Here is a 72,089-nt window from a genome sequence, read left to right as displayed (position 1 = left end):
CCTCACCATCATAAAGACCATATATGAAAGGCTCACAGCTAATATTATCATCAATGGGGAAAAACAGAGAGCCTTTACCTTATGGTCAGGAACAAAACAAGGATGCCCACTCTCACCATTACTATTTAACATAGTACTGGAAGTCTTAGCCTCAGCAATTAGACAACAAACAGAAAAGAAATCCAAGTTGGCAAGGAAGAAGTCAAACTTTCACTCTTCACAGACAACATGATATTTTATGTACAAAATCTGAAAGACTCCACAAAAAAACCTGCTAGAACTAACACATGAATTCAGCAAAGTCACATGATACAAAATCAATGTGTGCAAATCTGTTGCATTTCTATCCAATAATGAAGCTGCAGAAAGATAAATCAAGGAATTGATCCCATTTGCAGTTGCACCCAAAATCATAAGACAACTAGGAACAAATGTAAATAAAGAGGGAAAAGAACCAAACTCTGAAAACTATAAAAACACTTATGAAAGAAATTGAAGAGGACACAAAGAAATGGAAAAGCATTCCATGCTCACGGATTGGAACAATAAACATTGTTAAAATATCTATACAACCCAAAGCAATCTAGACATTTAATTCAATCCCTATCAAAACACCACCAGGTTTTTCAGAGCTAGAATGAACAATCCTAAAATTTGTATGGAACCACAAAGGACTCCAAATAGCCAAAGCCATTCTGAAAAAGAAAAACAAAACTGGAGGAATCACAATTCTAGATTTCAAAACTGTAGTCATCAAGACAGTATGATACTGGCACAAAAACAGACACATACATCAGTGGAATAGAAGAGAGAACCCAGAAATGGACCCACAACTATATGGTCAACTCATCTTTGATAAAGCAGCAAAGAATATCCAGTGGAAAAAGATAGTTTCTTCAACAAATGGTGTTGGGAAAACTGGACAGCAACATACAAAAGAAGAAATGAGCTTTCTTACACCACACACAAAAATACATTCAAAATGGAAGAAAGATCTAAATATGAGACAGAAAACCATCAAAATCCTAGAGGAGAACACAGGCAGCAACCTCTTTGACCTTGGCTGCAACAACATCTTATTATATATGTTGCTAAAGGCAAGGGAAAGAAAAGCAAACATGAACTATTGGGATTTCATCAACATAAAAACTACTGTACAACAAAGGAAATAATCAACAAAACTAAAGGCAGCCTATGGAAAAGAGAAGATATTTGTAAATGACATATCAGATAAAGGGTTAGTATCCATAATCTATAAAAAAACCTATCAAACTCAACACCCAGAAAACAAACAACCCAGTTAAAAATGGGCAGAAGACATGAATAGACACTTTTCCAAAGAATACATCTAGATGGCTAAGAGACACATGAAAGGATGTTCCACATCACTCATAATCAGGGAAATACAAATCAAAACCATTAAGAGATACCACCTCACACTCGTCAGAACAGTTACAATTAACAACACAAAAAGCAACAGGTGTTGGCGAGGATGTGGAGAAAGGGGGACCCTCTTGCACTTTTGGTGGGAATGCAAACTGGTGCAGCCACTCTGGAGAACAATATGGAGGTTCCCCAAAAACACTAAAAATAGAACTGCTCTAAGACCCAGAAATTGAACTATTAAGGATTTACCCAAAGGATAGAAAAATGCAGAATTGAAGGGTTTTATCCACCTCTATGTTTATAGCAGCATTATCAACAATAGTCAAACTATGGAGAGAGCCCAAATACCCATCGACTGATGAATGGATAAAGAAGAAGTGGTATAGATATAGATAGATAGATAGATAGATAGAGATGATAGGTAGATAGATAGAGGAATATTACTCAGTCATCAAAAAGAATGTTATCTTGCCACTTGCCATGACATGGATGGAGCTAGAATGTATTATGCTAAGCAAAATAAGTCAATCAAACAAAGACAAATGTCATATGATTTCACCCATGTGTGGAATTCAAGAAACAAAATAGATTACCATATGGGTGGGGAGAGAAGACAGGGAAACAAACCACAAGAGACTCTTAATGATAAAGAATAAACTATTGGTTGCTGGAGGAAGGTGGATAGCAGATGGGCTAGATGGGTGATGGGTAGTAAGAAGGGAACTTGCGATGAGCACTCAGTGTTTTTATAAATGAGGAATCACTGAATTCTACTCCTGAAACAAATAATTCACTGTATGTTAACTAAAATTAAGAAAAAAAGAAAACCTGAGGCCCATAGAAGTGAAAAGATTGCCCAAGGTCACACAATCATGAACAAACCAAAACCAGAAAGGCAGGTCTCATATATAACTACCAGGAGAGCAGGCAGACACTCCTCCTACTGCTGGGCTCTACTCACTGAAACTCAGGTCCACTTTGACCTATAGAGATGATACTCAGTGACTCTTGAGCCAGGGGATGGGAGACTACAGAGCATTTCTATCAACTTCCCATAATCACTCTGAGTAGTGGCTGCCATGAGAATAACTAGATAAGGAGGAAGCCACTTGAAGCCATCTGTATTTTGTATGGTCCTCTGCCAAAGCCAAGAACATGCTCAGCCTTGGTATTAAGAAAGAGACAGAGAGACAGAGATAGGGAGAGACAGAGAGAGAGAAAGAGAGAAAAAGGCCATTAGACAGAGAGAGTTCAAGAGATTGAGAGACTCAGGCAGAGAAACAGACTGAGGAGTTGAGAAGATCAAGAGAGCGAATTCCTTTAAGCATGGCAATTTTTAAAAATTTGCAAGCACATACACACATCAAAAATAAAACTCTAAAGTCACTGTGTCTAATGACTGTGTTGTCACAATGTAGGGTCTTTCTGCTGGCAAGTACAAATGGCTTTTCACAGGTTCCTCACAGACAATCAGTGCCAAAGTATTTGAATAATGTTACCACCTTGCATTTCTATAGCCTTTTACAATTTCTAAAAAGTTCTCTCACATCTGGCATCTACTGCATTCTCTAGTAGGAAAAAATGAAGATTGTCCCCACTGTAGCACAGGACTGGTGGGAAAGAGGCTGCAGGCATTACTGGTCCCAACTAGGTGAGAAAACATGCTCAAGGCTGGGGAGAGACCTATCAAAGTTCTCAAGACTTGCATGTTACACACTGGCTGTTCCCAGCACAGGACTGCCCCAAGCCATTTTTTCAACTTCCAGGTGAGCAGAGTCCCTCTTCAGCTTAGCCCACCTAAGCCTAGCTCCAGAAGTGACAATTAGAAATACCCTCTAAATGCTTGACTTTAAGGCTGGGCTACCCTGAAAGCAGCCCTCAAGGTAGGGACCCTGAGGAAAGAATTTGGTGAATCCTCTGCACCTTGTATGCAGATACAGCTCAATTGCCAGCACAAAAAGCTGATGGAAACTCATAAAACCCCAGCCAGGCACCAAGAACCAGCCATGATTATCTCCTTCCCACTCATCTATTTGATCCCACTGTTCCTCACTTTCCTCTTCATTTTGCACCTGGGCTTCTCATGACACTTTAGGCTCCTTACTTGGATGATGGTTTTACTCCCGATTATGCATCTTAGACCTGAACCTGCTTGTTCAGGTACAGCCTCATGCAGGTATTCTGGCTCCAGGTGTTTACAATTTCTGGTAAAAGAAACACTTGCCACCCCTTATCTTTGAAGTCTTCATTCCCACCTCTTCTTGGGGTGAGACATTGGACCATGAGCCTGGATATTGACAGCCTTGGCTCTTCTGGGGCTCTTGTGTACAGCCACTAACAGACACTCACAGAACTTAACAAGAAAAGCATGATGGGACCCATACTCTTACTTTCCAAGTTGCTGAGGTCTCCACATATGGTGACCAGGTTAACTGGATTCCCTCCTACTACAAGGCCCACACCTACTAAAAATCTAAAGTGAGGCTGCCTATGTGCCAGGGATACAACGCACAATGACAGCTAAGATTGTCCATCATATGGGCAGGGCCTGCATGGGCCAGACACTGGACAGAGGCTTTATACATATCATTGCTAATTCCCACAAGTATAGATTATTTCTTCCATTTACAGATAAAGATGCTGAGGCTTAGAGAAGGTCTCACTTATTGATGGTCACATAGCTGTTAGTTCTAGAGTCAAGAATAGGACCAAGGTCTGTTTGACTTCAAATATTTTTTAAAAATTAGTTTATTTATTTTTGAGACAAAGAGAAAGCAGGGGGAGGGTCAGAGAGAGAGAGAGAGAGAGAGGTAGAGAGAGAATCCCAAGAAGGCTCCATGCTGTCAGTGCAGAGCCCGAAGCAGGGCTCAAACCCATAAACCATGAGATCAAGACTGGAGCCGAAATCAAGTGTCAGATGCTTAATCGACTGAACCACTCAGGTGTTCCATTGACTTCAAAATTCTTAATACCACTCAGACTGTAACAGAATTCCAGGAGTAATGACAAAAGGCCTGTGAATTTGTTCAAAGTGTTCACACTTAGCACACTAAAATGAATGGAAATACCTTCTCTGTGGTGATAACTTTGTAATGTTTGTGAACAAAGATTTTTTTCAAAAATATTTTCAGTGTTAAAAGGATATTAGAAGACATCAAGGAAAGCAATCTCTCCACACCCCTCTGCATAGGTGAGGCCACCCTTGAGAAATTGTGTCTTGCTCTGAGACCCACACTTGAAGAGGGCCACAAACACTGGAGTGTGTTCAGGAGGGAGTAGAGAAGGCTGGGGAGGGGGCTGAGATCCAGGACACATGAGGAAAGTTGGAATGGCCTAGAACTGTTTGTCCTGGAATGAGATGACTTCGGTGACATAAGACGGGGGTCACATCATTCTCTGCTCCCATCTAATTCAGGACAAGAGCCAAAGTCTTTACAGTGGTCTAGAAGGCCCTTTTCCAACTCCCTAATCCCAATATTACCTCTGTGACCTTATCTCCCATGACGTTCTCCTCACTAATTCCACTTTATCTACACTGTACTCCTGGTTGCTCCTGGTATACATTATCTGCTCTTGTCTCAGGGCTTTATTTAGCCCCTCTCCCAAATATGACCTGCTCACTGAGTCTCTCTTGACCATTCTATTTAAATTGCAACCTCAACCTCCTGTCTCTCCTCCTATACTTTATTTGTCTCCATTGTACATATCACCATCTGACATACTATGCGTTGTTTATTTATTTGGTTTATTGTATGCCCACCCTCCCACAAAAACAAGTAAGCCCCATGAAACTAGGGGTGTTTATCACTCTTGTTCATTGGTGCACACTCAGCACCTAGAATAGAACCAGGAATATAATAGATACTCCATATTTGTTGAACCAAATAGCACAATCTCTGCCTTCAGATCTGGAAGTGTTGTTATAGGACAGACAGTAGATAGAAGACAGGATCCATGTGGTTCCAAGGAACTAACCTATGCCAATAGCAGCATATAAGAAAGAACATCTTAGTGGATGGCTACATACAAAAGAATGGCACTGGACCACTTTCTAACACCATACACAAAAATAAACTAAAAATGGATTAAAGACCTAAACGTAAGACCTGAAACCATAAAAATCCTAGAAGAGAACATAGCCAGTAATTTCTCTGACATTGGGCATAGCAACCTTTCCCTAGATATGTCTCTTAAGACAAGGGAAACAATTGAGACTATTGAGACTATGTCAAAATAAAATATTTTGCACAGTGAAGGAAACCATCTACAGAAAAAAGTCAATCTGCTAAATGGGAGAGGATATTTGCAAATGATATATCAAATAAGGGGTTAGTACCCAAAAAATATAAAGAACTTGTACAACTCAACACCAAAAAACAAACAATCCAACTGAAAGATGGGCAGAGGACATGAATAGACTTTTTTTTTCAAAGGAGACATACAGAACAACAATAGACACATGAAAAGATGCTCAACATCACTCATCATCAGGGAAATGCAAATCAAAACCACAATGAGATATCACCTCACACCTGTGAGAATGGCTTAAGTCAACAACACAAGAAATAACAAATGTTGGCAAGAATATGGAGAAACAGGAACTCTTGTGCACTGTTGGTGGGAATATAAATTGATATAGCCACTGTGGAAATAGTATGGAGGTTCCTTAAAAAATTAAAAATAGAAATACATATGATCCAGTAATTGCACTACTAGATATTTATCCAAAGAAAACAAAAACACTAATTTGAAAAGTTATATGCACCTCCCTGTTTATTGCAGTATTATTTACAATAGCCAAGATATGGAAGCAACTTATGTGTTCACTATAGATAAATGGATAAAGATATAGTGTATATGTATAATGGAATATTATGAACCCATAAAAAGGGTGAGTTCTTGCCATTTGTGACAACATGGATGGACCTTCTAGGTATTATACTACGTGAAATATGTTAGACTAAGACAAATACCATATGATTTTACTTATATATGGAATCTAAAAACAAATGAATAAAAATATAAAACCAGAATCAGACCTATAACTATAGACAACAAACTGATGGTTGCAAGAGGGAAAGGGGGTGGGAGAATGGGTAAAATGGGTAAGGGGAGTGTGAGATACGCTTCTAGTTATGGAATAAATAAGGCATGGGAATAAAAGTTACAGCATAGGGAATATAGTCAATGATATTGTAATAGTGTTGTATGATAACAGATGGTAGTTATACTGGTGGGAAGCATAGCATCGCATATAAAGATGTTGAATTACTATGTTGTATACCTGAAACTAATGTAACATTGTGTGATAACTTGGGAAAATGAATAAAGTTTTACACCATAAGATGGCCGATGGGACTAAAACAGGCTCTGGTCTCTGGTTTGGAGGCCCCACTTCCGGGTTCTTCTTGACCTGTTTGCTGCACGCACGAAAACCCGCCACAGATATGGAAGCTGACAAATATTAATTACCCTTCCTCCCTTCATTCGGAGCTCAGATATTTGGAGAAACGGGTCACCTCTGAGCCCACCAGTGTTAAATAAATCTCTGATCCACCAAGATCTCCAAGTGCCGCTTGGTTTTTCCACCAGCGTTCCAGCCTGATTCCATAATATATTTGGTTCCCTGACCAGGAAAACCAATTGCGCTGACCCATTGTTGCCACCGGTTTGGGAGAATGGTGAGGAGGTGACAGAAGGAGGAATCGCAAGGGAGAAGGCACGCCCAGCCTGAATTTTGGCAGTCTCCCACTGAGTTGCTTCGGGCGGGCCCCACTCCTCTGTTCCTGCTGGACTCGAGGAGACTTGGCAGGTGAGGACCTGGACCTGACATCAGAACTGGTAAGACTGGGGCCCAATCTAGTCAGGCCCACTCGCAAGAGTGGAAGGGGGACCTGATCACTCCCTGGAGACCTCAGTGGTCTCACAGGTAGGAATTCTGTGGGAGGGAATGTAATAACCTCTGGTGTGTATGTGAGAGTGAATGTGCGACTCAGTCTAGCTTGCCTGCTGAGTTAGATTCTGTGGCTCCATGGGCGGGCACCCTCAAGGTCCCCAAAAGCCAACGGAGTCTGAGTGGGCCAATCTGTGATTCCAAGGTGAATGGCACACATTCTCTGGTGGCATCAGAATAGTTTCCAATCATAAGTCACAAAGCTGAGATTGCTATGGCTAAGTTCAGCTAAGTTCCTTCAGGACACAGCCAGATGGGCATCTGACTGGTCTCCTCATTAGAGGGGCACCCCTATCCCACTGTCTGTCTTTGTTACTACACCTCACGGGAACATTATGGGGTCGGGACAGAGCAAAGAAGGGGTTCTGGGAGACTATGGAATTAAGATACCCCCCAGCATGTTAAGGACCCTATGTGAGTTAGAATGGCCCACTTTTGGTGTAAGAGGGCCCTCTGAGGGAACCTTGGATGTCCCAGTGGTTCGCTGCATCTGGCATGTTGTCTCCAGAGACCCAGGTCACCCTGGTCAATTCCCTTACATCAACTCCTGGCTTGAAATTGCCCCAAATCCTCCGCCTTGGGTGCAATTCATCCATAGCAAGCAGAGCCAGGCAAAGGTTTTAGCCGCTTTATCTGGAGACTCACCCAGGGAGCCAAAGAAGCAACCCACCAATCCCCTAGTGTTTGGAGGAGACCTGGAAGAAGATCCCGTCATTCTGCCACCTTATGACTCACCAGGCTCCCTTCCCCCTGCCCCTGAGCTTGAAACTCCTCCCCCATCTGTCTTTCCTCTGCCACTACCGCCGCCCATCTCTCCTCCCCTCCCAGACTCAGAGAACCCTCCCCCACAAGGACCAGTGGCCAGATTGCACCCTTGGCCAGGCACAGGCACTCTCCAGATGCTGGTCTACATCCGCCAGTACCAAGAGGCTCTACTCCAGGGTATCAGAGCAGGGGCTGAGAAGCCCATGAATATGCCCAGCAACCAGGGGATTCCCCCAGGGATTATTATGAGAGTCTATGCGATGCTTACACCCCATTTGCTCCAGAGGCACAAGAAAGCCATGACAAAAGGACAGGAAAGGTCTAGCCTCCCAAAGGGGGTAGGCCCAGAACCTCCTTAGCAAGGGGTCAATGAGCCTACTGCAAGGAAAAAGGACATTAAAAGAATAAATGTCCCAACCAGGGAAAGTCCCAGAAACCCAGCCAATATCAGGAGGAACCTTGAGAAGGGGACCTTATTGGTCTTGCCGAGATAGAATCAGACCGAAGGGGACACTGCCTCTCTCTCCCTGTTCCTCTGCCTAATAGATGTGAGGGATTCTCCCTCATGTCCCAGGTTAACAACTTAATTGGAGCCAACTTTGGTTAGTCTACCTCGGGATAGGGACTTTAAGGAATGTTCCGAAGCAGTTGCTGAAACTCTATTTATTTCTGGGAAATTCCCTGTCTTCTCTGGCCTGATGTGGACTCCATATTTCCACTTTGGTGGAAAAACCATGGCGTCTGCTCCTCTGAGTTAAGGTTTTGAATTAGGTTTTCCTTCTCTGCCTTCTACTGGCACCTTGCCTCATCTGCCTGCCCCTCCCCCTGCTGTTTCTGCACCAACTTGGGTGTGGTATACATAACTGGTTCCTATACCCACCTCAGTGCCTCAGGCACCATTCGTTCCTCCTGCCATCCTCAAGGTCAAAGAGTAAAGTGTACCCCCTTGGACATCTAGGTCTTTTCCAAATAGGAGTGCTAAAGCTTTGATTACTGAACATAGGTTTGTGATTTTAACTTCTTATTGCAGAGAAATTAAGGCTATTTGGACCTATTGGAAAACATGCTTTGTATTTAATTGGTTCATGAATTTACCATCTAAAAAAATTCTGGTGTAAACACCTCTCAGTTGGTTACTAAGTCCTCAATTGGAGACTAAGGTTTCCTAAGAGTTAAAATTCTGCTACGTGTACTTAAGACTGATGGAAATAAGCAAACCATATGTAGGAAAGTAGGAGGTACGTAAGAAAGATATAAGGAATGGAAATACATTTTTGTTGAGGGTAGAAGAAAGTAATTTTGTCCTAAATGAGACTGGTTATTTGGGGAGAAATGGCTTTGGGACAAAGTTTGAAGGCAAAGGAAAGTTGTAGAAGGTTCATGGAGATCTTTGTTTTTTGTTTTGTTTTCAATATATGAAATATATTGTCATATTGGTTTCCATAAACACCCAGTGCTCATCCCAAAAGGTGCCCTCCTCAATACCCATCACCCACCCTCCCCTCCCTCCCACCCCCCATCAACCCTCAGTTTGTTCTCAGTTTTTAACAGTCTCTTATGCTTTGGCTCTCTCCCACTCTGACCTCTTTTTTTTTTTTCCTTCCCTTCCTCCATGGGTTTCGGTTAACTTTCTCAGGATCCACATAAGAGTGAAACCATATGGTATCTGTCTTTCTCTGTATGGCTTATTTCACTTAGCATCACACTCTCCAGTTCCATCCACGTTGTTACAAAGGGCCATATTTCGTTCTTTCTCATTGCCATGTAGTACTCCATTGTGTACATAAACCACAATTTCTTTATCCATTCATCCGTTGATGGACATTTAGGCTCTTTCCATAATTTGGCTATTGTTGAGAGTGCTGCTATAAACATTGGGGTACAAGTGCCCCTATGCATCAGGACTCCTGTATCCCTTGGATAAATTCCTAGCAGTGCTATTGCTGGGTCATAGGGTAGGTCTATTTTTAATTTTCTGAGGAACCTCCACACTGCTTTCCAGAGCGGCTGCACCAATTTGCATTCCCACCAACAGTGCAAGAGGGTTCCCATTTCTCCACATCCTCTCCAGCATCTATAGTCTCCTGATTTGTTCATTTTGGCCACTCTGACTGGCGTGAGGTGATATCTGAGTGTGGTTTTGATTTGTATTTCCCAGATGAGGAGCGACGTTGAGCATCTTTTCATGTGCGTGTGGGCCATCTGGATGTCTTCTTTAGAGAAGTGTCTATTCATGTTTTCTGCCCATTTCTTCACTGGGTTATTGTTTTTCAGGTGTGGAGTTTGGTGAAATCTTTATAGATTTTAGATACTAGCCCTTTGTCCGATATGTCATTTGCAAAGATCTTTTCCCATTCCATTGGTTGCCTTTTAGTTTTGTTGGTTGTTTCCTTTGCTGTGCAGAAGCTTTTTATCTTCATAAGGTCCCAGTAGTTCATTTTTGCTTTTAATTCCCTTGCCTTTGGGGATGTGTCGAGTAAGAGATTGCTACGGCTGAGGTCAGAGAGGTCTTTTCCTGCTTTCTCCTCTAGGGTTTTGATGGTTTCCTGTCTCACATTCAGGTCCTTTATCCATTTTGAGTTTATTTTTGTGAATGGTGTGAGAAAGTGGTCTAGTTTCAACCTTCTGCATGTTGCTGTCCAGTTCTCCCAGCACCATTTGTTAAAGAGGCTGTCTTTTTTCCATTGGATGTTCTTTCCTGCTTTGTCAAAGATTAGTTGGCCATACTATTGTGGGTCTGGGGTTTCTATTCTATTCCATTGATCTATGTGTATCTTTTTGTGACAATACCATGCTGTCTTGATGATGACAGCTTTGTAGTAGAGGCTAAAGTCTGGGATTGTGATGCCTCCTGCTTTGGTCTTCTTCTTCAAAATTCCTTTGGCTATTCGGGGCCTTTTGCGGTTCCATATGAATTTTAGGATTGCTTGCTCTAGTTTCGAGAAGAATGCTGGTGCAATTTTGATTGGGATTGCATTGAATGTGTAGATAGCTTTGGGTAGTATGGACATTTTGACAATATTTATTCTTCCAATCCATGAGCAGGGAATGTCTTTCCATTTCCTTATATCTTCTTCAATTACCTTCATAAGCTTTCTATAGTTTTCAGCATACAGATCTTTTACATCTTTGGTTAGATTGATTCCTAGGTATTTTATGCTTCTTGGTGCAATTGTGAATGGGATCAGTTTCTTTATTTGTCTTTCTGTTGCTTCATTATTAGTGTATACGAATGCAACTGATTTCTGTACATTGATTTTGTATCCTGCAACTTTGCTGAATTCATGTATCAGTTCTAGCAGACTTTTGGTGGAGTCTATCGGATTTTCCATGTATAATATCATGTCATCTGCAAAAAGTGAAAGCTTGACTTCATCTTTGCCAATTTTGATGCCTTTGATTTCCTTTTGTTGTCTGCTGATGCTAGCACTTCCAACACTAGGTTAAACAACAGCGGTGAGAGTGGGCATCCCTGTCGTGTTCCTTATCTCAGGGAAAAACCTCTCAGTTTTTCCCCATTGAGGATGATGTTAGCTGTGGGCTTTTCATAAATGGCTTTTATGATGTTTAAGTATGTTCCTTCTATCCCCACTTTCTCAAGGGTTTTTATTAAGAAAGGTTGCTGGATTTTGCAAAGGCCTTTTCTGCATCGATTGAAAGGATCGTATGGTTCTTCTCTTTTCTTTTATTGATGTGATGTATCACGTTGATTGATTTGCGAATGTTGAACCAGCCCTGCATCCCAGGAATGAATCCCACTTGATCATGGTGAATAATTATTTTTATATGCTGTTGAATTCGATTTGCTAGTATCTTATTGAGAATTTTTGCATCCATATTCATCAGGGATATTGGCCTGTAGCTCTCTTTTTTTACTGGGTCTCTGTCTGGTTTAGGAATCAAAGTAATACTGGCTTCATAGAATGAGTCTGGAAGTTTTCCTTCCCTTTCTATTTCTTGGAATAGCTTGAGAAGGATAGGTATTATCTCTGCTTTAAATATCTGGTAGAACTCCCCTGGGAAGCCATCTGGTCCTGGACTCTTATTTGTTGGAAGATTTTTGATAACCGATTCAATTTATTCACTGGTTATGGGTCTGTTCAAGCTTTCTCTTTCCTCCTGATTGAGTTTTGGAAGAGTGTGGGTGTTTAGGAATGTGTCCATTTCTTCCAGGTTGTCCAATTTGTTGGCATATAATTTTTCATAGTATTCCCTGATAATTGCTTGTATCTCTGAGGGATTGGTTGTAATAATTCCATTTTCATTCATGATTTTATCTATTTGGGTCATCTCCCTTTTCTTTTTGAGAAGCCTGGCTAGAGGTTTGTCAATTTTGTTTATTTTTTCAAAAAACCAACTCTTGGTTTCGTTGATCTGCTCTACAGTTTTTTTAGATTCTATATTGTTTATTTCTGCTCTGATCTTTATTATTTCTCTTCTTCTGCTAGGTTTAGGCTGCCTTTGCTGTTCTGCTTCTATTTCCTTTAGGTGTGCTGTTAGATTTTGTATTTGGGATTTTTCTTGTTTCTTGAGATAGGCCTGGATTGCGATGTATTTTCCTCTCAGGACTGCCTTTGCTGCATCCCAAAGCGTTTGGATTGTTGTATTTTCATTTTCATTTGTTTCCATATATTTTTTAATTTCTTCTCTAATTGCCTGGTTGACCCACTCATTCTTTAGTAGGGCGTTCTTTAGCCTCCATGCTTTTGGAGGTTTTCCAGACTTTTTCCTGTGGTTGATTTCAAGCTTCATAGCATTGTGGTCTGAAAGTATGCATGGTATGATTTCAATTCTTGTATACTTATGAAGGGCTGTTTTGTGACCCAGTATATGATCTATCTTGGAGAATGTTCCATGTGCACTCGAGAAGAAAGTATATTCTCTTGCTTTGGGATGCAGAGTTCTAAATAGATCTGTCAAGTCCATCTGATCCAATGTGTCATTCAGGGCTCTTGTTTCTTTATTGACCGTGTGTCTAGATGATCTATCCATTTCTGTAAGTGGAGTGTTAAAGTTCCCTGCAATCACCACATTCTTATCAATAAGGTTGCTTATGTTTATGAGTAATTGTTTTATATATTTGGGGGCTCTGGTATTCGGTGCATAGACATTTATAATTGTTAGCACTTCCTGGTGGATAGACCCTGTAATGATTATATAATGCCCTTCTTCATCTCTTGTTACAGCCTTTAATTTAAAGTCTAGTTTGTCTGATATAAGTATGGCTACTCCAGCTTTCTTCTGGCTTCCAGTAGCATGATAAATAGTTCTCCATCCCCTCACTCTCAATCTAAAGGTGTCCTCAGATCTAAAATGAGTCTCTTGTAGACAGCAAATAGATGGGTCTTGTTTTTTTATCCATTCTGATACCCTATGTCTTTTGGTTGGTGCATTTAATCCATTTACACTCAGTGTTACTATAGAAAGATATGGGTTTAGAGTCATTGTGATGTCTGTATGATTTATGCTTGTAGTGATGTCTCTGGTACTTTGTCTCACAGGATCCCCTTTAGGATATGTTGCAGGGCTGGTTTAGTGGTGACAAATTCCTTCAGTTTGTGTTTTTTTGGGAAGACCTTTATCTCTCCTTCTATTCTAAATGACAGAGTTGGTCGATAAAGGATTCTCGGCTGCATATTTTTCCTGTTCAGCACATTAAAGATCTCGTGCCAATCCTTTCTGGCCTGCCAAGTTTCAAAAGAGAGATCAGTCACCACTCTTATAGGTCTCCCTTCATATGTTCGGGCACGTTTACCCCTTGATGCATTCAGAATTTTCTCTTTATCCTTGTATTTTGCCAGTTTCACTATGCTATGTCGTGCAGAAGATCGATTCAAGTCACGTCTGAGGGGCGTTCTCTGTGCCACTTTGATTTCAATGCCTTTTTCCTTCCTCAGATCCGGGAAGTTCTCAGCTATTATTTCTTCAAGTACCCCTTCAGCACCTTTCCCTCTCTCTTCCTCCTCTGGGATACCAATTATGTGTATATTATTTCTTTTTAGTGTATCACTTAGTTCTCTAATTTTCCCCTCATACTCCTGGATTTTTTTATCTCTCTTTTTCTCAGCTTCCTCTTTTTCCATAACTTTATCTTCTAGTTCACCTATTCTCTCCTCTGCCTCTTCATTCCGAACCCTCGTCGTTTCCATTTTGTTTTGCATTCCGTTTAAAGCGTTTTTCAGCTCCTCCTGACTGCTCCTTATTCCCTTGATCTCTGTAGCAAGAGATTCTCTGCTGTCCTCTATACTGTTTTCAAGCCCAGCGATTAATTTTATGACTATTATTCTAAATTCACTTTCTTTTTTTTCTTTTATTTATTTATTTTTTAATGTATGAAATTTATTGTCAAATTGGTTTCCATACAACACCCAGTGCTCATCCCAAAAGCTGCCCTCCTCAATACCCATCACCCACCCTCCCCTCCCTCCCACCCCCATCAACCCTCAGTTTGTTCTCAGTTTTTAACAGTCTCTTAGGCGTTGGCTCTATCCCACTCTAACCTCTTTTTTTTTCCTTCTCCTCCCCCATGGGTTTCTGTTAAGTTTCTCAGGATCCATATAAGAAGAAACCATATCGTATCTGTCTTTCTCTGTATGGCTTATTTCACTTAGCATCACACTCTCCAGTTCCATCCACGTTGCTACAAAAGGCCATATTTCATTTTTTCTCATTGCCACGTAGTATTCCATTGTGAATATAAACCACAATTTCTTTATCCATTCATCAGTTGATGGACATTTCGGCTCTTTCCATAATTTGGCTATTGTTGAGAGTGCTGCTATGAACATTGGGGTACAAGTGCCCCTATGCATCAGTACTCCTGTATCCCTTGGATAAATTCCTAGCAGTGCTATTGCTGGGTCATAGGGTAGGTCTATTTTTAATTTTCTGAGGAACCTCCACACTGCTTTCCAGAGCAGCTGCACCAATTTGCATTCCCACCAACAGTGCAAGATATCACCTCACGCCAGTCAGAATGGCCAAAATGAACAAATCAGGAGACTATAGATGCTAAATCCACTTTCTGTTATATTATTTAAATCCTTTTTGATCAGTTCATTAGCTGTTGTTATTTCCTGGAGATTCTTCTGAGGGGAATTCTTCCGTTTGGTCATTTTGGATAGTCAATGGAGTGGTGAGGACCTGCAGGGCACTTCCCCTGTGCTGTGGTGTATAACTGGAGTTGGTGGGCGGAGCCTCAGTCAGCCCTGACGTCTGCCCCCAGCCCACAGCTGGGGCCACAGTCCGACTGGTGTGTGCCTTCTCTTCCCCTCTCCTAGGGGCGGGATTCATTGTGGGGTGGCGTGGCCCGTCTGGGCTACTTGCACACTGCCAGGCTTGTGGTGCTGGGGATCTGGCGTATTAGCTGGTGTGGGTAGGCAAGGTGCATGGGGGCAGGATGGGCAGGCTTAGCTCGCTTCTCCTTAGGTGATCCACTTCAGGAGGGGCACAGTGCAGCCGGAGGGAGTCAGACCCGCTGCCAGAGGGGTGGATCCGCAGAAGCACAGCGGTGGGTATTTGCGTGGAGCAAGCAAGTTCCCTGGCCGGAACTGGTTCCCTTTGGGTTTTTGGCTGGGGGATGGGCGAGGGAGATGGAGCTGCTGAGTGCCTTTGTTCCCCGCCAAACTGAGCTCTGTCATCCCAGGGCTCAGCAACTCTCCCTCCCTTTGTCCTCCAGCCTTCCTGCTTTCCGAGCAGAGCTTTAACTTATGACCTACCAGATGCTAAGTCACGCTTGCTGTTAGAACACAGTCCGTCCGGCCCCTCCACTTTTGCAAGCCAGACTGGGGGGCTCTGCTTGGCCGGGGGGCTGCCCCTCCACCCCTGCTCCCTCCTGCCAGTCCGTGCAGCATGCACCGCCTCTCCGCCCTTCCTACCCTCTTCCGTGGGCCTCTCGTCTGTGCTTGGTTCCAGATACTCCGTTCTGGTAGTCTTCTGGTGGTTTTCTCGGTTAGTTAGGCAGGTGTAGGTGGAATCTAAGTGATCAGCAGGATGCGCGGTGAGCCCAGCATCCTCCTGCGCCACCATCTTCCCCCTAAATCTCTCATGGAGATCTTTGGAAAGGATTTTTATGTGTGCTCACGATCGACTAAGATTTAGATAAATGGAATTTTAAAAGTTAACTGGTATAAGGTTGAAATTCTGCTTTTCTCTCTGCTCAAATGAAAACGTTTTCTTGGACTGTTGATCTGCTCTTGATGAGACAATGCAAACAAAGGTTTGTCTTCTGGGAAAACCAAAGTTTTAGGTCTCATCTTTATCAGGTCTTTGATTCTTTAGTTAAAACTTTTCAATGTTAAAGGAGCTAGATTTTGGTAACAACTATATAATGCTACACATTCACCTTTAGGATCTTTTATTGCCACCTTGGTTGAATAAAGTTTTAACATTTGTAATAATCTGTAATCCTATTTAGGATGTACTTATAACTTCCTAAGGTTTTAACAAACTTACCAGGATTTGAATGGTAAGTGAAGTCTTTTTGACCAGTTAGGCCCTTTTATTTGGGATGCTAAGTTACTTGGAAGAGCACAGTCGTACCATGGTAAAGCTTAGGTTGCATTGCACAGGTAAATGTTGTAACTGCCAAAATAGATATGCAATTCCTAAAGTTTTAGTGTTTTGGTATAAGGTCATCACTTAATATTCTGATTACTTGAAGTGCTATGTGTCACAGAAATAACCAAATTTCTTTGTCAATTGCATCATAATGAACTCTCATCAGATCTTTAACAATGTCTATTTCTTAGATTTTGTCATTTATAATTGCTCTTATTCTCTCACAAAACGTGTTTCTTATTCAAGGAGATTTACAAAAATGACTTTGGGGACAAATAGAGGTATTCAACATCTTTAAGATTAATACTAAAATGGGTGAGAATTTCCAGAACTAAAAAGCTATATTCAAATTGAACAAGAATTAGGAACGTGGGATTAAGTGAACTGAGGAAGATTATAGTTTTGTGATTCTTGTTGTAAATATTGCTGGTTCTCTAATGTTTCCTCTTCCAGGCTAAGGAAACTTTCTCTTAAGATATCTATGATATACAGAAATGCCATAAAGTATTCATTTGTAAACTGCAGAATTTATCTTTTCTCTCTACATAACTCCCCTGAAATTCAAAAACTCTCAGTGAGTATTCTTTCTTTCATGGCAATTACAATTGTTTGCATAAGTTCAATAAGCATCTATTCATCTTGTAACAGGTCACCATTGGAAATACTGGTTATTTTACCAAGGCTTTGACTGGAATGTCATATTTGAGAGTAACATTCATAGACTCCAATATGGCCAGGCAGCTTTAAGGAACTAAGGTTGGCTTTAAGAAACATGGAGCCATAAAGCCCCTTGGAAATGTTGGCCTGATACCTTGCTTACAGAGTTCCCAGCAGCCTCACAAGGTGAGTAAAGAAGGTCACTTCCTGGCAGGTGCCAGAACCTCAGGATATCTTGGGGACCTCATGAAGAGGAATTTGCCCAATTCCACAGGTATTGCAGGCCTGTCTGATGGCAAGTATTTGGCTTGGCTTCTGGCCTGGAGAGGCTACTAAAAGTTCAACCCAGAGATTCCTTATAAAAGGTTCCAGCAAAGCAAACTTTAAAAGATCCTCATGATCAATCGCTATTCTTGCTGAGCTTATGTAAATAATTAGGCTAGGTTTGTTAAGCCTGGACTTGTTCTACAAATGCATTGGTCTCAATTTGGCTGTCTCTGGAAAGGGGGATTTTTAGAGAGAAAAACTATGTTTCCAAAATGCACCGTTAGGGATGTTAAATTCTAGTTCTGATTGTCTGTAAATGTTTGTTGTTTGCCTAAACTAGACAACTGGAGGTAAACTTCAGAAAATTTGTCACAGTACTTCATGTGTAGACAATCTTCTGTGCTTGTTATTCTGTGGGGAAAAATAAGACCCCATGGGCATGTGATTAAACAACTGGAAAACAGGGTGGATCTCTAAATATGCAAACCATATCTTCCCTAAACCTGATCTGACAGTTACCAGAAACCCGCCCCTTTCGAAGACTTGGAGGTGGACTTTACAGACATACAACCAAATAGAGGATTCAGTTTCAGGTATCATCCCATGGGTCCACCACTCCAGAGCTAAGAAGGCCAACTCAGAGGAACCCTCAACCTGGCAAATTGATCCAGATCCAGTCAACCTGCTTAAATTGACCCTCAAAAAGACACTGATCCCTGAAATCTCCAGCCCTGCTCCAGCCACACCCTGGAAGTTGGCTGGCCTGCGCACAGCAGAAACTTGAGGAATCAACATATGGACTGAGCCCAGGGGTTTGGATGCAACTCTGCCAGCCCTTGCCCCTTACTGGTGTCATAGCCCTGATCTTGCTTCTTGCTGTTGGGCTAATAGAGACTGCACCAACAAGCTGGATATGGAATGGATGGCAGACTCCCTGGTAACCTTACAAAGCCAAATAAACTCCCTGGCAGTAGTGTCCCTCCAAAATAGGTGAGCCCTCAACCTCCTCATTTCAGAAAAAGGAGGGACTTGTATATTTCTGGGGGAAGAATGTTGCTATTTTGTAAACCAATCAGGGATAGTCAGGACTAAGTTTAAGGAACTCAAGGAAAGAATTCAACTTAGACAACAGGAAAATATCAGTCAATGGAGAGGATGGGATCTCACACACTGGGCATCCTGGCCTCCCTGCCCTGGCAGGGCCCCTCCTTTCCAGAATTTTACTTGTGACCATCGGCCCCCATATACTAAATACCTTGGTACGTTTTATTGAAAACACTGTTGCTTACCAAACTGTAGCACATATCTTAGCCCTGCGAGGGTACCCACTCCTAGAGCTAAAAAGTGATGCCTAATAAAAGATTTTTAAAAAGGCATCAAAGGGGGGAATGTTGGGTAAATTAATAAAGTTTTACACCATAAGATGGCTGACGGGACTAAAACAGGCTCTGGTCTCTGGCTTGGAGGCCCCTCTTCCGGGTTCTTCTTGCCCTGTTTGCTGCGTGCGCAAAGACCTGCCACAGATATGGAAGCTGACAACTATAAATTACCCTTCCCCCCTTCATTCGGAGCTCAGATCTTTGGAGAAATGGTATCCTCTGAGCCCTCCAGTGTTAAATAAATCTCTGATCCACCAAGATCTCTGAGTGCCGCTTGGTTTTTCCACTGGCGTTCCAGCCTGGTTCCATAACAAACTATACTTCAATAAAGAAAAAAATAATTTAAAAAAGAAGGCACATCCTAGGCATTAAAACTTCCCCAGGAATCTATGCCAGTGGAGGTGAGAGGAAAAAGGACAGCTGGTGTAGGAAGAATTTAAGCATCAAAAAGTTAAGGGTAAGGAAAGGACTGCAATTTGAGATTCTGTGTTCTCCAAGACCCTCATTTACAGATGAGTAATCTGAAGCTCTGAGAAACCACCCAATTTTCCATCAGTTGCAGACAGAGCAGAGACTAATGTCTTGGTGTCCTGAATTCTAGGATAGTGATTTTTTTTTCAATAAGGCAGCATTTTTGTGGCAGAGTAATTTCTGGAAATACTCACATTTGTTTGTGTCTGTTGTTCCTCTACGTCCTCACTCCCCATTCTCCTGCACCTTGGTGGTAACCAGGCTCTTGACAGACCTCTTGCAAGAGGGATTTCAGTGTAGAAAGCAGAAGCAGGCTGAAGTGACCAAATCTCTCATTCTTTTATAAAAGCCTAAAACCCCCATTGAGAACATACTGTCATAAAGGAGAAGGAAGAGGCACTGAAAAGCCCAAAGAGAAAAAAAAGAGAGACAGAGATCCCTACCTCTCCCAGCCCCACCTAGAAAGGAAGAGTCTGGGAGCACTATGAACTCAAGTACTACATAGTGCAGTTCCTCAAGGATGGAGGGAGATGCCTCTAATGTACCCAGGGGGAGGTAGAATTTAAGTCCCTAGGGCTCTCAGCTTCCCCTCTCCCACTGCTGGTATAGAAGATGAGGGTGTCAGTGGGATTGGAATAGGTTAGAGATTAGTTGCCCTTGCCCTAATTTCTTGGTAACACAAGTGCCCCCTAAATTCTAGTGCCACCCTTGAATAGGCCTCCAGTCACAACTGACATGGAATTTTCTGCTTCTCTGTTAGGATGGGATGGGGAGTTTGAAGTCCTAATTTAGTTACACAACAAAATGAAACAAAGCAAAATAAAAGGAGTATTTATTGCCTACATACATCTGAGTTTATAGACAGAGATAGATGCACATTCCATTTTTGTTTTCTTGAATAACATTACTTTTAATCATGGCATTTGTGGCCAGGCAGAGCACCCATTTCCTGTTAGCAATGGGTACTGCACAGGAACCCTTGGGAAATCTCATCAGATGTTCCATGTATTAGGAGGACAATATAGGAAATGTGCTCAGGTATCCTGAGAGAGAAGGTGGAAAAGCAAGAAAGAAACTGAAGATCAGAGGAGAACAGCCTTCAAGAGTCCATCAGATGGCAGTTATTCTCCCATAGAATGAGACTATTTCCTACTGTGGCCATTAAGTGATTTATAATTAAGTAGCTCTTCATGAGGCAGTGATCCAATTGATGGTGGAGGTCTGAGAAGTGGGAGACCCATTCTCCAGGCATCTAAGTGCTCATATTTATTGACTCACTCTGCTATTCATCATATTCATCTTGTTCAGCCTTTCCCAGGCTGCTTATTAGCAGGTTTAAGCGGGCCTACCTGGCTGGGAACAATTCTCAGAGATCCAAGTCTGGGGGTGGGAGTGGGGGAAGGGAGTCCCTCCCTGGACTGACAAAGGCCTCTGATCTTGGCTTAGAGCTGGGAGATCTGCCTGGACACAGTGGAATAAGGAGGTATCCAAAGGTCTCTTTTAGCTTTAGGATGCTCTCACTTTGGGCCTGCTGCTGGGGGCATTTCTGGGATCCACCATGGCCATCCCTGATGTGAAGCTAACTAGAAGCTTCACTACAAGTGTGATAGAAAATGCAGGAGATTTAGAGTCCTGTTAGCTGGCTGTGTGAAATTTGCCAAGGGTCTTAACCTTTCTGAGGCTCAGTTTTCTCATCTTAAAATGTGCATAACAATAATGTTAACCTCATAGAATTAAGGCATGGATTACACAAGATAGTGTGGCACGTATCAATGATATTATTAATTCGGTGCTTGAGGAATTATTAATAGTAATCTTTCTCTTCCACCACATCTTCTATCCCTACCTTCTCTCTTTCTCACTTTGACTCACAGTCAATGTTCTGTATTACCAAGTCATTTCACTTGTCTATGGCTCCATTCCTACCTTGGTAAAGTGGGGATGAGATCATCTGCTCTGCCAACCTGTTTCAGGGGCCTTTTAAAAAGATAATGGAGATGGAAGGAGGTTGCAGATTAGAAAGTGCTACCCTCAGGTCACTTGCTTTTATTAGCTAGGTCTGAATCCCAGAAGCCATGCAGCTCAGCCGAAGTGTAGGAATTATACAGAGAAAGAACGTGGTCAGTAAGGCCCAAGCCTGATGTGGGTGGGGACAGTGGGGAGCTAGCAGCTTGTCTGCAGCATCCCCCAAAAGGCTTGTACAAAGGTATCTAATCTGTTGGGTCTACATATGCTCTAAACAGAAGCTAAGAACAAAGGCAGTCTGTTCACTAGGTACAACCCCAGCCCTTAAGCAGACCAAAGAACAGCACTGGAGCTGATCAAGGTGGTTTCCTTAGTTATCTAAGGAAGGTATTAGGAGGTTACCTCCACCAACATCCCCTTCCAGTATTGCAAAGGACTCCCCAGAGGATCACAGTGAAGGCAGCCATCAGTTACAGCAGAACGGGAGGAGCTCTTACCAAATCATCTTGTTCAGCAGGTGCAATGCATCAGAATCATGTGGGGGCACCGCACCACAGAAAAGAACTCCACTCCAGGCCAACTGAGCTAGAAGGGGGTGGGGAGTGCTGAACTTTGGCAGTTGAAAAGGTTCCATGGGTTACTCTATGGTAGCCCAATCTTCTGACCTGCATATGGAAACTAGTCAAATCTATGCCCATGCCACCCATATATTGTTGATGGGGAAACTGAGACTCAGAAGAAGGGTTTTGCCCAAGCCCAGCTGATGATGAGGGATGAAAATTAGGGCAGAAATCTAGGCCTCCCATACTACATAACCCCTTGAATTTCCATTGGATGTAATAAGATCTTCCTAGATCTTGCTCCAAAATTTCTCTGAGCAACCATGGCCCTCTTCCTTCCATGAGCAGTCCATGACAGAGAATTCAACTTCTACGAATTATTAACTCCCATTCCAGGAGGTTCTCTTATTTCTCTCTTGTTAAACTGCTTTTATTTTGGCTTTTCTTGATTCATGAGGTACTGGGGGCCACCAAACTTCTCTGCTAGTCTGGGGAAGGATCCCAAGGGGCTTTCTTATGTGTCTTTGGCAGCACTGTCTACAGTCTATAGCAGTTTCAAGCAGCTACTATTTCAGGCCTTCTGGCTTGGACATGGCAATTGGGAAGAACTCAAGGGAGCCCACTAGCAGGTGTCAGAAGCCCTTTCTTATCAGGAGCAAAGGGCGAGACACATGCTTCCCACTCAGCCCCACACCTGAATAGGTGGAGCAGGCAGCTGCCCAGCCAGTATCTCTGTCCACAAACTTGGGTAAAGAATGCCATTCCTGCAGCTTGGCTGGAGAATCCCACTATTTAGACGAATTCTTTTCATGAAGCCATCAGTAGTAGGTCCACACCTCTACCTCCTGGCTGATGGGGATGCCAGCACACTTGCATGAACTGAGGCCGGTTTTAGAAGTGCTAGTAAACCCCTGGAAGTTCTCAAAATGTGCAAAGTGTGATGGAGAGTTTACCAACACAGCATCAGAGAGATGCAGAGCATGACTTGGATAAAGAACTGAAGTTTCCTCTACTTTCAGTTTCAGCTCTGGCTTCTATTTCCCCTGCTGGGTGATTCCCACCCCCCATCAACCTCCTTGTTTTCTCCATTTCCCTTCAAGGCTAAACCCAACAACCATGGGTCACGGCATGCTGCTGTGGAACAAACCAGAAGAATTCACTTTTTTTTTGACTGGGGGAGGGTTCTTCTTGAACCCAGTTTATTAGCATTCAGCAAAAGAAATATATATTATTACAAATAGGCAGTGTATCAAGATATCCAGGTGTCAAGGAGAGCTAGGATTGGAGAGGTCACAATCCAGACAATCCTGTGATGTCTCAAGGAATAGGGAAGGGGAAGCTAGGGTATTCACAGGGGCCATGCTCCCCATTTTACACTGGGAGAGAAAAAACTCTTATACATGGGGTGGGGATATACTGCAGTTACCAATTTCTTCCCTCTGTCCTCTAGCCATTTTATTTAATGTGACCTAAATATACATTCCTGGTTTCTTCTCCACCCCGCCCCTATATACAGCAGGGGAAATAAGCACCAATAGTAACAAGAATAATAATTAAATAAAGTCCTGCCTCTCAGTAGGCCCAACCATCACACATATACATACCACGTGGATTTTCTTCTTTGGAGTGACTGTAGGATAGGAAAGTGGGAATCAGGCCAGCAAGCCATCACCCTGATGGTCACTGTTCCCTGAAATACCATTTGTATGTGAACTGGAGCAGGACAGGACAGGAGGGGATGGTGGTAGGGGGATAAATACCCCCAAAGCAGCAAGAGGGGTCAAGGAGTTTCCCAACATCTCTTCTGGAAAATGTCACAATCAACTGAGTTCTTGGGAAGTCCCATGCAAGGATTTCCTCAATGAGATGGCTAATTCCTAGTGGTTAAAGCACCATTGCCCTCTGTCTCCCCAGCTTCTTAGGGAGAAAGGACATGATAGAAACTCCATGTCCTTCCCACTGGGTGGAAAATGCCCCCAAAATGCTTCCTTTGGAGAAACTCAACATGGTAAATAGTACAACATGGACACTCTGATTTCAAAATGAAAGCACAAAATATAAAAAAGGAGGAAGAGAAAAAGAGGGAGAGTGAGAGATGGGTACTTTCAGAAGGTCTACACATGGGGAAGGGGCAGGGCCCAAAAGAAAAAATAAAGCCATAAAACAATATGCTATTTACCAGGTTCCTCATGCCTGAAACATCTGGCATTTGTCATCGTACCTGGGCATATTTGCCATTCCTATGAAGGAGGGAGGGGGTGGACAGTAAGATACATTGGGGTGAAGGGAGAGGAAAGAGGGAGGGCCCTAGGCAGTTGAGATGCCAGCCCTCTGCACAAGCAGCAACAATTTTTGTGTCATCTTTGTTTTGTTTAAAACTATAAACAGCACCACTTAAAAATAAATCAGAAAAGAACAATTGATAAACATTGTTTTCCATGAATATAAAATGCAAACAATACAAAAATAGATAATTGACTTTTGAGATATATATATATATATATATATATATATATATATATATACGTGTGTATATATATATATATATACACACATATATATACATATGTGTGTGTGTGTGTGTGTGTGTGTGTATATATATATATATATATATATATATATATATATATAAAACTTGGATGCAACATACACATGGGTACACTTGAAGTCTCCCTGCTAAATCCCCCATGCCTCCCTCTAGCTATTGGGCCCAGGGGCCAAGGGCAGGTGGCATGGTGGCACTGGGAAGGGTGGGAGAGTTGCTGGCAGCAGGATGAGAGGAACACACCTTGGGTGTAGGAAGCTACTTCCCTGCTTGGTACAGCACTGAGGAGGGAGAGAGACTAGTGTTGACCAAAGCCTTTGGCCCAGAAGGCTCATGGACAGGTGCCCAAGCTGAGTGCCCCAAATCAGGGCTTCCTTGAAGGCACTAAATCACCGAGAGACTGGCGGCCCTTAAAGAAGCCTGATAGGTGACCTTCTCTATCCACAATCATTGTTTCTCCAAGGACTGGTCTCATCTGACAATTCTCAGGATCAGAGCTGTCTGGTACTAGAAAAGCCTTCTGGGTAGCAAGATGATGGCAGACACCTCCTCTCAAGTCATATCTTCCCAAGAAATCACATCCACAAGCATTATCCCAGGACCTTGCAATGCAGATATGGTATTCATCTGGTCACAGCCTAAGAGATGTGGACTTGACATCAACACCTTTAATAGTCTGGGGCATATTTGCTGTCAGCCAAGCAAGCACTAGCTATCTTTGGGAAGAGGCCTGGAGTTTGATTGGTTCTCCCAGTATCACCCTGTGCTGTCATTCCATGTCCCCAGCCATTTCTTCCTTCCTTTTCTAGGCTGTAGCTGGTATTTGGCCATGAACTGCTTGGATCCAGAGTGAGAGTCAAAGGGGCATGCTTCTGCAGCCATGCACCTTGACTATCCCACTTCTGGTGGTGAGGATTGTGTCCTTGGGCTGGCTAGGACACTGAAAGGACTTGAAGGCAGTAATGTTGTCCAAACCATGAGGTGTTGCTCAGTTCTAGGCCCTACTCTGTGCTATGTGACCTTCCAAAGCCAAGCAATGTGTTTCAGGACTATGACTTCTCCCCTCAGGGGCAGCATGTCTTGTTGCCCTCTTTTCACTGAGGGCAGCCCTCTGCCCTTGGCCAAAGGCTGACCACCTACTTTTTCTTTTCACGGGCTGGTGGCCCAGTATACTCTGAAGGCTGGTGATGGCTCTACTACCTGCTATGGCTAGCACAGTCCACATACAGATAGGAGCTTGAACTGCCCTGAAGGACAAGCAGAGAGAGAGGAGGCAAGTAGCAGGGCTTCCCTTGTTGTAAAGGCATTTGGTGTATTTTCTGCCAAACAGCCAGGCCTACTTCAGCCCTACCCTCCCAGGGAAACTTTGGTAAAAGGCCAAATGGTTGGAATTTGGGCATTTCTCTTCTGGAATGCTGTGCTTGGGGTGAGGAGGGCCTTCCTCATGCTCTTTCTTTCTCTAACTCCATGAGGGATGTATTTCTTCACAATACAGACAGAGTTAGCCTGAAGAGCTGGTCTGGGTCTCTTGAGCAGTGCTGTTGGTTTCATGCCAACTTTTGTGGTGCTTCCAGGTGTGTAGCTTCTATCAGATAGATTTACTCTTTGTGGGAAGGAGGACTACCAACCCCAATCTGAGAAATGGTGACAAAGACCAGCACAAACACATTCCCTGGCCAAGGGGAAGTTGCCCATAAAGTCACCTTGACTCAGGGGGCCAACAGCCTCTGTTCCCAAGAGCCCTGTTGACCTTTTAACAGGCATGGAGATAAGCAGAACCAGGGTTGGGGGGCAAGGATTATAATTTGGGTCAACACAACCAGGCAAAACATGTTCTATATTCTATTTCCAATAAAGAAATTAAAAGGAACCCTCTCTTACTGGTGATTAATGAGAGGTTGAGCCAGGTTAGATTAGCCTTTTGCAATGCCTTCCTGACAGCAACTCTTCCACACCAGCATTTCCAAGCTAGTTAAACATGAAAACTGTGGATACAGAAGGGAGTGTACCATTCACTCCATATAGGGCTGCAATTCTCATGCAAATCAGAAACCTGCAGCTTGGCAGAGTGAGGACAGATCACAGTCTTTCCTCTCATGAAGGTCAGCCCTCTGAGGATGCTAATTGGAAAATGAAAGTTCTTTATAGAGACCAGAACAGCAGCCTAGATGCCTTTGGTATCCTGTCTCTTGGGAGTGCTAGCCTGGTGCCTCTGAGCCTCTTTATAGCAACCAAATGAAGGGGTGGGCAAGGCTTAAGGAAATTTTGCTTTTTGGGGAGAAGGAATTTTCTCTTCTAAGAAGCTAGGCTTCCTTGAGCTTTGCAATGTCTAAAATTCTCTCCTGACAACTGGGACAAATGGAACTCCTTTTCCTATTCTTCCCCTGAAACCCACAAAAAAACCCAACCCCCTATAGCCAAGCTTAGTTTAGGTTACTTCTCTCCCTGTGTCTCAATTAAAAGACTATGTCCCTTGTGATGAGATTATGAAAATTTCCTTTGGATACAAAAAAAAAATTGAAAGTGTCTGCAACTCAGGCAGTCACAAGCTTAAGAAAGGAAGAAGGAAAAAAAATCCTATCATTCCACAACTCAAGACTTATGGCAGTATCTACGACAGAACCCTATTTTGCCTTCTGTTTCCAAATGGATGAATTTGATCACTCCATTAAGGGGATTAGAATTTTTTCCTTCAACCCAAGTTATCATAGGCCACGTTAAAAGGCCCCCATCTGGTCACGATGCCAAAGTCCACAGCAATAGGCAGTAAGACATATGCTACTTGATCCTCTCTAAGGGCAGCTAGCTGGGGTGAACAGATTATATAATCATCTGATGTATGGGTGGCAGCTATGCCAAGACTGAAGGGAGTGGGGGTGGAGAGGATCTGTACCATTATTTCACATTGTTAATAGCAAACAAGCCCTCTGTCCTTAAGTGGGAAGCAGTGCAGACCTGGCTGCTCATCAGTGGTGCATCATTCACTGTGTGTAGGGGGGGTGCCAGGGATATTAACGGGTCAGCCTGTGTCAAGGATGCATGCTATATATATATAATCACTAACTGGGCAACTGGAATAGTCACAAAAGTACAGCATCTCAAATCCTGCATGGGCAACAAGAAACCCCAAAAGGGAAAACTGGAGCACAGAGCAGCAGTAGCCTTCCAGGGCAGATGTACTCAAGCTGAATGTGACCACAGATTGGCAGAAGAGGGAAGTGGGAAAACAAAGGCAAAAACTCATAGGAGCTTTCCTTGGCCAAAAGGATTTTCAAGTTAAATAGCAACCCCCACCCCCCACCCCTCTGCTCAACCCCTGATCCCCAATCACATGCTTAGGTCCCATGCCCCCACTCCAGAACAGATGATGACTACTCAGCTAGGTTTCCATTCACAGCAGTGGAGGAGTAGCTGGTGGGGAGATAGGCACCTTGCTCAGCCCTCTCCTTTGACAGGTCAAGGCTGGAAGCCCTGTAGTGAATGGGTTGAGGCTGTTGGGGCTCAGGCTGGACCCTGGACAGCTGAGGGATGCCATGAGTGATGCCCACAGGCTTGGCCTGGGACAGAGGGCTGGGGTTGAAGCCTCCAGAACTGGAGGAGCAACTGGGCTCATCAATAGGCAACAACATATCTTGAGGCCTGGCTCTCATATTCTGAGAGGCCTGTGGCTGCAGGTTATAACAAGGGACCATGGGAAGGGGTAGGTGTGAGGGCCGAACTAGCTGAGGCCTGGATATCCCAGGTACCCTTAGCTCTGGCCCTGATACTGAGAGCAACATTGACATGGCCACAGGAGGTATACAACAGGTTGTCTGCCCATATGGAGAAGGGCCAGAAGACTCATCCAATTGGCTGGGACTTATCCAGGCAGGGCCTGGCCCCATTGGGAGAGGACAGGGAGCCCAGGCAAGCCAGTCGTAGGCCGCTGGTGGTTCAGTATAAAGGGACAAAGGACTGTCTCGTCCCCATTCTCCTCCTCCTCCTCCTCCTCCTTCTTCTTCTTCTTCATTTGAATCTTCCTGCTGAAACTGAAGCTCATCAGACACCGTGTATCCCTGGGCCAGGTGGGAATTTGAGAGCTCCAGCTCCAGGGTCTCCGCAGTGTCCAGAGAGCGGCTTCTCCTGTTGAGGGCCATGGCAGCAGGTGGAGGTCGAGGGTGCATGCCAGGCAGTCCCAAGTACCGAGGGAGACTGCTCACACCCCAGGGCAGACCTTGGTAGAATCGGCTGTGGTAGTTGGTGAATGTGTGTTTCTGGTAGTAGCCCAGCTCAAAAGCTTCCAAGGAGGCTGCAAGGTCTTCATCATTCTGGAACTCAGGATTCTCTTCACACTTGCCTTCCCCATCCCGTTCCACATCAGCAATGTCAAAGGTCACCATAGGGGGTAGCTCAGGGAGGTTTTGAGTGAAGGATGAGTCAGAGTCAGAGCTGCAGGACATGCTGGAGAAGAGGTTTCCACTGCTGGTGAACTCCACAAGGGCCTGTGAGAAACTCACAGTGGCATTCCCTTCCTTCTCAACCTCTTCTTCCTCTGGCTCCTCAGGGGGTGAATAAGTAGGGTAAGCCTTCCTGGGAGATCCCCCAAAATTTGCTTCTTGCATGTCTGGCTCAAACATAGCATCACTTTGGAAGAGCTGCATTAGACAGGTACTTTGATCTTTCTTGGAGCATATTCCCTCAAAACGTTTCTCTAGAGGACGGAAGTCCCTCCAGTCTGGCTCACTGCCTGCAGTGGTAGGGAAAGCTGAGGTGGTTCCCCGGTGGGAAGTCTGAGAGGCCCCTGATGTCCCTGCCACTAGGCCCATCACTGATGGGCCTAAGGGCCTCATCTGATATTCCATGATGGGCTTCTCTTGCCAGGCCTGAACCTCCCGGACTTGAGCCTCTCGAGCATGGGCCTCTCGGGCATGTGCTTCCCTAGCACAGGTCTCCCTGGCATAGGCCTCTCGGGCTTGGGCCTCTTTGACATGAGCTTCTCGGGCATGGGTCTCCCTGGCATGAGTTTCTTGGGTATAAAACTCCCTGGTGTGAGCCTCTCGGGCACGTGCCTCCTGAGCCTCTTGGACCTCAAGCTGCTCTCGCCGAAGCTCCCAATATAACAACTGTTTCTGGATGGTCACTAGCCGTTCTTCCTCTGTCTCCATTGCCCCAGGTGGCCGAGAGGAAGAAAAGGGCTCAAAGTTCAAGAAGGGGTCAAATTTTTCAGAGCTGCGACCATGGAGGTCATAAAGACAGTCATCCAGAGGTGGGGAGGCCTCAAGACTATCATCTGGCTCATAGAACTCATACAGGGCATCTCCACTGTAGCTATCTCGGGGCAGGCAATCCCTGCGGACAAGCCCTAAGGTCTCACCTGAATCACCCTCAAATCCAGGTGTTGTGGAGTCATAATAACCCTCATCACTATTGGGGGCAGACTCTTGCTGGTCACTCTGAGGAGTCAAAAGGTCCCCAGGGGCTAAGCCAGGATAAGGTCGAACTGAGTCAAGGAGCATGTAGCCATGCTCTCCTGGAGATGTGATGGGATGGTAGCCTAAATGCAGATTAGGTCTTGGGTACATCTGGGCACTTGCCCACAGATACTCTAAGTCATAATCTTCTTCTTCCTTGACATCCTCTTCTTCTTCCTCTAATTCTACCTCCTCATCCTCCTCTTCTTCCTCATCATCATCATCTGGCAAGGCCATCTCCTCCCCACCTCCTTGGTAGGTCACCAGGCAGGAACTTCTCTTGGTCCCATCTCGATTTGCCCTCTGGCCTCCAGAGGCCATGCTGTCTGTCATACTGTCCATGTCCTGCTCTGCTATGATGTCACCACAACCTGTCAGTGAGTCAAAACTTTTCAGGGATGTGACATCCCCAAACAGGAGGCTCAGCTGGTCCCCAACAGGGCCATTTGGTGGATTTACCTCTTCTGCTACCAATTTCTCTCCTGTTTTTGGACTGTGGGGCTCCTCTGGGCCACTGGCTTCAGAGGCAGACTTGGACTGCAGAAGTGCTGAGGCACAGCCCTCCATGGGTTTTTCTGTATCTTTACAGGCTGTCTTCTCACTGACTGCTGGAGAAGACTCTGGTACTAAAGAAACTTTTGACCCAGGGGTATCTTGGGTTTTGGCATTTTCCTTTCTGTGGGCTTGGAGGATATCCTCAGCACAGGGCAGAAGGGCTGAGCTTACACGTTCATGAGGCCTGGCTCTGGCCCCTTCAGACCCCTTGGCCCCTAGCTTATTTTGTTCAGCCCCAGAGACCTTGCTTTTCCGGTGACGGCGGATACTGCTGAAAAAACCTTTCAGGCCTTTCTTTGGCTTGGGCACAGAGGGAACCTTCTCAGCCCCAGCTTTGTCTGTCACTCCAGCCACAGATGTTTTGCTTTTGGAGCCTGTCTCCAAAACCCCATGGGCACTCTGAGAACTGGGAAGTTGGCAAGGTGATTCAGGCAAAGGTAAGGCAAATCTGGTTCCTTCACTGACACTGTCTTCAGGGCCGTGGGCTGCTTCAGTCAGGCCATCGTGGGTCTTGCTCTTGCTAAGACCCTTCTTGGAGATGCCTTTCCCAGAACCTTTGCTTCGCCCCCCTCCAAAGAAACTAGGCAGGGTACAGATACCCTTCCTGCCACCAAAAAGTTTCATGGCAGTTTTCTTCAGCCTACCTGGGCCAGATGAGGGTGGCTCTGACACTGGCTCTTCTGTCATCTCAGCTGCATTGTTCTTGGCTCCTTTCTCTGCCCGTTGGTCCTGGGTGTCCATAGAGGCTGCTGCTCCCTTGGCCTGAGAAGCTTCATCCTTTCCAGTCTCCATGGTTATGGGGACAACTCAGGTATGTTCAGCTAAAAAAGCAGCCCTTTGGCTTCCACGCACTGTTATAACATCATCCGTCAGGAAGCATCACAGTTGGGCCTAGAGGAGATGAGAGAAACAAAGATAGAGAGAGTGTACTGCTAAGCAAGCATCCAGGCTATGTTTGTTTTCACAGGTGTCTTTTATTTCAGGCTTAAGTGGAACAAGAAAGAAAGTAAAAGAAAATGTATGAAAAACCTTAATGCAACCCATATGGTTGGCTTGCTAGGCCAGCCTCCCCTGGGCCCCAAGGCAACATAACCCTGAACAACAGGCAGCCATCACCCCAACCCCTCACTAGGTCCACTCCCTTCAGGCCACCCTAAGCTCAGGAGAGCACTGGGCAGGAGGAACTTCAGTTGTGGGAAATGCCCAGTTGTGCTATTGACTGCAGGGGTAATTATCAAAGGGGGTAGGAAGGGGGAGGTAGGAAAGGCAATAGGAAGGTCAGCTAGGATGACACAGGATTTTTGCCAAACAGCCCATTCAGTCCTAACTGGGATCTTCAAGATCCAGGCCTCAATTTCACATTAGTCTGGGTTCTCACAGATATTTTTCATGGGGTTAGAAAGAAAAGTAGACCTGAAGTTCCACTTCTTCCCCACAGGCTCCCTAAATTGCAGCATGCCCATGCTCAGACTGTCAGAAGCCCAGAGTAGGAGCCTCACAGGCCCACATCCCAGAGCTATAATCCAGGATCTGCTAAAAAAGCATGGTGGCCTCGGGGCAAGGCACTCTATGGACTTCAGTACCCTTGGTCCAAAAGGCCCAGCAATACTTCCCCTTCATAGTGGTTATGTGAGGGGTGGGTCTAGGTCAGACTCTCTATTGACTGTCCTACTGGGAAAAAAATAATGTGGTTCTTGGTAACTGGAAACCCCAATTTCCATTTTAGAACCATGAGGCAAACTATGTCTTCTCTACTCCCCTCATTATTTTGGCCCCCATCTAGTTCCTTATCTAGAAAGGGAACTCCTTGAAGACATAACTCCACGTGATTCACGTTCCTGGTCTGTAAGTAAGGCTCTCAATAGCAATTAAATAAGCAAACCTGGTACAAGGCACACCCTTCTGGTCTAGGCCCCCAAATTCTCCAAATATCCAAATGCCACAGAGATGGAATAAAGACTATCCGTCGCACACACCCCAACACATGTCCCCCACCCCAAGTCTGATATATCCATTCTAGTGACTGAAGCTGGTTGACAGATGGATCAGTGACCAGCCTGCTAAAACTTGTGACCTCTCCCTGGAAAGTTCCTTACCACTGTTTCCCTTCTCTGTAGGGTAGCCACAAGTAGACAGGGAGCTAAGGAAGGAGGGGAGGCAGAACAACTGCTGGGAGCCAGAAAGAGACAGACAAGCATTGCTGGTGTCCCTGGAGTAGTTTGCCAGCACATCAGCCCCGTAATTGGTTGCAACAGTAATAAGACTCACACATTCACCTGCAGTAGAAGACTAGGGACCAGCTTTGGGGTGGAGAGAGACTGGTAGCTAACTAGCCCCCGAACTCATTGGAAGAACCCTCCTGGAGCCCTGATCCTGTCCTTCAAACATGAATTTTGCTCCCTGTGCCTTGCTTGACTTGACACTTGAATCATCAGTGTGATCCCAACTTCCATCAGGAGCACTCTGCATAACTGAAATATTAAACTTGGAGCAAGATAATGGCTGGTTATCCAGAAAATAAAAGAGAAAAAAATATCTGATCCCTTCTCTGCAGAGATGTGTATTGTCATTTACTCAGGTTTTTTTCCTAGATGACATATTTTTACATGATATTGTTTTACCTCAGCCCTGCAACTGATAGCCTTACAATAGACAGTGCCATCCCCCACAAATATACAATCATGCATACACACACAACCACTCAGAGTCCTTTCCTCAGGGGTCATATGGGAATAGGGGCCCTATCATCTATGTGAATTCTGCACTTTTCAAATCACAGATTTTGCTTCAGCCCTGAAATTATTGACAGTGTTGTCATTATGGTGCTAGACATGGAATAGCAGGAGTGGAGTTGTTTATGAAATTGTATTCCCCTCTGTGGAATTTATGAAACAAACCTCTTCTGAACATTTGGTAAGTGATAGACATTAAGCTCAGTTCTACAAGGTAGCCAGTGCTTTTGGGGGAGTTCCTAGGCTAATAGGGAGAGGGTACTATATATAACAGTCTGAAGGCACAACATAATACAAGCCTTAAAGAAGAGCCCCCATTATTGCTTAAGATGCATGATGGAGTATCATTATTTATACCTTGTTATCATAACCCACTATAAATCTGAAAAGCAGAAAGACACCCCCCTGGGTTCAGAAAAGCTGCATTGAGGAGGAGGCATTCAATCTAGGCTTTTTCAGACAGGATTGAGTAAAAATGACAATGATTTAGAGGGAGGGATGAAGGAGACTAGTAAGTGTGGCTGGGCATGAAGGAAGAACAAGGGCCAAGTGAAAAACCTCATGGATCTAAACATCCTTGTGGATAGAAGGCTGAATTGTCCTGCTGGGTTTGGGGATGGAGTTCTTATGAACAGAGAAATTCTGCACATTGAATCTTAAAGAGAGCTGCTTTTCAGAACCTTGATGCCTTGGCTGGAGGGAAATTCCTAGGGCCTTCTCTTACCTTTGCTATTGTGCTTCTCTGGGGTAAAGGCCAGCATACAACTTTCTACATCATTTACTTCCCTGCCACAGGAATCTGCAGTGTGTTGTGGAAGAAGTCATGGGCTGCAGGGCTGGGTTACAGGCCATGCCAGGGGACTCTGAACAAGCCAAGGTACCCCTCTTAGGCTTGGACACTTGTGAAATGGAGATCACATTATGATCTCCAGTGGCATGAGAATTAGATGGGATAATGGACACCACACACATTTTGTAAAGTGCAGTGCAAATGAGAAAGATTGACATTACTGTTATTACCACCTTCCAGGTCAGATCCCACTTTCTTAGGAAATAGCAGACCATGTATAAAAGGCCACTTATTTGGGTAAGGCATTCATTGTGGGGAGCCTTAGGGACCAGCTGCCTTGGCCATGCTAAGGAGGAGCCAAGTGTGAGGGGATTTTAAAGACATGAGTGTGGTTTTATACAAAGTCCTCTGTGTATGTGTGGTGGGAGTAGGTGAAGTAGGCAAGGATGTCTCTGGGACTAGGATTCTCTCCCCCCAGCTTCAGGCCCTCCTCCTAACTAGGACCAGGGTCATTTTTGCTGGAAAGGACCAGACTTAAAACTGTGTTGTCTCCCATTTCCCTGCCTTGTCCCTCCCAGGGCCACAAAGCTCCCCACAGATACCCATAATGCCTTAGGTTTCACAACCTGTGTGGCTAAGTTTCAGGTGGAATGTTGGGTAAGGGAACACTCTAAGTCTACTCTGTGGTCCCTGGCAGGGGCTGTTTATTGCAGTTGCTACTATCATTGGTAGGGAGTGGGCTGTGGCCATCTCTGCTCTCAGGCCCAGCCTCAGGCCATGCTGGGACCAGTGGAAGGTTGGCTATTAGGGCAGAGCTTCTTTCTTCTCCTTTCTTCTCAAAACACAAGCAGGATACAAGCCACAAACTTGCCCCAGGAACACTTCTTAGTGAGAAGGAAACAGCTGCGGCCTGAGCCTTACATATTTTGCTCCCAGCTCAGCTTCCTGGGGCCAGCTGAGCCAACTTAGAATTCAGGAAAGAAGTGTGTGGATTCATGCAGTAGCTCCAGAGGCATGACCTCAACCACTCATAGTTCTCAAGACTTCCACCAAGCAGTATCTGGGGCAAGACTACTCTGGGCCCATCTTGCCCATGTGTGTGGGCGGGTAACTAAGGAGGGAGTGATGAGGATAGGGAGCACCCCCCCAAGAGTCAGCCAGTTCTGCACTATAATCAGTTCTGCCTACCTGGGGGAAATCTAGAAAGTTCTTTCAGTTTCCTCACCTGGAAAATGAGGCTACTGAGAGTGTCTACCTCTTAAAACTATTGTAAGGAACCACATCAATGTATTTAAAGTACCAAATAAAATTCATTATATAACAGAGGCTCAAAAACATAGCGATTAATTTTTAAAATATTTTCTTCAAACTATAGTTGGACAATTTCTAGAGAAACTACCTCAGTCAGGATTGAGAAGGGTATACTCCAGGCCTTTATGGGTAAGTCACCAAAACTCTTTGGGTCTCAGTTGCCCCAAATGGTAAATGAGGGTGACTATGTAGTTATCTCACAGGAGGCTTTAGCTGCTCTTTTAGCCAAACTCAGGGACCCAAATTGTTGCCTCAAGTCAGCTATTGGCTAGTAGCTCTGGATTATCTGGGAATTTCAACTAGCTAAGTTCCACAGCATAGGCCAGAAAGGTCAACAATTCAAACTCAGCTAAATGCACCAACATCAAAGGAAATGCAAATGAAGTGCCCTTCACCGAATCAGGGCACTTACCAGTTTACAAAGCACTCCCCACTCCCTCATCCCCACCTTGGCCCTTCTTAGCAATCTATTAACCAGTCTAGGTGGGAGGTGGTAACTCCTTGTCACAGAGAAAAATTGCCTAGGCTTGGGAAAAGCCTTACCTAAGTTCACACAGTAGGATGGTGACAGAGCCACACCAGCTCCCGGGCCTCTGCAATCCTTATCCCAATGCCATTCTACTGCACTGTGCTAGCTACCAATAGAAGGAGGAAGACTGAGTAAAAGGACTGTGAAGGTTCCCTTCATACCTGAAAGCCATCATCTCTCCCTCCCAGCCCCTGTCCCAGACTAGCTGAGCTTTCTCTGAAGCATTTCCAGTCCTCACTTAACTTCTACTGTTTTGGCCCCACCTAGCACATTCCAGAAAGCCTGCTGACTTCAGTCAGAATCCAAGGGCTGCCAATCCAGTCTGTTGCTGCTCTCCTCATCAGCAACTCCATCACCAAACTGTGGAACATGTTCTTTTACTCTCCTTTTCCTTTGGAGATAAGTTTGATGGGCCAAAATAGGTTCAAACAGAAACATGCCATTGGGGACAAAGATGCAGATTTGAGCTATAGTTTAAAGGAAATGACCTATGAGATGATCTGGAACTTGAATCACCCATTTCTAAAGCCCACAGCCAAGGTCCACTCTTAAAACCTTTGTTACCATTAAGGAGCACCTCCTCTCAAGAAGGTATTCCATAACCTCTAGATGCAGCACAGACCCCAACATGGACCCTCTCACCTTGGCTCCCATTTGCCCACTACCAGCCCCTCAAATGAGTTAATGAGTTAACATACTCAGCATAGGGTAATTCATTCAGGCAGACCTCAGTCTGTTCATTTCTCTCAAATGGACCCTCCTTCATCTTATAATCACTACAACTAGCACAGAGCAGAAACTCAAACAACATTGGTTCAACTGAAATCTAATTCAGCTGGAGTTTTTCAGCCCAGAACTAAAATGCCAGCTTCATCCCTTACAGGTAGTAAGGTTTGAGAAATTGGCCTAAAATCCCTGAGACTCAAATGCCTTACCTGGAAAATAAAGAAAATGCTACCTATCATGTAGGATCACTGTAAGGATTAGAGATGATAAATGGAAAGGGTAAAATGCTCTCTAGTTACTGGCAAATATTCAGTAAAGGGCCACTTGCAGCCACCTTCACCACTCCAGCTCCTCAGCTGCCAGCCCATGTCCTCTGAAGATGACACAAGCCTCTTATCTGAGCTCCCTCTGGTCCTTCCCTGCCACAACGCAGAAATCTCACCCCTTGCCTCTCCTTCTTCCATCTCCTCCACACACTTGCCAGATTCATTTTTACAACCCTAACTTCAGAGCACCACTCCTCTACTTACCAAATTATTCCACACTGCCTACAGGATCAGGGCCAAACCCCTTTACCTGACCTTCAAGACTCACTCTTCCTGCATGCCCCTTGCAGTTCCCTAATCTCACTTCTCTACCCAAATACACAGGGACTTCTCTAGTCTGGAAGATATGGTCACCAAGACACTACTTCTCCCTAGAAATTGGCTTTACCAGTGAGCCTTCTTGATGCCCTACTTTCTCCTTAGGCTGCTGAGGTTCCCTGCCCATTTGCCTAGAATGATGGGGTCTCTGGGAGCCAACTTGATACTCCCCTCTCAGGCTCCCAAATTTCCTTAGAGAGGAAAATACCTGAGGTGGGTGCCATGCCTACATAGTAAGGCTTCTACTATGTCAGTACTAACCCAGCAAGGGTGACACTGGAGACTGGCGCCACCACCCTCCACCCAGTTCAGATGAAGAATAAGAGAGCTAACTCCAGGGAAACAGATGTGACAAGGCAGCCAAAGCCTAAAGAGGAACAGTTGAGCCAAATGAACAATGGACACCCCTGACTTTCCCATGTGTCCACTCCCCTATATATACCATACCCTATGTGAGAGTCCAGGTAAGAAAACTGAGGCTTGGGAAGGGATCAGAATCAGTGAACTTAGAGGAAGAAAGCTTGAATTGAGGGCTTTATGCTCCTGTGTAACCTTGAGCAAACCCCTTCCCTGTTCTGGGCCTCAGTTTCCCCATATGGAAATGGGAGGTTGAACTAGGGGTCTGCTTACCCCAGGCTGTGTAAGAAGCCAGGAGAAGGGTAGACCTATGACCAGTTTTCTAGTGGCTGAAGAGGAGGCATGGTGGGAGCATGTGATTTTGGGGGTCCTAGGCTTTAGTGGGAGGCCTGCATGCCTAGTTGGTTGGGCTCAGTCTACCACTTCACTACAGCCCAGCTTCATTTCTCATGCCTCCCTCCACAGAATCCCACCCAACATTTTACTTTTTCAAGATGCACTAGGCCTGGCCTGCAAATATTTCCTCTATGTCCAGAAAGGAAGGGGAACAGAACTGGTCTGGCCCAGCTCTCTCTCCCCTGAGAAGAGCTGCAGCCCCCAGCAGGGAGGGCTGAGGAATGCTGTCTGAAGAAGCTGGGTTAGTACTTGCTTCCATGCTCACCAGGGGAAAAAAAAACAACCTGTAGGAGATGAAAGCATTGAAGGCTCTACAATAAGAACTGCATGTCAAAAGGTCACAAATGTCTCTGCAGCACCACTATGTCTGCCTCTGCTCCCACCAAGCCCCCTTGTACCATTTTCTTCATTGTCCTTGTCATCCCCTAATCCCGAAAGGGAAGGTATGGGGAAGCAACGCATCCTCACCCAGTTGGCACCTGCACCTCCGCAGCGGTTCTGGTTTCCGTAACTTTCTTACTAGAATTACATTTACACATGCACAGGTTTGAAAAGTAAGACCAAGGAGAGGAGATGAAAAGCTCTGCATTATTTAATTCAGAGAACAGAAGTTGGGGATGGGAAAAATGGTTTAATGCCCATGAAATCTCCAATGGTTTGTTAAGCAGTAGCAATGATGGCCAGCTGCCCCCAACACCCCAGCACACACACACACACACACACACACACACACGTGCCTGTGCCTGCACACAGGTTTATGTATAGCATGACAGGGTCAGATTAGCTTAAAAAAAAAAATTCCTGGCAGTGTGAGATGCATGACCCAGGAATGAATGACACAGGGAGGAAATGCCTCCTGTGGAGGCTTTACCTTTATCGCCTAGTTTATCTGCCTGGACTGAATTCAAGGCAGAGGAACTGATGGAATAACACTGGGCATGTCCTCTTCTAGCCTCCAGTAGCCTATCTGTAAGTGAGGGGGCTGGAAGCCCCTTTTCCCTCCTTGATTCCACAAGCAACCCAGTTACCTGCCAGGCTAGCTGTTATTTATCTCATTTCCTTATTCCCCTGAACCAGCAGAACAGGGCTGCCTCCACCCCCTATACACACACACTTTCAGAGAGTGTAACAGTTCTTGAGGAATTTTTAATGCTTCCACTATACTAGGAGAGAATCATTGGACTTCCAACTTCTTCCAACTACCTCTCCTCCTTCTGAAACTTTCAACCCCCAACAGGCTCCAGACCAAGACTAAGAAGCAAAATAGACATGAAAGGGGAGGTAGAGTTCTCCAGAGAGGGCCCCAAGCTAAACCCAGCACCTTCTTACTCTTGAAGAATGGGTGAGGTGAGATTAGAGGTTGGTTAATGAGATTTTTGTGAAATGGAGGCCACTGGAGATAGTGGGATACAGTGTAAGAGTCCCTGTACAGGAGGCAGCAGCCTATCCCTAAATGCTGTGTGACCTTAGGGAAGTCCCTGTGCTTTCCAGGACTCAGGATTCCCATCTTGTAAGCACAGGAGTCGAAGCCGGTGCTCCCTGAAGGCCTGTCCAGTTGGAAGGTTGGGCATCAGCAGAGGTCTGGGGGATACTTAGCCTCCACCACATTGGTATGTAAGCTCTAGGAACCCTCCTTCAATTTCACCCCCTGCAAGGCTGAAGGGAAGCCAACATGATACAACTTTCCTCTAGAGATAGCCTGCCCCTCAGTTCTATGTCCAGACCTAAAGGTGACCCCTTACAGTCCCAATTTACAACGTGTTTCCAATCTCTAAGACCCCTTTCTAAAATCCCATTTTATTATGGCATATTTACACACACACACACACACACACACACACACACACACACACAAATATCAAAACCTCCCGATGTTCCATTCTTCAATGGCCCCTTCCCCCATTCTCCCAAGATCAGATCCCCATTCCACAGCCTGGCATTTGGTAATCTCCATCTCTGGGCACCAACCTCCTCTCTACCTTAAAGCCATACAATCTCTACCAGAAAAGACTACATCACATCTCTCAGCCTGCCTACCACCCACCCACTCTCATTCCTAATTTTGCTTTTATCACTACCCTTTGCCTAGCCAAACCCCTCTACTTTCTGAAAGCTTCCAGGGTGATCCCCCTACATATACAGATTTCTCATCTCTCTCCACAGTACTTTGCCTCTAGGCTCATGAATCAGCAATCAAAGATATGTGCAGTCTGGGGTCTGGGCAGTCAAGATCTTGAATTTGTTGTTGAAGGGAAACATCATTATTATTTTTTTCTTGTAGTTGCAACCCATTGCCCTTCTCCATTCTCATTAGGCATACTCAATAAATATCTTATCCTTAAGTATCATTTCTCTAATCACTTTCATATGATCAGGACAAGTACATCTTAGAGAAGTAAAAGTCTTCTTGAAAGCTCGACAAAGACAGCAAATCCTTCTGGAGTATTTATAAACTGCTCTGCATGGCTAGGCTTTGAGGGGGTTATGGCTGATTTGAAGGTTTCATTTATCCCTCTGAGGGGTTCTGAGATAACCCAGAAATCCATGATATCAGGGAGACAAAGTAGAGGCAGGGAAACTTAATTATAATTTGACTTCTATTCTAATTTAAGTCTCCAAATGGCCAAGGGACACAGGGAGCCTGGAGGAGTTTTGAGAAAGAAGAGGTTATCATGGGTTTAAAGAGACAGGCAAAAGAGACACCCAGGAGAAGGTGGGCCCAGAGCTGGGGCCTGAGAGGGAAAAGAATTTGGGCAGTGTAGGGTGAGTGGGTTTGGGTGTGAGGAGGGGAGTTATAGAAGGAAGATATATTAGGTGGCTGTTGGTTCGCGGCAAGGCAGAGAGCATGTCCAGGCCTGAGCTGGAGATGCCCAGCTGCAAATAGAGGGTTGGTTTCTGTTGGTGCCTGTCAAAGTGGGAAGATATGACTAGAGTGTGGTATCTGCAGTCCTAGCTGGTGTCACAAAGTTCCCAGCTAGCCTTTCCTCAAGTGAGGGATTTACTCCTCTCAAATACCCAGGCTTTGCAGCCCACAGTGTTCTCCACCCTTAGAGGCTGGTCAAAGGTCCTAGAAGAAGAGCCTGCCAGGCCCCTTGGTCACTCCCTCCTTCCAGTTCTTCAGAAAGGCCTAGAGTTTATTGCCAGAAGCATATCCTGATGCAGTGACTGAGCTGTGGGTGGGGCAGAATGAGGGAAGTTGCACTGGGGGAGAAGGCTCTGCTAAAATGCCCTTAGGTGGGGTGGGGAGTCCAATAGCGCAGTGCCGTCCACCTAGCCCATACCCATGCCAATGCAGCAGGCCAGCAGAGCCAAAGAGTGAAATGTTTAGGTGCTGGAGAAGGCTCCCTTTGACCCCATGGGCCTACTAGCCTGACCAAACCGAGGCCTGCTTTGCAGGGCCAGTCCACTGGCGACCTGGGCACTTAGGCTGTGGAGTGCCTGGAGGGCACAGCCCCTCTTTGCCAGGGAGCCTAGGCAAAGTCCTGCAGTCAGGTGGTCACCAGTGTCAGAGGTGTCTGCAGCAGACAATGACAGTGGCTCACAGGCTGGGTATTTTAAGTAACTGCGAAGTTGGTGGATTTGGCTGTCTCTCTAGCTTTCTCGCACAGACCCAGACGGTACGTTCTCTACTACAATAATTGCTCCCTTGGTCTCTGGCACATAAATACCCCGCTAACACCACGTTTATCGCTATTTTTAAGTGGGCGGCAGGAGAGAAAAAAGCGGCCAGTTCTCTCTTAGGGGATAGGAGGTGAGGCGAGGAGGGAAGACAAAGCGGCCTTGCAGATTTAACCCAAGGACTAGTTTGAGCTGCAGCTCTAACCTAAGGTCCAGCAAGAGCTCCGTTGCCAGCCCCCTTGTCCGCGGGGGCGGGCGCCAGATGCGCCTGGAGGCCCAGCAGCAGGGGGTGCGGCTGGTTGGGGCCGCAAGGCTGAGGTTTCTAAGTGAGCAGCCCACAGGCCCAACTGAGCTCCCTGGGAGAGGAGGCACACAGTGTAGATAGCCCAATCCACGCCAAAGCCAGTTTCCGTCGGGCCCAGGCCAGCGCGCCCTCTGCATCCGCAGAGGGGAGAAGGAGGCAGGGGATGAGCAGGGGAGGGAAGGGGCGGCAGCTGGGCCGCTGGGGTGAGCAATATCCACGTAACACAGCTGTTTCAGCTAATGTGCTACAACAAAGCTGCGGAGCTCCCGGCCTACAAATGCACCGCTGGGGGTGCTGGCTGGTGGCTTCCCTGCCCCGGGTCGGTGAAGCAGCACGTGCGGGCCCCATCCCCACCTCCCCCAAGAGCCTGGAGGCATGGCCCAGGCTAGCCTGCCCGCCATCTGCACCCCTTCTAGCCGCGGTCGTCTGCGCCCAAGGGACTCTGCTTAGCCCCTCACCGGCCAGTCTTCAGAGCTGGTTCCGAGGGAGAGCGGAGGGCGGCCCAGACGCCGATTGGCCCAGCCCCTGGAACCCTGAAGGCGGTCAGAGCAGAGCACGCGGGACTGCACCGGACGGCGGGCAGGCGGAGGCTACCGGCAGCGCGCAATGCTTACCCAGCTCGGTTCGGTTTCCAGCCCGGTTACTGTCCGCTGCGCTGGGGCTGGAGCTTAGGCTTCTGTGGCTGAGATCGGCGCCACTGCTGTTCCTGCCGCCACCGCCGCCGCTGCTCTTCACCTCCTGCGCTGGCTCCCCTTCCCCAGGCTTTGGGCAGCTCCCCCATACTCCCTCCCCGCTGACTCCATAGCCACAGGGTGGGGCGTCCGCGCCCTGATAGGCAGGCATGTAGCCCAATCGCCACGGTGGGAAGGCGGGCCCCACCCCGCCCACTGTTTTCCATGGTGTATTTCCCTTTAAATGCAAATAACCGTGGGCGTGGTGTTGGCTGGAGGCGGAGAGGGTGAAGAACCCCTCGCTGGGACTCCCCATTCAACCCCCCCCCCACCTCCAACACACTGGGCGAATAATGGTTTGGCGATACGGCGAGCTCGCTGGGTCGGTCCCGCCCGGATGGGGCTCGCTGGAGCCCTGGAGCTCGGTTTTAGTTTTGCATATAGTCCCATTTCCGTGGATGCAGTGCAGTCGTGCTGAGGCGCCCTGGCAGCCACCCGGCAGTTTATTCCAGAGCGAAAGGCGGGCGAGGAGAGGCGGGGCGGAGAGGCTGGGAAACCTGGGGGACTGCAAAGCTCTTTGGAGCCTCGCGGGGCCCAACTTTAGGTGTAAAGATAGGCCCCCGTGGCGCGCGCCCAGAGGGACTCACCTGCCAGGAAAGCCAATTGCAGCGTCCATGCCCCGGCTTCTTCCGCCTGTCTGGCCCTTAGGACCATCGAGGTCAGTTTGCACCCATTACCGAATGGTCTGCTGCTGCTCTGAGAAGGGAAGGCACTTCCCTGAGGTCACCTAGCCTGCCTGTGACGGTGGCAGACTTGGAATTCAGAACCCAGGATCCTGCCCTAGGCTGTTTCACTTTGGAGAGGCCTGTTTCTGTAGTTTGACCCTCACCCAAATTTTTCACCTTTCATGGAACATGAGGGGATCTCCAAGGCCTCTAGAGGGCACCTCAACCTTTTAATGGTAAGCCAGATTTTGTGCAGTTCCCTGCCTCTGAAAAGTCTAGATATTGAGAGAAAAATTGTGTCTAGGCCTAGACTGGAAGTTAAGGCTGAGGGTGCAGTGAGGAGGCCTATATCAGCCTAGCTGGCTTCTGTGTTTGGGATGTGGCAGGTGGCCAGCCTGAGCTTGGGTCCTTAACTAGCCTGAGGGCATTACGTGGCACTAGTGGCTGCCAAGGACAAGTGAGCTGAGGCAACAAAGAATCCAGTTCTACCACTAACTCAAGAATATACAGAAGGACCTACCCCAAAACTCTGTGAATGTCTAAAAAAGGGTAGGGGATTCAAGTTGAGGAGAGGGAAGGGATTAGAGAAAAATGTCTGCCATTTTTTGCATTGCAGGGGGAGTGTTCTCTGCTGCTGTATGGGGTCCTGTCTGCCTTGAAAAGATTCAGCTGCTAGAGTGGTAAGAGAAGAACTGTTGCCTCTGTATGTATGAAGCACATAAACTGACATGGCTTGCTAGGACAGGGATGTGGCTCCAGCTCTGCCTCAGATTTGATGTATGACCTTGGCCAGTCCATTTTCCTCTCTGGGCCAGTCTGTCCCCTCATCTCCACAAGCAAGGTGTAAGATTGATCAAGTTCCTTGATCTCTTCCAACTCTGACAGTTGAACTCAATTCTTCTTATAATATTCCATGATGTTCCATGACATTCTATACAGTTCCAACAAAAATCACACCTTAAACATCAGACCTCCTATTCTGGTTCCAGCTCTAGATAAATGGTAGGGAGTAGGGAGCCACTGGCTCACTGTGTGACTTTGTTGAGCAAGTACCTTCTCACCCCTAGCCTTAGTTTCCCCATCTGGACGGCTGAACTATAATATTTACTTGGAACTGTGTTTTCCTGCTTTGCAAAGTCCTGATTCTCATTTGTTGGACCTGATTTTGGAGGTGTCTTTTTTCCACCACCTCATTCATAGGCTTCCGCAACTCCCTTGTGCCTCTGGTTGCCTACCATGTGTTCACGTTTCACCCAGAACCTTGATTATTTGAAGTAGGCTAAATATTACAATTTGAAAAAGACAGTTTCCAAATTTTAAGCCTAGGGAAACACAGGGCCAGGGTAGTGTTAGCTCTGGGAATAGGGAGAGAGGAGCTGTGCAAGGCAATCAAGTGGTGGGCTTGAAATAAACATGAGGTAAAGAGGTACTGCTGTGCTACTCTTGCTACAGGAATTAGCCCTCCATGTCCTCTTCCCAGCTGCCAAACATTCTGCCATACCAGTTAGCTTTGGGATGAACAGATATTGAACATTGGGCTGAGTCCAAAAGAAATAGCGTTTTAGAAAAACGAAAGTAGTCTTTGGCATGTTAAAAAGGTCTCCCAGCTGTGTGCCCTACTTCTTGGTCCTGATGTTTCTAAGTCTCAGGAAAAGATTGTGTTCATGTGAATTAAAGAGGAAAGGGTGGTGGTGGGTGGCGCAGCTCCTTATTTGTATGGTCCGCTCCTCTCCAGGGACAGTGTATGGAAAGACCAAGTGTAGGCATAAACTTGTATCTCAAAATGACTTTTCAAAGAGGGAGTCCTCTAGGCCCTGATTGCACATGCTGACAGACACATGATCAACTTGTTTGATCGCTATAGGGGCTTGTCGTGGGGGAGCAAGAATAATTGGTCTTAAGTTTCTTTACCTACAAAATGGAGATAATCCCTCTGCTGCCCAGTGTCTTGTGGCTGTAGTGAAAAGCTTATGAGAACAGATGTGCAGGCTGTGTGGAGGTAATTCCATAAACTCAGGTAGACAGACTGGTCCACATGAATACAGTGCTTCTTTCTTTCTTTAGTAAATATTCCATGGGTACCTCCTCTATACCAGGCCTTGTGATAGCCATTGGGAAGAGTGGGTAGAATGGTAACATTCTGGGAGAATGGGCGCTCTGTGGATGTAGTTCTGAGAGGAGTTGAAAGCTAGACTAGAAGTCTGGCAGAGGTGATCTGGAGCATTGTAGATGAAGAGCTTCCTTCCTCCCAGGGTGGGGAGTGGTATCAGAGAAACTTTCCATGGAGGGATGACCTTGATGATTATGTCAAGTCAGAAAAGCAGGGAAAGGATTCCTGCCCAATCCAAAACCCATCAATGTGAGAGGGTGTGGTAGGTTGGGCAAGAGTTAGGATCTGGACAAGTGGTGCTGGTGCATATTGGTATAGGAGTAGAGAAAGTATTTGTGTAGGAGGAGAGAAAGAGCTGAAAATTAGGCTAAAAAAAGTCTGGGGCCAAATTGTATAAGACCATGACTGTATGGCTAAAAGACTGATGCTCAGCTAGCTAATTTTGTCCTTCCCAGGGAAGCAAGATGTATAGTATAGTTACTTTGCTACCAGACTGCCTGGACTGGGATGTTGGCTGCACCACTTAGGAGTGGTGTGACCTGGGCAAGTTATTTCACCTCACTGAATCTCCTTTTTCTCTTCTACATAATGGGAACAATAATAGTACCCATGTCACAGAATTGTGGTAAGAATTGAGTATTGGGGTACCTGGGTGGCTCAGTAGGTTGAGCATCTGGGTCTTGACTTTGGCTTAGGTCATGATCTCGCAGATTGTGGGATCAAGCCCTGCACTGGGCTTTGCACTGGCAGTGCAGAGACTGCTGATATTCTCTCTCTCCCTCTCTCTCTCTGCCCCTCCTCCATTTGTGCTCTCTCTCTCAAAAGTAAATAAACTTAAAAAAAAAAAAGAATTGAGTATTTCATGTAAGTACTTAGCACAGAGCCTGCTACATACAAAGCCCTCAATTAAGTGCTAGGTACTGCTGCGTGTTATTATTTTTGTTGATCCAACGTATGGATCTTCAGAGTTATAGAACTTACTATATTACTTTGAAACCACTTTTTTTTTTAATTTTTTTTCCAACGTTTTTTATTTATTTTTGGGACAGAGAGAGACAGAGCATGAACGGGGGAGGGGCAGAGAGAGAGGGAGACACAGAATCGGAAACAGGCTCCAGGCTCCGAGCCATCAGCCCAGAGCCTGACGCGGGGCTCAAACTCACGGACCGCGAGATCGTGACCTGGCTGAAGTCGGACACTTAACCGACTGCGCCACCCAGGCGCCCCTGAAACCACTTTTTGATATAAGCACACATGAGTCTATGATTCCTTAAACACAAGTTTATTTTGATTGTGCAGAGCCAGACCAAATTTCCCAGGGCAGAGGGTCTCTTTGTTCATCTTTGTATCTTTAGCACCCAACAGAGAGTTTAGTACAAACTTAATGCTCACCATATATTTGTCGAACATAGTCAAATGAAGCATCTTTGGGTGCAATATTAAGCTTAGTTGCTATCATCCACCAGAGTGATGTTGCCACTCTCTGAGCATCTCTGTGTCAGGCTTTGTGTTTGGTGCCACACCCATCATGATGAACCAGACACAGATTCTGGACTCAGGGCACCAGCATAGTGGAGGAGGCCCACAACCCATCAGATCAATGCCCTGCAGCTTCTGATTTAGGCAAGGCAGTGGATGGTGTTGCCATCCACTGAACTGAGAAATACAGGAACAGGATTAAGGAAAATGTAATGATTCTGTTTAGAACATTCTAAATTTGACTTGTCTGAAATCCCACATCCAGGGCTTTGTACTTGCTGTTCCCTCTGCCTACAATGTTTGTTCTCTGAATACTGACATGGTTTGTGCCTCATTTTCTTCAGATGTCTGCTCAAATGGCACCTTATTAGTGAGGCCTTCCCTGGACACTTGAAATATAAAATAGGAATCCCCATTTCTGCCTGCCTTCACTCTCCAATTCCTTAACTGGCCTTTTTTCTTAACTGTAACATATACCACCTCCTGGTATTATGAGTTTTATTTATTTATTTATTTATTTATTTATCTGTTTATTTATTTATGTCAGTTTTTATTTTTTATTTTTTCACACTAGGAACAAGGGCTAAGCTCTGAAGCAGGCAGTTTACTAATAAAAATGCATTTTTTCTTTTTTAATTGAAGTATAGTTGACATAAAATATGATGTTAGTTTTGGGTGCACAACATAGTAATTCAACATTTATATACATTACAAAATGATCATCATGATAAATCTAGTTACAGTCTGTCACCATACAAAGTTAGTACAATATTATTGACTATATATTCCTTATGCTGTAAGTCATCCCGGTGACTATTTTATTTTATTTTTATTTATTTTTATTTTTTGGAGAAAGAAAGAGCACCAGCAGGGGAGAGGGGAAGAGGGAGAGACAATATCTTAACTAGGCTCCATGCTCAGTGCAGAGCCCTACACGGGGCTTGATCCCAGAACACTGGGATCATGATGACCTCAGGCGAAATCAAGAGTCCATCACTCAAGCAACTGAGCCACCCAGGTGTCCCAACTTGTTTATTTTATAACTGGGAGTTTGTATCTCTTAATCCCCTTCACCTATTTCACCCATCCCCTAACCCCTGTCCCTTGTGGCAACCAGCAGTTTTCTACATTTATGAATCTGTTTCATTTTGTTTGTTCATTTGTTTTGTTTTTTAGATTTTACATGTAAGTGAAATAATGATATTTGTCTTTGTCTGATTTGTTTCACTTAGCATAAACTCTGTAGGTCCATCCATGTTTTAAGAGTACACTTAATGTGATTAACACTGAGTAATGTATAGAATTGTTGAATCATAATATTTTACACTTGAAACTAACATAAGACTGTGTGCTAATTATACTTTAATAAAAATTAATTTAAAAATAAAGGGAATGAAATTTGTTGTAATTTTTTAATTTTATTTTTCCCATTATGATAATGTAATTTTAATGAACAGTGACAATGAATGAAATATGTAAGTAAAATATGTAGTATATCAGATAGCAATATATGGAGAAAATAGAGCAAGAAAGAAGTACAGGGAGTATTGGTGGGAGGATGCTATTTTAAATAGGGCAGTTGGGATAGGCCTTACCAAAAAGGTGATTATTCAAGCAAATATCTGAGAAAACTGATGGAGAAAACTAGGAGAGTGTCTAGAAGAAGAATATTCCAGGCGAAAGGGACAGTAATTACAAAGACCCTGAGGTGGGAGCATACTGGAATGTTAGAAGAACAGGGCAGCTAGTGCAGCTAGAGCAGAGTATGTGGGGGAAAAGTGGTAGGAGAGGGGGTTAGAAGGGACACAGAAAGCAGATTGTTATGATTTCTGAACCATTTTAAAGACTTTAGACTTCAGGATTTTGAGCTGAGGAGTGGCATGGTCTTAGTAAAATGTCTAGGGCACTGTAACAGCAAAGGAGGAAGCAATGAGGCCAAGAAGGAGGTTCATACAGTGATCTAGGTGAGAGGTGATGATGACTCAGACCAGGGTAGAGGCAGTGGAAGTGGTGAGAAGTGGTTGAATTTTGGATGTATTTGGAAGATAGAATTGGACAGACTTGGTGATGGCACCTTAGATGAAGGGTATAAGAGAAAGAGAGGAATAAGGAACAACAGCCCACAAAGCCCTGAAAGGGAGGGATTGGTATGGTGAAACCAGAACCAGAAGAGCTGAGTTTCTCAGAAGCCAAGGAAGACACAGGGATTTTATGAAAATGGATGGTATAACTAAGAGTGCATGTGTCAGATGCTGCCCAGAAGTCCATCAAGATAAAAGTAGAAAATATGACATTGTATGTTTATCTAGGAAGTCACTGTTGACATGGGGAAAGCCAGTGTGGAGCAGGGGTGAGGGTATACACCAGGCTACAGTGGAGTGGCAAGAGAATGGTCTGCAAGGAAAGGGAGAATGTATGTAGCCTTCTTGTTCCAGAAGTTTGACTGCAAAGAGATGGTGGCTAAGTGGGGTACTGGGGTTCAGATTTGTTTTTACAAGATGGAAGGATATGAGCTTGCTTATGTGCTTAGGGGAAAAACCAATCAATTTGAAGATACAAGAGACAGGATAACTGACAGGTGGAAGGCCCTGGCTAGGGGTGGGGGATGAGATCCAGAGCCCCTGGAAATGAGTTAGCCTTGATAGAAGGGGGGACCAAGATAAGAGGGAAGGATGGGTGGATGTAGTAGAGTTTGTTGTAATGACAAGTTGAAGATGTCATGCCTAATGACCTCTAGGTATTCTGGGAAGTGGGAGGCAAAGTCCCCAAAGTGAGAGGAAAAGCAAGGAAGCTTGCTAATATTGTACAAGGTTTGAAATAGTTACAGAAGATGGGGAACCTTGGTGGCTCAGTTGGTTGAGTGTCTGACTTCGGCTCAGGTCATGATCTTGCAGTTTGTGAGTTTGAGCCCCGCATCGGGCTCCGTGTTGAGAGCTTGAAGCGTGGAACCTGCTTTGAATTCTGTGTCTCCCTCTCTCTCTGCCCCTCCCCAGCTTATGCTTTGTCTGTCTCTCTCTCAAAAATAAATAAACATTGGGGCGCCTGGGTGGCTCAGTCGGTTGAGCGTCTGACTTCGGCTCAGGTCACGATCTCGCGGTTCGTGAGTTCGAGCCCCGCGTCGGGCTCTGGGCTGATGGCTCAGAGCCTGGAGCCTGCTTCTGATTCTGTGTCTCCCTCTCTCTCTGCCCCTCCCCCGTTCATGCTCTGTCTCTCTCTGTCCCAAAAATAAATAAACGTTAAAAAAAATTAAAAAAAAATAAATAAAAATAAATAAATAAACATTAAACAATTTTTTTTGAAATAGTTACAGTAGAGAATGGGCAAGTTGATAAAGGCATAGCTGGGCTGTCATCCAGGAATGTATGGTGATCTCATTTTCATGAGATTCTGCTTCCTATTTTGTGATCTTGAGCAAGTTACTTAATCTTACTGTGCCTCAGTTTCTTCATCTATAAATTGGACATGAGTAAAATAAGGTCATTGAATTAAATGAGTTAATCCATGCTTAGTGATTATTGAGCATATTGCCTGGCACATAGTAAGTATTCAATGTATATTAACTTTTTAGATTTCTATGATGATTACTTATTTTAATTTCTTCTGTGGTGTTCATCAGTCCAGGCTTAGGAGAGGACAATGGCTTCATCCAGTTTGCTTGGTACTTGGGTGAGAGACTGACATGATTGAAAGAACACAGGATCAAAGATGGACAGGGAAGGACATGAATACAGGGGAGGGGGGCAAATGGAGAGAAAATAGGAGATCATGTGGTACCTGAAACTCAGAGCCTGGTACCTATTAGGTCTCAATAAATCTTTATTGAGTGAAAGAATGGGAGAGACTATGGGTGTCAAACCATAGGATTCCAAGATGTCACTTCTGGAAAAGCAGGAAGTTCTGGCTGGAAAGGGGGACCTGCATTTCCAGGTGAGACCAAAGGAGTGGGGGTAAAATGGAGGTTTTATGGTGTTGTACAAGTCAAAGAGGAACTGCAGGTGAACTTGCCACTGAATCAGATCCTGCCATTACCTCAGCCTCTGCTTTTTTATTGGGAGGAGGTAGCCTGTGCTGTGAGGAGACTGGCAAAGTAAGAGCTATCAAGTAGACTAGTGTCTGGAAGCTAAGTTTTCTGGGACTATAGATGGATAGAGATTAAAAAGTGCCAGGATGAAGCAGATTGCTTGACTGTGGAAGAGAAGGATTTCCCCAGGTAGTTCAGAAACTATTCTAGAAGTAAGTGAAGTGATGAGTGCACAAATAATTTATAAGCAGTCAAATGCTCTGGGCTTGCAAGAGGATGGTGAAATTAATGCTGCCAGGATAAATCTAGGAATTATCTAGGTCAATTAATTTATAACAAAAAAGCCAAGATACACAATGGGTAAAGGACAGTTTCTTTTTTTCCCTTTTTTTTTTAGAATTAATGTTTATTTATTATTTTGGAGAAAGAGAGAGACAGAGCACAAACGAGGGAATGGCAGAGAGAGAGGGAGACACATAATCTGAAGCAGGCTCCAGGCTCTGAACTATCAGCACAGAGCCCGATGCAGGGTTCGAACCCAGAAACTGTGAGATCATGACCTAAGTCAAAGTAAGATGCTCAACTGACTGAGCCATCCAGACACCCCAGGACAGTTTCTTTAATAAATTGTGTTGGGAAAACTGGACAGCCACATAGAAAAGCATAAAACTACACTACTATCTTACACTATACACAAAATTTAATGCAATATGGATTAAAGACTTGAATGTAAGACCTGAAACCATAAAAATCCCAGAAGAAAAACATAGGCAGTAAGCTCCCTGACATAAGTCTTGGTAATGACTCTTTTGGATTTGACACCAAAAGCAAAGTCAACAAAAACAAAAAATAAGTGGGGTTGCATCAAACTAAAAAGCTCCTGCACAGCAAAGGAAATTAACAAAGTGAAAATTTAATCAACAAAATGAAGTCAACCTACTGCATGGGAGAAAATATGTCATATAACTGATAAGGGGTTAATATCCAAAATATATAAAGAACTCATACAACTCAGTAGCAAAAACAAAAACAATATGACTAAAAAATAGGCAGAGGTTCTGAATAGACATTTTTTCAAAGAAAACATACAGATGGCCAACAGGTACATGAAAAAATGCTCAACATCACAAATCATCAGGGAAATGAAAATCAAAACCAAAATGAGATATCACTTCACACCTGGTTACAATGGCTATTATCAAAAAGGCAAGAAATAAAGGTGTTGGTAAAAATGTAGGGAAAAGGGAACTTGTTGTGCACTCTTGGTGGTAATGTAAATTGCTGCAGCCACTATGGAAAATAGTATGTAGTTCCCTCAAAAAATTAAAAATACAACTACCACATGATCCAGAAATTGCAATTTTGGGTATTTATCCAAAGAAAAAGAAAATACAAACTTGAAAAGATATATACACCCCTATGTTTACTACAGCATTATTTACAATAGTCACATCATGGAAGCAACCTAAATGTCCATTGATGGATGAATAAAGAAAATGTATACATATACATACACATATAGCTGAATTCAGCTATAAAAAATGATATCTTGCTATTTGCAGCAACATGGATAGACCTTGAAGACATTATGCTAAGTAAAATAAGTCGGACACAAAAAGACAAATACCAAATGATCTCCCTTATATGTAGAATCTAAAAATTTTTAAATGAGCTCATATGTACAGAGGACAGATTAGTGGTTTCCAGAGGTGGGAAGTAGAGGGTGATTGAAATGGGTGAAGGGATCAAAAGGTACAAACTTCCAATTATAAAATAAATAATTCATGGGGGATATAATGTACAGCATGGTGACTATAGTTAATAATACTGTATTGAATATTTGAAAGTTGCTAAGAGAGTAGATTTTAAAAGTTATCACAAGAAAAGATTTTGTCACTATGTGGTGATGGATGTTAACTAGATATTGTGACCATTTCAAAGTATATACAAATATTCAAGCAATATTGTATACCTGAAACTAATAAAATGTCATGTGTCAATTATATCTCAATTTAAAAATATAATGATGCCAGGGGTGCCTGGGTGGCTCACTCAGTTAAGCATCTAACTTCATCTCAGGTCATGATCTCACAGTTTTTGAGTTCGAGCCCCGTGTTGGGGTCTGTGCTGACAGCTCAGAGCCTGAAGCCTGTTTTGGATTCTGTGTCTCCTTCTCTCTCTCTGTACCTCCCCGGCTTGCACTCTGTCTCTGTTTCTCTCAAAAATAAATAAACATGAAAAAATAAATAAAAATAAAATTAACTAACATATAATGATGCCAGATTTTCCCTGGGAAATCAGGGAACACGTTCTCCATATATTCAACAAATCATTCCTATGACTGTGCATACCCCATTCTAAGAATTGAAATCTTTAAGTCTAAGAGACCAGAGCATTCAGGGCCCTCTCCAGTCTAGTCCCCAGCCTATCTCTGGTTAAAATACATTGAACTCAAAACAAACTAAACTGCTTACCCAAACTGGCCTTTTTCCTACTTCTAGATCTTTGGTCACTGAATTCCTTCCTCTTTTTTCCCTCTCTACTGATTAAAACCCTTTCCACAATTCAAGGCCCAAGATCAAGTACAAGCTCTTCCATCAGAATTTCCCTCAAGTTAGCAGTTGAAGGGAATCTCTCTGGTGTCTGAAGTCCAGTGGGCCATTTTGCACTTTGGATCCAGTCTTTGAGGGCCACCTTTCTGAATAAAGCAAAAAAATTTTCTCATTGTAGGAGAGAACACAAACTGATCAGTGACAAGAGCAGAGCTGAGCCAGCCCCAGGTTCATGGCAGTGCCAGGAAGGGAGGAAAAGAGGGAAGGAAGGAAGGAAGGAAGGAAGGAAGGAAGGAAGGAAGGAAAGAAAGGGAGGTCAGGAGACAGGGAGAGAGGGAGAGAAGGAGTGAGGGAAGTGGCCTGGCTCACTTGAAAGGATTAAGATATGGCTTCCTGGAAACTGATGGTTGTTGTCAGGGGAAGTGGGAGTATGGTGGTGGTGGGAAGACTGGGTTATCGTATGGGACCAATGCCAACAAGAAACTAAAGGCCAAGGGGGATATTTCACTCCAGGAACAGAGACATCACCTCTGCCTCCTCCTCTTTCTCAGGGCTCCTAGGGAAAGTTGCCTCAGAAGATTCATCATCAGAATTTGAGATGACCCATTCCAACCCCTAGCCTATTATCCACATGGGAATGGTTAGGCCCAAGGAGGGGAAGAAACTAAGGCACCAGCTCTTGAATTGTCTCTGCTCACCAGCAACACAGGAAGCTGAAAAATAACAGCTAGAGGTATTCTGGAGAGCTGGGCCACCAATAACATGGGAATTGAACTTTGTCAGGTTCTCAGTCTGCTCATCTGAGAAATGAGGCTGAGAGTTCCAGCCCTTCCTTTCTGCCTAGAATTTGCTATGTTCTTACATCCTTATTAAATGTAATTCCTTTGAAATGCCCAGAGTATCTACATGCTTTCATGGGTCAGAGAATCTGTGTTCCAGATGGCACAGGAAAGGCCACTCTGGCTAGGCCCCATTTGAAGGGTGTACTTTCCGAGGGGGCCTATATCAGATAGAGCTGCTGAAGTTGACTCCTAATCCCCAAGGGCTTTAAGGGGATAGGGGACAGAGCCAGGCATGGGGTCCTGGACAACTCATTCCTCAGGAGCCTAGATTGAAATAAAGGTACAAGAGAGCTAGGGCCAACTGCCCTGAAGCCCTGTCTGTGCTTGTAGCCAAATCCTTCAGTTCTCTTGCTTCTTGGAGATAAACAGTTGCATTGTTCTCCAAAACAAGAATGAAAGTCTGGAAGTTGAGTAGGGCAGGATCATGGAGATAGATGATCAATTTTCTTGGCTTCCTAAAGTCTTTCAGGCACTAGGAGCTAGGGAGAGTGAGCAGGTAAGGAGGAGAGAGGCAAGACAGCTCAAGGCCTTATTCCCTGCCCCCTTTTCCTCATAATAGGAGATCATGATATAGAGGAACTGTCAAGGCAGTTCGCAGGAAAAGCTCTAAATATCTAAAGATTATCTGAGCTCTCCTCCTCCACTCCTTCAACTTGTGTCTCTTTCACTATTTGCCCACATCCCCACCCACAGTTGTGCAGGAGAAACACAAGAAGGTACTGTAGAAGATTTTAGCAAAATAAAGTTGCCTAGATCTGAATTTGAGTGGTTATCTGTGCTGGTCCAGGGCATGTTTGCCTCCTTACCCTGCCCTTCTCCATATCATAGAGGGTGTAGGATGCATTTCCCAGGCTCCCTCATCAATCATCTGGCTGGATTCAACCAATGGGAAGCACTGGTGAAAGATTAGAAAAAATAGAGAAACCATGGTACTTAGCCTCTGCCTTTTGTGCTTCCAGTGGTGTCTCTGCTGTGTCTCTTTTATGGCTCCCAATGTGAATATACTTCCAATTCTGTTATGTGATACTAGCTCCTGGATTAGATAACACCACTTTCTCCCACTGCCCCTCCATTATGCACCTTTCCCTGCTCTGCCCGATGCAGCAGGAGGTCTGGCCCCTGTTTCCCAGGATCTGATATTAGTTGACTTCTAATTTCCCTCAATGAGAGACATTGGAGGCAGACTGAAGGGCACCAATAAGGAAAAGGAAAGGATATTTCTTCTTTTCTTGTTGTTTGAACAGTGCCTCCCTTTTAGCACCCCTGGACAAGCCTGTGATTCTACTTCCATCAAGTGACCCTTGTCCCTGAACTTTGGACATACCTCCTCCCTCACTCCTCCAGCCTAGGGGTGGTGTTAGTATCCTGCTGTCACTAATCACTAGGTTACCTTCCCATCCTTCTTGGCATCTCAACCTATCATCTATATAACCAATTTTTTTCTGCATTAAATTCTATGCCATAAATATTTGGTAGTTTGATTTCCCAATTAGATCTTGAATATAAACTGGACTAGTGGGAATGCAGTCTATGATTAAAGGTGGATTAATGGGAAGATCCCTAGTTACTTGACTCAGAGTAATAGGAGATTGGGTTACAGCTCCAGAGAGGGTGCCTTATAGAAAACAGGAAAGTGAAGGAAGGTACAAGGCTGAGCAAACTGATGCTACTATTCCAATCAACCACTTGAATTCTTTGACCTTGCTTCTAAGGACAATACAGCTCTAAATTTTCTTTGAGATCTTGGAGGAGGTGTGAGCCATTGGATTATTCCCCCCCCCCGTCAGTGGCCAGGACTCCTATGCGTGTCAAATGCCAGATAATTACTATCCTTCCCTTTGGCCAACCAGACCCCTTACCCCAGTAACTCCCACCCCCCCCCACACACACACATATAGCAGACATAACATCCACCAGGATTTATTTTTATGAGGATTTTATTGTGGAGGATAATACAGGAGAGCAGCCACCAGGATTTATTTTGATGAGTATCTTATTGTGGAGGATATGGAGCAGCTCCAGGTGAATGGGTGGAGCTGTAGTGCCCTTCAGCTACCTGGGTCCCCAGGTGGTTTTTGTAGGTATTGTGGGTTTCTGTTAAGGCTGCAAGATTACAGTTGGTGTTTGAGGTAGCTAATCAACACAGGGGGAAGATCCAGCTGGTCAATGGCTTGTGGCTGGCTGGCCTGGTGCAGGGCTCTGCGGATAACTAAACGGGCCTGTGACAGTAGTGACCGTGGAGTGGCTACAGCAAGGAGAAATAGGTCATAAGAAGCATTTCTCAGTGTAATTCTCCCACCCAAGACTGCATCCACCCTGCCCTGGATCCTGCAGCCCTAATTGCTTTCTTCCTTCTAAGAAATCCCCCCCGCCCGCCCTGTCCTCAATGCATGGTGCCAATAGGAACACACTGAAGTCTACAGAAGGCATGCTCAAGGCCACAAAACAGTCATTGGTAGGGCCAAAGCTAGAAATTCTACTAGTGATATCCCCCACCTTATCTTAGTAATCCTTTCTCTAATAAGGAATCTATAACTTCTCCACTGGGGTCTCAGGAGAGGGAGAAGATGGTATTTTCTCCAATTCATCCCACAAGGATTAGCTTGGGGAGTGATTTGTGGCCCTTGGACCTCCAAGCCAGAAGGTCTATAGAGCTAAGTTGCTTGACACTTACCTCGGGCCTGTAGCAGCAATGCAGTGCCTTTATTATCTTGCAAGTTCACGTCCAGGGAGAGACATGGAAGGTAGATGTTAGCCCCGAAATCAATTAGTAGCTGGATGTACTCTGGCTCACAATTATGGTGGAGGCAGATTTCAAGGAGGGTGCGGGGCCGTGGGACACGAGCCAATAGGTGCTGGTCAGTACAGTTGTAGTTGGGGTCTGCCCCATGGAGCAAAAGCAGGCGGAAACAGTCAAGATGCCCATAGACTGCAGCCAAATAGAGGGGGCCAGAACATGAAGCTATGTTTGATGCCCAGACTGGTAGTTTAGCCTTGACATTGGCCTCTGCACCATGGCCTAAGAGTTCCTGAAGGATGGCAGCAGCACCATCACGGGCAGCTGTGAGCACGGGAGAACAGTTGTTGTAGATACTACCACCAGGACAGGCACCAGCTTCTAAAAGCACACGCACACAGTCCAGATGGCCATGACTGACAGCAGTAAAAAGTGGTGTCTGTGCCTTGACATCCAAGCTGTCAACATCAGCACCATGTGCCAGGAGGACCTGCAAACAACTGAGGTGGCCATAAGAAGCAGCCAAGCGCAAGGGTGTCCCAGGAACACCCCAGCCACTTCTACTGTTGATGAAACGTTTGTAACGCTCCTGGCACAAAAGCTGGTCCAAGGTATAGGAGTCGTTGTCATACACTGCTTGATTGAGAGCCTGCTTCTCCCCTGTGTCGGTGTCCTCCTCTTCCTTGTCGTGCTGCAGGAGGGAGAAAATCTTGGTGATGTCCATGAGGTTCATCTTGATTGATTGCAGCAGAACTATTCTCATTATGAGCACAAGGATATGCCAGATCTGTGGGTGACAAATATTGGAGAGAGAATGAGGGCCCACACCAAAAAGCCTGGATGCCAAACCTTACCCCCTCCACCCTTCACCATCAGGCTCTTCACTCATGTGCCCCCTGCTTTTAATTCCTACTTCATCTTATGTTAGGGCTCAGAGATGGCTTCCCAAACACATAAGGCCATTTCACAGCTTGGTGCCTTTGCATATGCTGTTCTACTTGACATTCAAACTCCTACTTCTGGGAAGCCTTCCCTAATCTCCTCCTCCCCATGCTCAGGGATTCCAAAGGATCACACTAGACTTTATCTATGAACTTTCACACTACATTTGCACGTATCTGTGCTTCAGTATGTAAACTCCAGGGTAAGGAACGCTGTATCCATCTGTATCCCTCCATTCCCAGTAGGGTCTACATCATTACTGGTGACTTGGTAGAGGCACCTTCCTTAGTTCAGAAAGTGTGGACTAATGAAATGACTCTAGTCTGGCAGTTGCTAGGCTAACAGAATGGTTTTTGTGTGTGTGTGTGTGTGGTGTCAAGTTGTCATCCCTGAGCATTCTGACATCAGTTTGATGGGGCAGGCCCTCAGTTCCACCTGTCAGCCTTTTAGATGAAATTCAACCTCCTCATAGTCCTTCATATGTGACCTCCACTCAGACTTAGGTCCCATGCTTCAGGCAACAGAGTTACACAGGAAATAGATGTTGAATGAAATTTACTAATTAAATAAATAGATGTCATTACAAAGAATAGACTTCAAGTAAAATGAAGTCAAAGAGATGGCAGAAAATAGTCATTTCCAGGGCAAATCGTCCTCTTTGGTGGACAACTGGTTTATCCTCCAGGACTACTTCAATACAGAAATCACTTTGATTCCAAGCACCTCCTTGGAACCTATGGACTCCCATCCCTTTAGGTCAAACCTTTTCCCATCCTCTCTGCCACACCCAGTTTAGAGCCTTGTCTCAATCCTCAACTCTTCTCTCACCATTATCCCCAGGCCTTATAAAATTACCCATGGCCCAGTGACTGACTTAACCCCTTGACCTTACCTGTCTTGTTCCTAGTGCTCAAAAGCCAAAGTCACCCACCTTAGTTTGTAATGTCATCAGGGTAAGCTGGTAGGTTTTCAGAGCTCAAGTCTTCCTTCTCTCCCATACCCTGCAGCCATGGTCTAAGGGCCATACACCTCCTTTTATTCACTGTATACCTCCATCCCTCTTTGTGAGCCTGGGACCTCAGGTACATACCTCATAGAAAAAAAAATTGTGAGGTGGGTGGGTGGGGTCTCTCTCAGCTTTAGGCCCCTCCTCACCCACTAACATCAACTCCATATATGGTCTTTTTACTCCTTTGAGGTGTGCAATAAGTAGAGGATTTTAGAAACCAGGTAGACCTAAGTTTGCAACTCAGCACCCCAAGTTACTAGTTGAGAAGACATGGGCAAGTCTCTTCTCTTCTTTGGGACTAAGTTTCCTCATCTATAAGACAGAAATGATAATCCCTGCCTCATGGAGCTGCAATGTAGTAGGTCTTAAAGGAACTTCCTCTCTCTGCCCCTTCAACCTCCTGACTGGCTCCTTCCCCTCAACCATCTTAGGAAACAAAACACTTCTATGGTTCTTTGTCTTACTCTAGCTAGCTTTCTCTTCATCTCTCTCTTTTTCACCAAATATACCAAAGAGCTTTCTACCATCTACTTCTCTCTCATTCATTTCTTCAATCCCTGCAATCTGGCTCCACCATTCTTCAACCACACAATAAAATGGTTCTTTAAACAGTCACCCTTGTGGTTAAATTTGCTGGCTCCTTCTCTTATCTTTCCTTCTGTGACCTTTCTGGTACATCTGTCCCCACTGGCCACTTTCTCCTACATACTCCTCCATTGGCTTCCTGACCATCACCCTCTCCTGATTTTTCTCCCCTATGTTCTACACTGAAATAGTTATGCTCCCCTTTGTTCTCTCCTTGATCTTCTTTCCATTCCCAGAGATGCAGCTCTCACTGTAATTCTGATGCTTTCAAGTTTATCACTCCAAGCCCCCTAGCTAGCTCTCTTTTCAGCAAAAAACGTATATATTCACTGAATTTCTTCAGGTCCTTCAAAGTCAGCAGTATCACACTACCACTACCATCACTACCATCAGCAAAGTTAATCCATATCTGTTTCTCACTATCCACCTGGTAAACCAAACCAAAAACCCAAGACTCATCTCAGTCCGCTTATCTCTTTGTCCCACTTTCATCCAATTGCTCATCAAGTCCTATGGATTTTACTTCCTAGAGGCCTCTACAGGCCACCTCCCTCTGACTTATCCCCACTGCCAGTGCTTTACATAAGCTAGGTAAATCATTTTTTTGTGTCAACTGTTGTAATAGTTTCCTAGCTAGTTTCCCCTTTTTCTTCACATTATAAAGCAATTGTTTAAAAATACAAATCTGGTCTGTGCCAATCCCGTTTTAAATCCCTTAATGGCTCCCCTTTCTTTCAGAGTATAGCCCAGATACTTTGGACTGGCTTACAGATTCTTTATGAGCAAATTTTGGCCAACATCTCCAGGCTCATTTCCTGCTACTCTACTTATACCCCAAGACCCAGCAATAAGGGAAGAGAAATGATGTCTCTCTGTAAACATCATGCTTCTTTCTGTCACATGTGGTTCCTTCTGATGGGTTAGTTTCTCCAGAATTTGTGCTCTTATATAACTATAGCAGTCAGGACACTGTATCGTAACTCTTTGAAATGGGTCTGTTTTTCACTCACTGCAGAATGACAGACCATGTAAAGTAGTAGTAAAACATGGTCTGGAATTCTGCTTCAATTCAAGCTCCACAACTTAGTAGCTGTGTGACCTAGAGCAGATCACTGCAGATTACTCTCTGTGCCTATTTCTTTATCTGTAAAGAGAGGATGATAGTAGTACCTGCTTCAGAGGGTTATTGTTAGGATTACATGAGTTAATATTTAAATTAATAAGTAAATGAGTTAATTGTTTAGGATAGCACCTGAATGTAGTAGTCAGTAACTCAGCAACTGTAGTACCAAGTGATTATTATTAGCTAGGTCTCCAATTTCTACTATTGCTCCTTATTTAAAGTCCTATAACCTCAGATCTAGAATGCACCAAATAAATCATTTAATTTAATTCCCTTAGTTTAGAGATAGAAAACCCAAGGCTCAGAGGAGAGCAGGACATTTTTTCTAAGGTCATATGGCTGTTATTACCTGTTGTCTCATTAGCAGGAACCCAGAACACACCTATAATCTTGGGCTTTTCAAAGCAATTTCACATAGTGGAGTAGGTAATATCATCCCCATTTTGTGGATGAAAAACACTGAGGTCTGAGAGGGCAAGGGATTTGCTACGTGCCTTACATCAAGGTAACAGCAGAGCCAGAAATAGAATCCATGTTTCCCTATTGCCCGTCCTGTTCTTTCTATTGCAACTTGAAAAGCAAACACGTGCCCCTTTCCCTTGCCTTAAGCAGTCACATTGCAGCTCCCTAAATCCTCAGCTTTGAGGGTCATGCTGAATTCCAGGGACTTCAGTAATGGAAGGTTTCTTTTATGGATCATTTCTTTTGATAGCAAATAGGGATTCATTTACCCTTTGGTAGGGGAAGGGGAGGCTGGTTCCAGGGAGATGAAGAGGGAAAGGAGTATAGAGGGAAATGCTGAGGCTCTCATCAAGGTCATACCAGGAGCCTATAGCAGGGCCCATCTAATGAGCCTCCATAGAGAGATCAAGTCATGGACCCCAGCTGGCTTAGGGATTTGGTGAATTGTGCCTTATTAGACAGGATAAGAAAATCTAATTAATCTATTGTCTAACTTCACCTAGCTCTTATCAAGCTAAGAGTCATTACATGACCATTCTATGCAAGAATCCCTTTCCTGATCCCCAAAGTGCAGGGGTTTTAAACCTTTTTTGTGACATTGACCCCTATGGCATTCTGGTTAAGTCTCTTGTCCCCTCTCAGAATGGTTTTTAATACATAAAATAAAATACATAAGATTAAAGGAAACCAATTATATTGAAGTACAGCTATTTTTTAAAACTGCTTGATATAGTAATAAATGTTCTTTATTAACCCATTAAATACAAATATCTATTAATAATTTCTAAGTGATGATGAACATAAATGACATTTTAGATCTCTTCCACAACTGTAATATGATATGAAATGTCTCATTTTTTTCTGGTGACCAAATTATAGTAACTGGTAATACTACTGACATTTGCTGTCTGCATTCATCCTTGAAAAGAAATGGTAAGTTTAGTTAGAGATTAGGGGTGAAAAAAGGTAATTCTTTGCTCCATCCATGTTTTATGACCCTTTGAATTCTAAGGCTCTTTTGTGGGTCTATGAATACAAGTTAAGAACTCCTACAGGAGAGTGGCTGGTTTTGGTGGGCCCTAGAACAGTTCTCTAGGCATTACTAGACTATTTTTAAGCTTCATCTTCCTCCCCACAACCTGAGGAGCTCTGCCTTTCTGCTCTTGAGCCCACCCAGATGCACCCCCCAACAAAGACAACACACAGAGACACAAAGACAAATCATTATCTTCTCTGTTTTGTATAGCTGCAATTTCCCTCAAGAAGTGGGTCCATTTGGACCCCAGAGCCTAGGTACACATACTTTCTTGGGACACAGACAGCAGGAAGCCATCATCATAACCCTCCTTCCCTCTGTGGGCAGATTTCCCTACTAACCTCCCAAGCACCCCCAGAAACCAGATCCAGTGGGAAAACCCTATGAAGGGTGGTGGTTACGGGTCCATGGGCCTGCATTCCTAAGGGTTCGTTCCTCCCTGGCTGCATAATTGGGTTCCAGACTCCAGATACTCACTGGGCTTCTGCCTGAGGCCACGCTGCCAAGGGTCGCTGCCACTGCTGCCCCTCTTGTGAAGAAAAGGGCCCTGGTGGCCCCTCTGCAGGGAGCCCCTATTTGCCCCAGGGCCTAAGCAGGCAAGGTCCCTTGGTTTCTACTTTTAACAACACTGCCTAAAGGCTAGGCATCAGGGCCATGGGCTAATTTTAGGCTACTCTCCACCTCCACCCCCCTTCCAAGGGCTGTTTTATTTTACCCTTTCTGGGAGCAATCCAAGCAAGAGGAGGGGTGCCATCTGTAGGGAAGTCCTGGAAGGTCTGACTCACAGATAGACAGGTGCTTGGTGAGGCCAGGGCTCAGGCTTCTAGCATGTCCCCGCTTACCCCTCCCCACCATTGAAACAGGCAACACAATCAGGTCCCTGCACTGTGAATGTTCTCACCTAACCACCAAGGAGCCTGAGAAGGCCAGGCTCATCTAGCACATCTCCCTATAGGCCAAGGACTCTTTCCTTTCTCTTCCTAACTTAGCCTCTCTGAATTTCCTTTTTCCACTTTTGAAGGTTCAGCAACATATTGCTCTCCCCTCACCCCCCCCTGCCCTCACTCCCAAGAGTGAGGAGGACAGTTGGAAGCAGAGACCTCCATATTGGAACATGTATCAGTAAAGCAGTAAAGTTTAATAACTTTGAGAAAAACTTGCTCATTTATAAAGACCTCCGCAATCCAGTAATCCCAGCTCTGACTAAAGAAAATGCCCACAACTTTTCTCACACCTAAGGCATCAGATATGTTCAGCCCTGGAAACTTTGTCAAAAGCTCAGCTCTTAAGAGTATCATTTTATCTCGGGGCACCTGGGTGGCGCAGTTGGTTGAGCTTTGGCTCAGGTCATGATCTCGTGGTTCATGAGTTCAAGCTCCACGTTGGGCTCTGTGATGACAGTTCAGAGCCTGGAGCCTGCTTCGGATTCTGTGTCCCCCTCTCTCTCCGCCCCACCCCTGCTTGTGCTCTGTCTCTCTCTTTCAAAAATGAATAAACATTAACAAAATAAAAAAGTATCATTTTATCTCCCTGGTTGCCTTTAAATGAAGGCAGTGCTAGGGAGATACTTTTAGAAATAGTCACATTATCTATTTTAGGTGACACTCAAAAAGAATCTGGGAGCCATCTCCCTCTTCCCTCTGGGAAAAAATGCCAGCCTAGTGTTTGGTATACAAACTACACCACAATCTGATCATGCCAAGAAACTATGGAGAAACTAGCAAGTCGCCACTATGTGTAATGTTCTAGATGCAGGAAGAACACACAGAAAAGTAAGACATGTTGTCCCTGAAAAAGCTCACAGTCTATTAGGAAAATCAGACATGGAAATAATCATACCTCACATAAATGCAAAAATGACAGAACTAAAATCTGCCTATGGTTATCCTGCATTCATGTCGATCTCCTAAGGGGAGTCCAGGGGGTTACTGTGGGGTTCTGTCTCCTTACATGCTCCCGCAAACAAAATAACTTGAATTTTTCTGCAAAGATATTCCAGTCTACCCAGAACCTGGATCCCCAGACCTCAGAGTCCTTCTATTTCCCTTCCAATGACCAAGGAAGAGAGAGTTTCAATTAGAAAAAATGAAAAGTCAGTGAGGGGACCAGACCTATGTTGAGATAAAGCACTAGCAACCTAGTTTCACATGATTACTTTGATGTTAGAATCTACACATTGAAAGGGAATTTCCACATTTCTGAGAGATGTTCAATTACTTCTGATTAAATGTTTCCAATAACAGGACACTCTCTACATCCAGAAACTGCAAATCTAATTACTTGGCAGCTCAGTTAGTTTTTCTTTCTGCTAAATTTATATTTGCATCTGCAACCCCTGAGATTGACAGTTGAGCCTATCTTTGCTCACCCTTAAAACCTCAGAGAACATGATCACTTCCTTTGCCCCCAAATAGCCCTTTAGGGATCTGAACTCAGGTGTCCTATCCTTTATGTCACCTTATTTCAGGGAAAACAGTCCAACTCTTTAAACTATTTCTTTCAAGCTGGTAATTACCCAATCCCTTCCTCAGCCATGTCTACCACACTTATGAAGTGATCATGAAGCCTGCTAACACATTGACACCACTGAGGAATTCATAGGATGCCAGATGACTTCTTAAGAAAGTGTAAGAGTATCCCAGTGTGATCAATGAAGATCAGAAGCATCAAAAAATGTATCTGCTTCAGCTTAGTTTGAGCCAGTGGTCTAGAGCTATTAATTATCATTAAAAAATTTTTTTAATGTTTATTTATTTTTGAGAGGGAGACAGAGCGTGAGTGGGGGAGGGGCAGAGAGAGAGGGAGACACAGAATCCGAAGCAGGCTCCAGGCTCTGAGCTGTCAGCACAGATCCCAACACGGGGCTCAAACCCACAGACTGTGAGATCATGACCTGACCTGAAGTTGAATGCTTGACTGAGCTACCTAGGCACCTCAGCTATTCATTATCTGAGGCCTTGTGCAAACCTCACTAGCAGCCAATAAATAAACTATTATGATGCTAAAGATGAAAGAGTAGGGTATTATTCTTGGGGAAAAATATTAGTCAGAATTTTTTGTAGTAGTAATTTTTATTGAGGTAATTGTATATTCACATGTAGTGTAAAAAATATACAAAGATCTCTTGTACACTTTACTATTTCCCCCAATGGTAACAGTTTGCAAGATTATATAGTACAATATCACAAGTAGGATATTGACATGATACAATCCACCTATCTTATGCAGATTTTACTTGTCATTTGTGTACATATGTATATTTACTGCTATACAACTTTATCACATATATAAATTCTTGTGTATACCACCACAGACAATATAGTTCTGTCACAATAAGGATACCTCATGTTGCCTATTTTTTCACGTTGCCTTTTTACAGCCCTATCCACATTGGTCCCTAACCCTGGCAATCTCTAATCCGTTCTCCATTTCTATAATTTTGTCATTGCAAAATTATGTAAGTGAAACCATACCTTTTGTAATTCACTCTTTTTCATCTAGCATGCCCTTGAGATTCATCCAAGTTGCTGCATGTATCAAGTTTGTTTTTGTCACTGAGATTCTGTGGAATGTATGTTTGTTTAACCACTGACCCAGTGAAGGATATCTAGGTTGTATGTAGTATTTGGCTATTAAGAATAAAGCTTTTATGAAAATCCATGTACAGGTCTTTATCACAGTAGTTATATTGTAGACTTTATTATCGGGAAGAGTGTAATTAGCTATTTTATAATGGTAAAAATATATATAACAAAATTTGCCATTTAAAACATTTTTTTAATTTAGAGAAGTTTAGGTTTACAGAAAAATTGAAAGTATATAGATTTCTCATATACCTTCTACTCCTACACATGAATAGCTTCCTCCATTATCAATATCCCTCACAAGAGGGATGTCACAAGAGTAGGACATTTATAATAACTGATGGACCAAAATTGACACATTTTAAGTCCATAGTTTTCATTAGGGTTCACTCTCAGCATTATACACTCTATAGGTTTGGACAAGCTATAACAATATTTATCCATCATTATGGTACACAGAGTATTTTCACTGCCTCAAAAATCTGTGCTCTACCTATTCATTCTACCACCACCCTAAGCACAAGGCTTCAGTGATCTTTTTACTGTCACCATAGTTTTGCATTTTCTACAGTGTCATATAATTAGAATCATGCAGTATGTAGCATTTTTTTTAATGTTTAATCATTTTTGAGAGAGACAGAGCACGAGCGGGGAGGATCAGAAGAAGAGGGAGACACAGACTCGAAGCAGGCTCCAGGCTCTGAGCTATCAGCACAGAGCCTGATGTGGGGCTTGAACCCATGAACCATGAGATCATGACCTGAGTCGAAGTTGGCAACTTAATCGACTGAGCCACCCAGGTGCCCCGGTATGTAGCTTTTTTTAGATTGGCTTCTTTCATTTAGCATTGCACATTTAAGGTTTTTCCATGTATTTTCAGGGCTTGATATCTCATTTCAATGCTGAAGAATATTCCATTGTCTAGATATACCAATTTATTTTTATATTTACCTACTTAAGGACATCTTGGTAGCTTCCAAGTTTGAGCAATTCTGAATAAGACTGTTCTAAATATCACATGCAGGTTTTTGTGTGGATATAATTTTTCAACTCTTCTGGGTAAAAACCAAGAAGTGTGATTGCTGGAATGTATGATAAGAGTATGTTGAGTTTTATAAGAAACTGCCAAATGGTTTTCCAAAGTGGCTATACCATTTTGCATTCCTACAAGTAATGAATGAGAGTTGCTTTTGTTCCACGTACTTTTCAGCATTTGGTGTTGTCAGTATTCAAAATGTTGGTCATTCTAATAGGTGTGTAGAGGTATCTCATTGTCATATTTTGCATTTGATTGATGACATATGATGTGGAGCATCTTTTCATATGCTTATTTGCTATCTGTGTGCATTCTTTGATGAGGTGTCTGTTATGATAACTGGCCAATTATTAATTTATTTTCAATTTATTTATTTAAATTCAAATTAGTTAACATACAGTGTAGTATTGGTTTCAGGGGTAGAAACCAGTGATTCATCACTTACATATAACACCCAGTGCTCATACCAACAAGTACCCTCCTTAATGCCCATCACCCATTTAGCCCACCCCTACCCATCTCCCCTCCAGCAACCCTCGGTTTGTTATCTTAAGAGTCTCTTATAGTTTGCCTCCCTGTTTTTATCTAATTTTTCCTTCCCTTTCCCTATGTTCATGTTTTCTCTCTTAAATTCCACATATGAGTGAAATCATATGACCCTTGTCTTTCTCTGACTTATTTAACTTACCAAAATACACCCTAGTTCCATCCTCATTGTTGCAAATGGCAAGATTTCTCTTCTTTTCTTTTCCTTTCTTTCTTTCTTTCTTTTTTCTTTTTTTTTTTTTTTTTTGGATCGCTGAATAGTATTCCATTGTATTCCATATATATATACCCAACATCTTTATCAGGGGACTGATGAATATCAGTCAATGGACATTTGGACTATTTCCATAATTTGGCTATTGTTGATAGCACTGCTATAAACTTTGGGGTGCATGTGCCCCTCTGAATCAGCATTTTTATATCCTTTGGATAAATATCTAGGAGTGCAATTGCTGGGCCATTTGGTAGCTCTATTTTTTATTTTTTGAGGGACCTCCATACTGTTTTCCAGAGTGGCTGTACTAGTTTGCATTTGCACCAGCAGAGCAAAAATGTTCCCCTTTCTCTGCATCCTTTCCAACTTCTGTTGTTTCCTATTCATCTTAGCCATTCTGAGAAGTGTGAGGTGGTATCGCATTGTGGTTTTGATTTGTATTTCCCTGATGATGAGTGATGTTGAACATCTTTTCATGTTTCTGTCAGCCATTTGAATATCTTCTTTGGAAAATTGTCTATTCATGTCTTCTGCCCATTTCTTAAGTCGATTATTTGTTTTTTGAATGCTGAGTTTGATAAATTCTTTATAGATTTTGGATACTAACCCCTTATCTGATATGTCATTTGCAAATATATTTTCCCATTCTGTTGGTTGTCTTTTAGTTTTGTTGATTGTTTCCTTTGCTGTGCAGAAGCTTTTTATCTTGATGAGATCCCAATAGTTCATTTTTGTTTTTTGTTATTATTTTCCTTGCCTTCAGAGACATATCTAGTAAGAAGTTGCTGCAGCTGATGTGGCCCATTTTTAAATTTGTTTTCTTATTGCTGAATTTTAAAAGTTCTTATTGTAATTTGAATAACAATCCTTCATCAAATGTATCTTTTGCAAATATTATTCCTAGTCCTTGGCTTCTCATTCCCTTAACAGTGTCTTTTGAAGAGTGAAGTCTTTTAATTTTAATGAAGTCCAGCTTGTCAATTATTTCTTTCATGGATTGTGCCTTTGAGATATATATATATATATATATATATATATATATATATATATATATAAAGCTATTGCTATACTAAAAGTCATCTAGGTTTCCTCCTAGGCTGTCTTCTAGGAGATTTGTAGTTTTGTGTTTTACCTTGTCCATGATCCATTTTTAGGTGGTTTTTGTGGAGGGTGTAAGGTCTGTGTCCTGATTTATTTATTTTTTCCTTTTTACTTGTGGATGTCCTATTGTCCTAGCACCATCTTGATAGTATTGTATTTCTGTTTCATTCATGAGAATTTTGTAGTTTTCTTTATGTATATCTTTTACATATTGTGTAAAATCTATCCTTACATATTTCATTATTTTGGGGGTCCTAAGGTAAATGGTTTTGTTTTTTATTTTAAATTATACTTATTCATTGCTGGTATACAGAAAGTGATTAACATTCATATATTAACCTTGTATCCTGCAACCTTGCTATTATTCCTTATTTGTTTCAAGAGTTGTTCTATTCTTTCAGATTTTCTACTTAAAATCCTGTCACCTACAAACAAAGACTGCTTTATTGTTCCATTTCCAATCTGTATACCTTTAATTTCTTTTATTACTTTATCATATTACCTAGGACTTCCAGTATTGAAAAGGAGTGGCAAGAGGGGATATCCTTGTCTTGTTTCTGATATTAGTGGGAAAGCTTTGAATTTCTTGCTATGAGGTAAGATGTTAGCTACAGTTTTTTTTGTAGATATTCTTTATGAATTTGAGAAAATTCTCCTTTATTTCTAGTTTACAGAATTTTTACCCTAAGTGAGTATTAGATATTGCCAAATACTTTTTCTGTATCTACTGATATGATGATGTGATTTTTTTAAACATGTTGCTGTGATGGATTACAATAATTGAATTTCAAATGCTGAACCAGCTAGCTTTGCATGCCAGAATAAACCCCACTTGCTCATGGGGTATAATTCTTTTTATGAATTGTTTGATTTGATATGGTAATATTTTCTTGATGATTTTTACATCTATGTTCATGATAGATATTGGTCTGTAATTTTCTTGTAATGCCTTTGTCTGATTTTGGTGTTAGGGCACCCTGACCTTATAAAATGAGATAAAAAGTGTTCTCCATGCTTCAATTTCTGGGGGAAATTGTAGTGAATTGGTATAATTTCTTCTTAGGTGTTTGGTAGAACCTACCACTAAACCTACTGGGACTGGTGATTTCTGTTTTGGAAGGTTATTAATTCTTGATTCAGCCTCTTAATAGATACAGGCCTATCAGATTGTCTATTTATTCTTGTGTGAATTTTGTAGAGGTTGTTTTTCAAGAAATTCTTCTGTTTCATCCAGATTAGTAAATTTGTGGGCATAGAGTTGTTCATAATATTTCATTATTATCATTTTAATGTCCAATTAATCATTTGTGTCTTCTTTCTTTTTTGCATAGTTAACATGACTAGAGGTTTAACGACTTTAGTCATCTTTTCAGAGAATTAACTTTCAGTTTTGTGGATTTTCTTTATTATTTTCTGTTTTTGATTTCACAAATGTCTGTTCTAATTTTATTTCTCTTCTTCTCCTTTATTTTTGTTATTTTTTTATTTTAACTCAAGTATAGTTAACATACAGTGTTATATTAGTTTCAGATATACAATAGTGTTTTAGTTTACTCTTCTTTTCCTAGTTTCCTAAGGTAGAATCTTAGGTTATTTATTTTAGATCTTTCTTGTTTTCTAATTCAATGATATAAAGTTTACCCTAAGTATTACTTTCACAGTGTCCCATAAATTTTGATAAGTTGTATGTTAATTTGCATTTAGTTAGAAATATTTTTAAATTTCTCTTGAACTTCCAGTAGCATGATAAATAGTTCTCCATCCCCTCACTCTCAATCTAAAGGTGTCCTCAGGTCTAAAATGAGTCTCTTGTAGACAGCAAATAGATGGGTCTTGTTTTTTTTTTATCCATTCTGATACCCTATGTCTTTTGGTTGGCGCATTTAATCCATTTACATTCAGTGTTATTATAGAAAGATACGGGTTTAGAGTTGTATGGAAACCAATTTGTCAATAAATTTCATATATATAAAAAAAAATAAAAATAAATTAAAATAAAAAAAAATTTCTCTTGAGAATTATTCTTTGACCCATGTGTTTAATCTCCTAGTATATTGGGCTTTTCCAGTTACCTTTTGGTTATCAAATTTCAGTTTAATTCTATTGTGTCTGAGAGTATACTCTGATTTCTATTCTTTTCTTAACTTATCCTAGCTTATTTTAGTATAATTGATATGTAATCTTATTTAAGTTTAAAGTGTAAAATGTGATAATTTGATACACATATATATTGTAAAATGTTTACCAAGTTAGGTTAGTTAAAACATTTTTCACCTCATATAATTACCATTTTGTTAATGTTATGGTGAGAACATTAATGCTCTACTCTCATAGCAACTTCCAAGTATAAAATGCAGTATTGTTAACTGTAGTTAGCATACTGCACTTTAGATCCCTAAATTTATTCTTTTTTTTATATATATGAAATTTATTGACAAATTGGTTTCCATACAAAACCCAGTGCTCATCCCAAAAGGTGCCCTCCTCAATACCCATCACCCACCCCCCCTCCCTCCCAACCCCCATCAACCCTCAGTTTGTTCTCAGTTTTTAACAGTCTCTTATGCTTTGGCTCTCTCCCACTCTAACCTCTCTTTTTTTTTTTTCCTTCCCCTCCCCCATGGGTTCCTGTTAAGTTTCTCAGGATCCACATAAGAGTGAAACCATATGGTATCTGTCTTTCTCTGTATGGCTTATTTCACTTAGCATCACACTCTCCAGTTCCATCCACGTTGCTACAAAAGGCCATATTTCATTTTTTCTCATTGCCACGTAGTATTCCATTGTGTATATAAACCACAATTTCTTTATCCATTCATCAGTTGATGGACATTTAGGCTCTTTCCATAATTTGGCTATTGTTGAGAGTGCTGCTGAATTACTGGGACCTTATGAAGATAAAAAGCTTCTGCACAGCAAAGGAAACAACCAACAAAACTAAAAGGCAACCAACGGAATGGGAAAAGATATTTGCAAATGACATATCGGACAAAGGGCTAGTATCTAAAATCTATAAAGAGTTCACCAAACTCCACACCCTAAATTTATTCTTATAGTTAAAAGCTTTTACATTTTGACCAACATCTCCAAGGATCGTTCAATATTTGCAAATAACTTAACATGATATACTACATTAATAAAAGAAAGGATAAGAACCATATGACCCTCTCAATAGATGGAGAAAAAGCATTTGAAAAAGTACAGCATGTATTCTTGATAGAAGCCCTCAATGGGGTGCCTGGATACACTTGGAGGTTTTTGTTTTTTTTTAACTCAAACTTTTCTATACCGAGTCTCCAGTAATATTTCAATTAAATGTTAAGTTTTCCTACCTGCTACTGGTTCACATGGAGGTTTTTATTCTTGGCTTTCTGCTCTGATAAACTGTGATTCCT

At 43.6% G+C, this 72,089-nt stretch overlaps 2 protein-coding genes across 2 annotated transcripts; both read right to left on the bottom strand.

Moving 5' to 3' along the window:
• Window positions 1-27,835: 27,835 nt before the first annotated feature.
• AMER1 (APC membrane recruitment protein 1) lies at window positions 27,836-42,665 on the bottom strand. The gene is made up of 2 exons (XM_047092533.1): window positions 42,534-42,665; window positions 27,836-31,403 (listed from the first exon to the last, which is right to left on the bottom strand). The coding sequence occupies exon 2, from the start codon at window positions 31,302-31,304 to the stop codon at window positions 27,879-27,881; it is 3,426 nt and encodes a 1,141-aa protein (XP_046948489.1). The 5' UTR covers window positions 31,305-31,403; window positions 42,534-42,665; the 3' UTR covers window positions 27,836-27,878.
• Window positions 42,666-56,430: 13,765 nt separating this feature from the next.
• Window positions 56,431-57,834, bottom strand: ASB12 (ankyrin repeat and SOCS box containing 12). The gene is made up of 2 exons (XM_047092476.1): window positions 56,994-57,834; window positions 56,431-56,564 (listed from the first exon to the last, which is right to left on the bottom strand). Exons 1-2 carry the CDS (start codon window positions 57,817-57,819, stop codon window positions 56,431-56,433), a joined length of 960 nt encoding a protein of 319 aa, XP_046948432.1. The 5' UTR covers window positions 57,820-57,834.
• Between the last annotated feature and the right edge of the window lie 14,255 nt (window positions 57,835-72,089).

Source organism: Lynx rufus, unplaced genomic scaffold (genome assembly GCF_022079265.1).
Source record: "Lynx rufus isolate CCGP_SWC_20201006 ecotype Redwood Valley unplaced genomic scaffold, mLynRuf1.p SCAF_30, whole genome shotgun sequence".
NCBI lineage: Eukaryota > Metazoa > Chordata > Mammalia > Carnivora > Felidae > Lynx > Lynx rufus.
Note: the sequence above shows the minus strand (reverse complement) of the source record. Positions and strands in the feature narration are given on the sequence as shown.

Excerpts from the sequence above, each read along its gene's own strand:
- AMER1 (XM_047092533.1), bottom strand. The coding sequence starts at position 31,304 with ATGGAGACTGGAAAGGATGAAGCTTCTCAGGCCAAGGGAGCAGCAGCC.
- ASB12 (XM_047092476.1), bottom strand. The coding sequence starts at position 57,819 with ATGAGAATAGTTCTGCTGCAATCAATCAAGATGAACCTCATGGACATC. Across the intron at positions 56,565-56,993 it reads ATTGCTGCTACAGGCCCGAG|CCACTCCACGGTCACTACTG; the intron begins GTAAGTGTCAAG and ends TCCTTGCTGTAG.